The sequence below is a fragment of the Homalodisca vitripennis genome, chromosome X (genome assembly GCF_021130785.1).
Source record: "Homalodisca vitripennis isolate AUS2020 chromosome X, UT_GWSS_2.1, whole genome shotgun sequence".
Lineage (NCBI taxonomy): Eukaryota > Metazoa > Arthropoda > Insecta > Hemiptera > Cicadellidae > Homalodisca > Homalodisca vitripennis.
The window spans coordinates 161,986,363-162,058,451 of record NC_060215.1 but is presented as its reverse complement, the minus strand read 5'-3'; the positions used below and the strand labels follow the sequence as shown (position 1 = coordinate 162,058,451).

Below are 72,089 nucleotides of genomic sequence, written 5' to 3'. Positions count from 1 at the left end.
ATCATATATTTATTATTGTTGTTGAATATAGAATGAATCGAAATTTTGATAAACTGTTGTATTTCAACATGGTTAATTGACGACAATGCGTTGTATTAGACTTTAGACTGTAACAACGTTGTCATTGCAGTTGTTGTATCCTTACCGCTGTACATTTGTACTAATTTCTTCTCAAATATTTATCAATATTTCTTTAAATTAATTTTGGTATTTATGATAGTCCCAAACGAGATTTGTATATTTTGAATAGCCTTATTTATTGTTGAACACTTGTATTTATTTATGTTGCTGTTTGTCTTCACATTTTCTTGCCATATGAAGCAGTTTTTTAAATATTGAATTGCACGTCGTTGCTGTTTTGTTGTTGCAAAGGTTGCATTGTAATTTAGTGATATTGTTCAGCCATTTTGGTTGTTATAGATTTAAACTTTTTGCAAAATTGGCGTTTCTGTTAGCAAATTAATGAGTTAATAGAATACAATGGTAGTATCTGAAAGGAAAATTATATTTTTATCAAAATATTAAGATGTACCAAGAATAGAAACTGGACAACGTAAGTAAGACCAGCGAAGGACATGTACGCGAACAAAGCAACGTCGGTCGCACGGTTGTCTTTTACCACGTTTAAAATTTGTTTTACCTTGACGACCAGCCTAGGCGAATTTTTTATTATTTTATTTCGTTTTAACTATTTATGTGTAAGCATATACTGACAATGCCGTAATCGTGCTAAAACGCGTCATACGTAACAATATAATGGATTGTTTCAAGCTACAAATTCATAATATTAAATATGTGTGTTTTTAAAATATCCTTTATTTAAGTAAGTTTTGTTTACTTATTTATATTTATTTAGTTCGCCAATCAATGTTTAAATAGTTTTATGTCAATTGTTCCTGTGCCTCACTAAACCAGGTTTTATTTCATGCTGTATGAGAAGTGTACCTACCACAAGGCAATTTTATGTATTTTTTATATTTGATATACTGCCATTAAACAATTCTCTTTTACGAGCATTTCATTTGCTTCGGAAAAATAAACAATCAGTCAGTCATTGGCTAAGACGGCAGACTAATAATATAATTTCTGTCATTCTCTAGTTATAGGTTTACTTCCAGAAGTGGACATTAGTTCAATTTCAAATACAAAATAATAACAAGTTGTATAGCACAGTTGATCCATATTTTGACCTCATCAGTCAAATGGGCTATGAGAAAGTATGAGAGTGTATTTGGAAAGTTATGGATGTTTAAGAACAGGTGAGATATTATATAAAAGCAAAGTGATCAAATTTATAGTTAGGCTTTCGTTGAACGCCATGGCGCGCCAGCTGCACTACTGTTGCACATACCTGTATTAGAGTAAAAGATAAATTATAGTTCAGTTTATCATTAATGGAGGTGATATAAAAATACTAATCTCATATTAATAATGTTAAAATTCTCAGCGGTAATTACAATGCTACTACACTGTTTGAGGCGTGTGAACAAGTTTCTTGTCACAGAAACGTCCTCAGCTCTAACTTAAAGTACCTTTTGTGAGTCAGACACAGGAAACCAGCGTGGTTTAAAAGTACAATGTTCTGAGTTTAGACTTACAGATATAAGTTATTCACAATGCCTGTACAATTCTTGAAGCTCATTCACGAACATAACACTAGCCCTCTCTAACAACACACCTCAACATATTGAGGTTCGGTTACATACGGGATAATTAATACAAAATAATAGATATTAAAGTGTACCTGACTAATGCAGTATAGCAATATCTGACTCCTTGACATCTCCACATAAGAGCAGCCATTATTGTGTTATAACAAAACTAAAAATTAGCTTGGAATTTTATACACTGAATGATTATTAAAATAGTCACAGCAATACTTTACAATTGATAACTAAACAACACTGCAAACTGTATAGACATCTAAAGACATTCGTCATCTAAATTATATGTAAATGTTGAGTTTAGGTCCATTTCAGCCTGTGATTAGTGCAGCGTCTGAAATCTGACATTGTCCTTGACTCTGGAGTCCACATTATCCAAAAGAAATCCAAAACAATTGGGCCAAAGGAACTGTTTGAATAGGTTCGACATGAAACACATCTAGACCACAATGGAAGTCAGGCTGGTTCACCTGCAGCTGTACAGTGTATTCTAGATGACGAGGTATTCTCATCGCCTGAAGAGACGACTTGAACAAGTGCACACTTAAGTGCATTACGATGTTTTAGACACGATCCGTCACGGGGAAGCAACCGAGTTTTCAACACATAATGTAACTATAGTGGGAAAGGATTTATTCACTGCTATACTTCAAATTAAGTGTTTTAAATAGAGCGAAACTCAACATTTGCATTAAATAAACCCTTCTCAACATAGCTACGTTATGTCTCAGTTATCCATTTTATTAACCGGATCAGCATAATTATCACATGTATGCAGGAAATTATATCACTGAAAGTAATAATAATCTCACTACGCCGTATAGAGTAGTGGATAATATTCTTCCTCTTTCCTCTGGTTAGATGCTTACTAACGAAGTAAGAGCCAAGTCCTTGAAAATAGTTTGTTAAATAAAAAAATTGTTAAGGTCATGTAAGTTGTGTTCCAAAACTTTCTTATTTTTTTGAAATTAGTTAATTTAAAATTAGAATTTTAGAAGTACAAGATATTTCCATCTCACAAAAAGATAAAAGAAACAAACAACAATAACAACAGACAATCATATCAGCGCGTTGTGACACGCATAGTTCACCCAGTTATCAGTGGTTGGGTCTGTCAGTGCAGATACACTGTATTCTGTATTCTATAGCTTTCAGTAATAATAAAAGTGTTTTGTTTTTATTAAATACATTTTTAATTTTAGTGTGCATGGAATTGACACGAAACTTATTTGTTCTGATTCGTGACTTATACGTGTCACGTCACCTTGGTATGATTATTAATTTTAACTGTAGTTTTGTATTTAGCAGTACATTTTAATTGTAGTTGTAGTTTGTGAGACTGTAGATCTCGAAATTCATAGTTTCTTAATTCTTGTATCACTGAACGATGGTATAAATGTCCTGAGAAATCATGTTTCCATTACAGCTTTTTCAGTTAAATATTTGTTGAAAATGCTGCCTTAGCGAGGGAAAAATATTCTAAGAATTTAATTGTGTTAACAATGTTTCGATGATATCTATAGCACTGGCCGTGTAGCTTCATAACTAAGATGACTTTTTTGGCCTGTGTAGTTGTATGAATGTAAAAAAACTGCAAGAAATCGATTGATGTGCTCCCTAAGTACTTATAGTTTTAGAAATGTTAAAATAATTACATCACATGAAAATAAAATTTTTCGAGGAAACCTGGCGATATTGAGCTGCGCCGGTCCTGTCACTTTAAGGGAATGGGGATCACGGTACAATTGTTTAAACACAGTATAAAAGGTTATTAAGTTACATCTAATCTTAGTCAAATACAGTCTAAATGTACAGATATCCCAAGTCACTTGCGTTATGATAGATTTGACGTAGTACTTTCCTTATATACTCGTAATTGAAATTAAAATTCTAATTTTTTTTTATTCAAGACTAACCATTTTTTTACAATCCAGTTATTTTTTATTCTCTCTAGACGAAGCTATTTGAGAGGAAAATCTAAGAAAAAAATACATAAACATATGCACAACTATTAATTAAAAATACAAACGTAGAGATGAAATTCGTATTCTAAATTTAAATTCCAAATACATTGTATCAATTATAAACTAATAAAAAACGTAAAACAAACTTGATAAATAACCGAAACAAATATTATATATATCAATATAGATTTTACATGTAATAACACATAACTTTACATATTTTTACAATTTGCTATATTATATTTACATAAAAGAAAGCACAAGGAAATAAAGCATGAACATCTGAGAAATATATAAAGAAAACATTGATTTTAAAATTAAAAATTGATTAGAGTATTCGGCCATTTTAAATTACATCATGACTGGATTGAGTATTCACTCATATATACTTAAATGTAATGTATATTCTTCAATGTGATAATTGAATAAAAAGTAAATTTTACAAAATCGAACATCACAGAAAAACACCCAATTTTCATAACCATAACAATCAAATGAAATAAACAAGATAAATAATTATTCCCATCAAGATATAATTGCTCGTACATAAATCAATTAAACATATAAAAATGACACATAAATATACAAAAAAGACACATAGAGTATAAATTATAACGTGTACTAAGGTGGTTGTTAGATGTACTAAGCTGCGTAGAAGTCGTTATAAATTAATGAAGTAAGTTAATTTGTATAAAGTATAATTAACATGACTTTTAAAATCACAAAATGATCATAAAGGATCCTCCAGCGGTAGAATACAGCTTACTAGAGGGAAAAAATTTGTCTAGACATTTACTTAATATCTCATATTATAATCATTATTGTGTAGTTTGAGCTACTTAATTTGAAAGCAAATGTTAGTATTATAGATTAGATCATAAGGGTACAGACAATGTTTCATAACAATAACATTTTTCACTCTATTAATAACAAATATCTTAAGCTATGATGAAATTGGAAACACAACCCGAAGTAACAGGAGCTAACATTGTTATTCCAGTGAGATGGTGGCAAATGTTATTACGAGGTTGAGTTTTGTTAAACTAACATTTCTACCGATGTTTTGCGGCATCACCCCAAAAAGGAAACCGCTGCATTAGCTTTACTTACGATCCTTGGATTTAAGTGTTATATTTTGTTTTCTCCAAAACACTGGAAAACAAACGGGAAGTTAAATTATTTATTCAGGTTAGCTGTTGAACTATTGAATAATTTGTATAAAAAATAAATTATTTAGAGAGTGAACATAATGTTTATTATATTTCTAATTATTGCAGAGGAAATCATCTGCTGAAATATTTTTTAGATTAATTAGTTTGGACAGGACTGCTTCTCAAGATGTATTGATCCTAACTCAAAATAATTACAATTTAAACCATTATTGTGTAATTTGTGAAACACATTAGTCAAGGAAGCGAAAGAGTTGTGGTTGAACTCTGAGGGTTTATTGTTTTTTTGTCTTTCAGACAAATATAAGATATAAAGGACGAAACAGGAACTTCTTAAAATCATGTCATTGTCGGCCTGTCCATATGTGTGATAACTCTTGAGAGAAAATGTTATAGAGACTTCAAGCTTATAACAGAGATTTCTCTTGGTGTAAAAATTGATTTTGAAGTTAAAATGTCAAAGAGCACCGATCTGCCACTAACTCGGGAAAGAAATACCGCGTATTCACTTCTTTCCCACTTAGCAAACAAAGCAACAGAGCCAGTGAATCAATCTTCCAGTGCACTCGTAAACTCCCCAAGTGAATAAATGTGTTTGATACCAAGAAGTGTTTTAATAGAGCGTTGAAATAATTTTAATTTTGCAGTTTCATATTCCCAGGGAGCCAGTGCGACACCAACCTGAGCAGGAAGTTTCTCAAAGACAGTTGTTCGATGCTGCTGAACCCATAAAGTTGTCCCTACCACTATTAATGTACTAGTGGACAATACGTAGTTAATGGCATCTGAACCTGCAGTACATGGGTACCTCAAGAATATATTGGAAAGATAAGGTCAATAATTCCAAGCTCATAAAGACATCTCGTTAAGAGCCTTCATATAAGTCATCAAATTTAGGCCAACAGAACATTTTAAGGTTTAATCTACAAACAAAGTAACCAGTAGCTTAATTAATCAGTTAAACATAAGAATTATTTTATTATTCTTAAAATAAAGTTACTATAGGCTTTTTAATTTCATGACTTCCGGAGAGTGAGTGAGTATGTATATATAAAATGAGAGCGATCTACAAGGAATATAAATATGTACTAACATTTATTTTACAGTTTTATACACCGGAAGTACACTAATTTTAGTTCAACCAATATTAGTAGAATTTGTACTTTTGAAGTACAATATATACCAAGTTTATAATTTTAAATCGTAATATTGGCAACAATTATGATTGGTGATAAGATATTAAACAATTAAAATAACGTTAGAATCAATTATTTTTGCTATTAAGGTATGACGCAGATTCTTGCAGTCCTTTTCCACTCGGTTATTTATTTGTTACTTATTGTATCTGAATAGAATATAATCTAGTTATTGATTAAAACTCATTATTGGTGATAGATTTGAAAGTATACAAGGATTTCAGACATTTTCCATAGTTATACGTTACAAAAATAGAACAATAAATAAAATGCTGGAATTGTCCTGTTTTCAGATGTCATTACTGTACACAATTAAAATATTTGTGATTTTAACTTCAAGTAAAACAACCATAGAGTTTGAAAATTGTTTGCTTATTATACAAACCATCTCTATCCTATTTATTTAGTTGCGATGATGAAAATCACCTGGACTTTACCGATATTTATATTTTCTGGGATTTCCGCCCAGTGTCTCACAATTTATATTTCATGCAGCAGTGTTATGCAGTGTGCCTGTATTGTATAGTGACATGGTTTGTACATTTCCTAACGGTTGCTGGTCTTTAAGGTTCACTATACAGATTATAATAGATCATAATGTAGCATAAACCAATCATCTCACTGAACTCCCCATATTTATAAGCGGATGAGTTAGACACTCACTACCAGTATAAGTTTCGTGATATCCGTTCGTTAGATAAAATTGGCCTGCCTCAGCCATGAGACAATCCCCGCGAGCTGTGTCCGTAAGTATTAATGTTGTATATAGTAAATGTTATTAAGCCGAGAACATGTTGTATATTTCAATCAATCATACAGTAACTCATGTTTACCTTGTTGTCTATGATGATTTATAGCCAGTAGTGATGATACACGTGATCAACCCTACTTTTGCAGTAGTTTAATTATATTAAGTAGTGTCTCGGCTTCAAGCTTGTTAGTGTTGGGTTTTTTAGGCGGGTTCGTGATTAACATTTCATGGTTAATAAATTAGATTTTGAAATGTTTCATAACGGCGTTCTCTTCATGGTGATCAACACCATTTCATAGTTATCAATTTTCGTAGACATCTTGATCCAGTTAAGTAAATTATATTTACTTAGAAAATTCTTGCGAAAGTTTGTGGTGATGTGAAGGATTATGATTGCTTTTTTACGAAGGCTATGTCAGTTAAAATGACAGTCAGGTTACAAGTTGCACCAGAGAGTAATAATTAGGTATTATTATCAGCAATGCTAAGATTTAGTTGTTAGTGTATATACTCCTGTATTCGGTGTAATAAGATCTATTTATTGAAGAAGAATAACTTGTTATCAAGAGATTCAAATTTAGCTAGTATATTGTCACACGATTTAAAAAAAGATTCCTGTACATGATCAACATTATGTCTTACTTAAATTTGATATAAAAAAACAAATACCGGATTGAGAAATGCAGTGTTATATTATTAAAAAAATACAAATAAGAAAAGAGAGACGTGCGCGAAGATTAGTTATAATCACGTAATGTTACCTCATCTGTCAGCTGACTGATCAGCTGTTTCCTGTAACACTGTCACACTCATGTCCTGTTCGCTGTGTGAGGTCTAGTTTGGTATATATAAATATATTATGTACACTTAAATCCAAGGCGATTTAGACCTTTCTTATAAAAAGGTCTAAGCACTACTTCCCCCAGAACGGAAGCCGAAATAAGACGAGTTTGTCAAAAGACAAATGCAGGGAGATTAGCAGGAAACAGGTACTCTTACTTTAGCCTTCAGCTGGTGAGTGAAACAGCTTTGTTTTAACACTACTGTGATACGCATTTGTCCCATATAAGATGTACCTGGTATATCCTCTGCACTATGAATTAATATGGGTATAGCCGTAAAATATTGATGATAAATAATAAATAAATAAATTTAATCTTATTGTTAAATATTCTTATTGACTTGGCAGGTTATTACCCTGTAGAGGGCGCGTGGTGTACAAACTTCCGTAGGAGACACGTTATTGTTTATAAAAGAAACCCCGTAGCCCGGACTTCCCCCTCCTACTATCACATCTATCCCCACCTCTTCCTCCGCACGTACCATTGTTCTTAGCCAGTTTCGTCAAGGACACGAGGCAGTGTAGAGCTATTTCAAAGCGGTGCGGTCTGTTGTACACCACGCGCCCTCTAGTGTGAACTGTTGTGCGGACTTTTGTACACCACGTGACTGATTAGGTTATGCAATATCGTTGTTCAGTTTTAAAAGTTATTTTATTATATTACAGTAATATTGTGTGTGTGATGGATGACGAAGAGAGACGTTTACTGCAATTGATGCAAAGTGTGGAAAGGGAGGAAATAGAAGAAGCTCGTGCCGCAGATGCAGAGAGAGAGCGTTTACGAAGACAGTTGTTTCCGGATGTTGAACAATTGAATACCATGGAAACAATTGATGAAAATCCAATTGAGAGAGAAGGATCGGAACAATCAGTAGATGAAGAGAATTACAGTGAGCATGACACAAATTCAGAAGTTTCGCTTGATGACTTAGCAGACCATGAAGAAGATTTCAATGTTCAAGGTCATGTAAGAAGAGGAGAGAACTATATTCTTGGCAAGGACAACGTAACGAGATGGGATACCCATATGAACACTGAGAATTTACGAGGCAGAGTACGGCGATACAACATTTTACGAGGTGAGAGACTTGGTGTACGATTACCTTCTCCAAGAGGTGATGCCACTACAAAAAACTTCACCTATTGAATGTTGGAAACTCTTTTTTTCAGACGAATTTGTGGATAAAATTGTAAATTTTACAAACATTTGGATTGAAAAAAATAGACAAAACTTTCTCAGAGAGAGAGACGCAAAGTCAACAGACCGTGACGAAATTCACGCTGTACTGGGCTTTTTTGTACCTGGCTGGAATGTTAAGGTCTTCTCACACAAAACTAGAAGATTTATGGTGAACAGACAGTCTTGGCATTGAGTATTTTAGGTCAGCCATGTTCTTGAAGCGCTTTAAGTTTTTGTTGAGAGCATTAAGATTTGATGACATTAGATCTAGAAGACAGCGTAAAACTCTAGACAATCTTGCACCAATACGTGACGTATTTGAGGAATTTGTCAGCAAATGCCAAGCACATTATGCACTGAGTGCTTTTGTAACGGTTGATGAAATGCTCGAGGCATTTCGTGGTAAATGTTCGTTTAGGCAGTACTTACCAAACAAGCCTGCTCGTTATGGCATAAAGATATTTGGACTGTGTGATACAAGGACATATTACACTGCCAATTTGGAGATATATCCGGCAAGACACCACCAGGACCCTACAGGCACAGCAACTCATCAAAAGATGTAGCTATTTGGTTGATAGCTCCGATTTCAGGGACCGGACGCCATGTGACAATGGATAACTGGTACGGATCAATACCTCTGGCAAGAGAACTTTTGCAAAACCACCGTCTTACTTCAGTATGCACATTGAAAAAAAATAAACGTGAGATACCCCCATGTTTTATAGAGTGTAAAATAAGGAAGGTAAATTCAAGTTTGTTTGCCTACCAAAGTGACATGACATTACTGTCATATGTGCCTAGGTCCAATAAAGTTGTGTTAATTCTCTCAACATTTCATCATAGTGACACTATAGACGAGGAGCCTGGTGACAAACAAAAACCGATTATGTTAACCAGCTACAACAAATGCAAAGGAGGGGTTGACACCTTGGATCAAATGAAAGCAGCCTACTCTGTTTCCAGAAAAAGCAACCGATGGCCATTGACTGTGTTCTTCTCTATGCTGAACATATCTGGCATCAACAGTTTTGTGATATTGCGGAGTAACTTTGAGGACGCAGGTGACAGAATAAACTTCATAAAATCTCTGGGAAAAGATCTATGTAACCCTCAAATGATAAAAAAGGCAGGAATGCCACGACTGCCTGTGTTACTACGGAAAAGGATCCAGCAACTGTGTGGCCAACCAGAACCAGCCCGTCCAGTGGTCGAAGAAGATCAGTGGCGTGAAACTGGAAGGTGTGTTCTTTGTCCAAAAGCCAAAAACCGAAAGAGTCGCACGAGGTGCCCTCAATGTCAACGCTTCATCTGCCGGGAACACACATCCTTTGCTTTTGTTACATGTGCCGCTGCAGAAGGGGATGGCAGTGATACAGACGATGATGAGTGAAGAGAGTAAAAAGTTTGAGCGAAAAATTGTTTACCGTAGCAGTTTTTAAGTTATTTTTAATTTTTGATTTGATTTGATATTCAATTATTAAACCCAATTATTGGTTATTAGGTTTTTATATTATGTTTTAAAAAAGTGTATTTTTGTTTTTATCTACTTTCTTTTAAATTACATATTTTGTTTTGTAGAAATGTTTATTTAAAGCTACACTTTATATGTCCTCATTTATACTAAAAACGTTTATTAAAACAATTTTGTTTTGTAGTACATAAAAATATTAAATGATTTTATTACATTTTGAACACATTTTTAGTAACATTATTCTATTCCCAAATCATTTTAATCAATAAGAATTGTATATAAAGCAGTATTTAATCAATTATAATGATTTAAAGACAGCAATACACAGTGCGGTCTTTTGTACACCACGCGACCTAGTACGTGTGGATCAGTGACGCGCCCTCTCCAGGGTTAACTGCATATTTAGAATTAATTGCAAATGTCATTACTATGTGATATATTTCTATGAGACTGACTGCATACTAACATGTTAAAGTTCGCAACATGGACTGCCACTGTTAGGTTTCGCGGTTAGGGATATTTTAAAACTAACGATTTTTCGATGAATTAATTAAAATACTATAAATGATATGTATGCCATCTGTATAATCTTTGTAAGTAATGATATTGTACTCTAAAACAACATGTGGGGAGTTAATAGTTCATTTGTACACATATTTTAACGGGTGCATTTAAACATACCTGTACCACAATGAGAGAGAGAGAGAGAAGTCTTTGTTCAAAATAATTAAGATTTGACAGGCGTCAATGTGCAAAATGTCATAAATCGTCATTGAAAATACAAAACAAAGATATTTTAGTTATGAGTTAACACAAAATATCCCAGTCTCTCCAAGAGATGAACTCATTTACAGAGTAGAAGGGTCGTTGTGACAGCCACTTCCTGAGAGGAGACCTGATCTTAGGGTAATCTAGGCTCTTCAGTTCTTTGGGTAGAACATTGAAAAACTTGGCTCCGCTGTATGCTGGTCGCTTTTCAAAGAGCGCAGAACGGTGTGAAGGAAGGTGGAAATCCATGGCAAAGCGAGTGTTATGGCGATGGACTTCGGCGTGTCTACGTACGCCTCTTGAGCATGCGGACATTACTGCAGCCAGGATGTAGCTCGAAACCACCGTTAAAAATTTCCAAATCTCGCATTCCCAAGCCAGCCATGAGTCGAATCACTTTCTTTTGAAGAGGCAGCACTCTCTCTAGATTTGTGCCAGATGAGCCACCCCACAAGGCAATACCATAGTTCATATGGCTCTCAAAGAGGGCGTGGTAAGCAATTCTTGCTGACTCCATTGAACTGACTGCCAGGGTTCTTCTCAGGGCGAATAAGGCGCTGCTCAGCTTTCTGCAGAGGATGTCGACGTGGTCTTGCCAAGAAAGATTGACATCAATGGTGACTCCCAAATGCTTGATGTGGTTCATGGTAGTGAAGTAATGGTTGAAGTGTTGCGCAATGTTCATGGCATCCTCCAATTCCTTGTTTTCCAAAACTAAGGACTTTATTTGAGGTTGCAGGGCCTTATTCGATTTCCGCTCACTGTTTAGTATGTCCCAGATGGCCCTACTCTTATTTTCAGCAGTGATGATGTGATTTATGCTATACGTGCGTCGAAGATTCCTCAACTTGAGATGGTAGGATTTCTTGCAGGCATTTACTGTAAGTCTGTCCTTTTGGCTCCCGGTTAAAAGATACCTGTTGTTGGCCTCCAAGAAACAACGCTTAAGCCTTCTGGCTTCCGCATCACAGAATACTCTCTTTTTTTATTGCATCTTGATTGTTTGGATGGGCATGTGTGGTTTGAGAATTAAGGTGAGAGTTCTTATTAGATTTTCATGTGCCTCGTTGACATCGTTGGTACTCTTGACATTCTCCCATGATTCTTCTGCTAATAATCTTTTTAGAAGGATAAGGTTTCTCAAGTTTGTGTTCCTGTAGGTAGAGATGATTGGATTATTGAAAGAAGATGACACATAGAGTGAGCAAAGCTGTCCGGAATGATCCGAGATCCCAGTCTGCAACACACCCACTTTCAGATGGTCTGGGCTCAAGTTTGTGCAGACTACATCGATTGATGTTGCCGAAGTGGGGGTCACCCTGGTTGCTGGTAGAAGAATACGCCTCATATTGAAGGAGGCCAGTAGTTCGTGCAGCAAATTGTTTTCAGTTGAAGACTGCAGGTCGTCTATATTTATATCTCCAACAATTAAGGTTTGAGAGTTTGTTGCTGGAAGAGTTTCCAAAACATAAGCAAGAAGGTCGAGGGCCTGTCTTGTTCTTATCAAGGCAGTTTGTTGGAGGTCGGTTAGACTCCTAAAATACACAAACTTCTAGAGTTGGTCAAACAAAGTTTTATAGCTACGATCTCATATATAAGAGGTATGCTGTGGTTTTCCAATTCCAGATTTGTAATTTCATTTGTTAAATTGGTGCTAATGTATATAGCTACTCCACCCTTCATATGATGATCTATGCCAAATGCTGCCACCAGTGAGAAATTAGCAAGTCTAGTGTTAGTTATTTTTTCACGAGATTGGCCATGCTCCGTTAGAACAACCACGTCCGGGTTCAGAGAAAGAAGAAGATGGTTTATGCTGTCTATTTTGTTGCTTATCCGGTCCGTGTTCTGGTGAAAAATAGTTAGTTTTGAGAAGCGCTCGCGTGGTCTCCTTCTGGTTTCGTGCATTTCCTCTTGTACAGTTGTTTCTGTCTGTGTTTTTTCCTTTTGTTTGAATCTAAAAAATGGCTTGTAGAAACAGGTTTTGCAAACGAGTTTGCAATGAGTTTGCTTGCTCTTGAGTAGACTTGATAGAGACGCTTTAGGACACGTAACTTGCACAGAATAATATATTATTAATAGGAATAATAGGCAATGCTCTTGCGAACACCTTGGTAATGGAGAGATGCTTTCGGAAAGTCAGGTCCCTACCTGATAAGATATATAAAGAGTGCTTATGTAACACTCTCGAGAGAAAAAAATTGCATTTTATTTACCAAAATAAACTTTAATACTGGAAAGGAATTTTTTAATTAATGTAGAATGGAATGCGTTCTCTTCCATGTTTTACTAAAAGGCATTTATTTCAAATAATCCTTTCAAACATTCCATGAAGTGCTTACTGTTGTAGTTTATTCTTTTTAGCGTTTTTTGTATTCTGATACAGTAATGTTGTTTGTATAAAACTCAATACAATATGGTATTACCATTAAATTTCAGAAATAGTTTAGTAAAATTGTTAAAATGAAGCTGTGAGTGAGATTGTTCTAAAGTGAATTGTGTGTTAGAGTTTGTTAAACTTCAGGAATCAATGATTTTCTTTTTCGAGTTCATTATTTTGTTCACATGTTATTATTCCATTCCAATTTACTTTCATTGAATTACACTAAAATTACATATGCACAAGTTACTTGTGCTAAATAAAAAATTTAATGTTTACTGGGATCTTGTTATTGTTATTATTTTATAATAATTGGTGCAACAATGAACACTATATAATTAAACTTGTTAATTCAATGTACATTAGTTACTAACCGACATTTATCATAGTAAACTTGGTTTCTATAAACAATCAATTCAAAGATGCGATAGATATACTGCAACAAATAAAAAGACTGATGGCGATGGTATTCTCATTGCTATAAACTCTGAAATTCCCAACTTCAACTTAGATTCCACCTTCTCCGATACGGAAAGTTTATTTCCAAAACAAGTTCCTCCTCGGAAGCAATTAATCATCGGTGACCTTTATATATATATATATATATATATATATATAATATATATATATATGTTCAGAATTTATAATGTTTTATATGTATTTAATGTTCTCGGATTGTATACGTGTCTTATTTCAAACCCCCCTAACCGTGGTTAAATAAGGTGGCACAAAGTGATTAGTTGAGTATCTCATGTTGGCAATCAATATCTACAATGTTGTACATTGTATGTATATTGTACTTTAATATTACTCGTTTTCTTGTAGCTATATGTAAATGACGCATGCCATATACAAAAGAGAAATAACAAAAGAAATTTAAATCAATCAACTCTAAAAACTATATATCAAAGATTTATTCAGCATCATTCAACTTTTAATATTTTCTTCCATTATTATTCAATTATTTAAAAGACCTCTTATAATGTAAACCATATGATTCAAATCATTGGGTTTGTAGGTTTCAGTGATTGTTTAAAAGCTGTAGGAAAGTGTACATGGAACACTTGCATACTTGACCAGCGGAATCGTAAAACCTTGTTCACAAATTCTAAGTTCTCTCTCTGTAGGTATTAATAGTTTTTTGTATAAAAATAAAGACAAAGTGTGTTTTTAAAAAGTCGTAAAAGAAGTACCGAAAATGTATGTTGATGTAATTACTGATCAAAACTATGTTTAAATCTTAACATGTTTGAAATTTTACCATGTTTGCATAAGTAGTGGCAACATATCCTTGGTCAACTTACTTAAATTTAACATATTGTTAAATTAACAAAACAGTATATATATATATATATATATATATATATATATATATATATATATATATATATTCTGTACATTTTTATCATTCAAATATAAGAATTGACTTTTAACAAATTTTCCGATTTTCTTGTTCGCCTGTACTATTTACACGATAACTGGAGCCAATATATTGAGAGCATTGGGAGGTTCAAAAATGCCAAACTAAATATTAAGGTCAATTAATCTTCATCAGTTATATATACATCAGTAATAAATTTGTAAACAGTGATGTGATACAAGACTAAAAATGTGAAATTCTGTGTTTACTCTTATTATAACGAGTAGCTCAAGTGTATAGTTTAAGTTATTTGTATATGTTGATAGTTAGTATTGATCACTCACTAGCTGACAGTCTGTAAAGAAGGATTTTTATCAAGCAATGTAACAGTTACTTTGTAATGAAGAGTTATAAACAGAACATTTGTACTGTTGAACAAAGAAATATCCTAAGTTGTAAATTAACAAAAACGCTTGTCGACTCAGACCGAGACTTCTGGTTCAAGGAAGCTAATCCTGGGCTTAAGCGGCGCTTGTCACTACAGATCCGCCGTCAATCGGCGAAAAATGTGGTGCTCCTAGTTGGGGACGGACTGGGTCTGGCTACACTCACGGCAGCGAGGATCTTCAAGGGGCAGCGGCAGGGACAACCGGGGGAGAGCAGCCACCTGGCATGGGAGAAGTTCTCTGCAGTCGCGTTAACAAAGGTATGTAATGAAAACTGGTAAATATCCTAAATTTATTTTGAAAATTATGCTGGTGAATAAAACGTTTAATTTATTGAAAACCACTGGAAAACTCCACTCTTTGTTCAGAATCTCTTATACTTATAAATAACAAAACAAAACTCAATATTGGGTTCTTATTAGGAACCTTAAATTCATCCGATACATGTAAGAAAGGGAGTAGTTTTGAATTATTTTATTTAATTAATTTTAAAAATTTGCCAGTTTATGAAGAATGCGACAGATATCAACAGACAATGTAAATTGACAATGGCCTGGATACACCAGGACAAACAGTGAGCACTTTCGGAGATTGGGTAGGCAATATTTACTCAATGTTATTCGAGTAAGTCCTTCGATATTGTGTTTCGATATGATACGTGAATAGGAATTGTTTCTTATTACAGTTTTGTTGTCTGTACGAACTTCATATGTATCGTATTTATATGTCTGCAGGTTATATGATGGCGATGGTGTAATGGTATGAAAAATGTTTCTTGGACCAAACACGTATAGTACTATCGTATGAGCACAGGAATAGTTGTGTGGTTGTTACTTGAGCTAAGCGCAATTCCTTAAATAATACGTGGATAACTACCTTGGTTAATGTCTGCTGTCACTGGAACTTTACAAAGTTCATCAGTCACTGCCTTGGAGTACTGTATTATCCCAGGAAAGACACTAGTACGTCTCTGGCTCAGTAGTTTACACTGTTACTTAGCACAACAACCCAGAGATATATGGCCTCTGATCTGATATCAATCCTAATACTCTTCTCTACCAACTTCCTTCATGCTAGTGATCATTAAGAGACTCCCTTCCAACAACCTTCCACTTTAATAATTTACAATAATGGATCAAAGACGAATATGGTGGAAATTGCTGGCGTCGAGCCCGTTAGTTATCTGATGAGCCCAATGAGTGAAAATATACAGTGTAACGTTAACAAACGTTCAAGAAATAGGTAAAATATCCTATGTATGTTGTCTCTAAAAGAATTTTAGAAGGAATACAGACCGTCCTGAAAGTAATGTTGTATTAGATTTAATTCACATGAATCGTACTCTAACATATATCTCAAGCACTAGGAAATAAATATTGTCCCTTTAATAGCATTTTGGGAAGAAATATAAAAGCCTCATCAAATGTATGCTATGGACGTGCATAAAATGTGAAAAATAGTTTCTAGGTTGACTTTATTCAATATAGTGCCAATAGAAATTATAAGTTTAACTGTATTAAAACAATACCACTTTTGTGCAAGTAAAAGAAATTGCGGTTGTTTGTAATTTTTGTTTGGCTCAGCATTGTCAGTAAAATTTTCAAGATTCTAAAAAAAGAAAAATCCTGTTACCCCAAAATAACATCTGATTGTATGTATAGTTTTTACTTTTGTCAAAACGATACCCATTTCGGAAAAGTAATCAGTAGTTGAGCTGTTTGTGTCCGTGGTGTATTTCACCAAGACATTTATTTTGGAGGTTTACTTAAAATATTTGAACTTTCTTCTAATTCAAGACAACAATATGTGTGTTTTAATTTTTGCCTAATACGTATGATAAAAATTACTCTGCTTATTTTAACCTAGATTGTTATTTAGTGTCAGGTTAGTTTCCCACTTGAGCAAAATATCGTATGTCAGATATCGAAACTTAGTGTTATTAAGTTATTTGCTGAGCTTTAGCGAAGTCTATCAATGGGGCTGCCCGTAAAAAACCTCAAAAATGAACTGACCTATAGACTTTAAATTTTGCACAAAGCTGCGTTTCTAAATGTGTAAAACTGAATTTGATGATGGTGCATGTTACTCAATGCGATTTTGCTAAGTATTGGCAAATATTTTTACGTTTATTTTATGGGTAATCCTGATAGCAACGAGAAAATATCAGAATAAATATATGTGTAAACAAACTCAATACAAACATAAGAGATTCAAACATGAGACATATTAACACTTGTAGCCTAACTATGCTAACACATATAGCATAATTTTATAGTGAGTTTGTATGTAGAATCTTATACGTTTATCATTTAAAACAACTTATATACAAAACAATTTACTAGACAAAAATCTTAACGAATCTTGTAGCAAGATATGTCCAAGAAAAATTTCATATATAGACTCTAAACTATTGTATGAACATACATTTCATTAAGAATACATTCTATGGTGCGTCATGTTTGTGTCAACATCTTTTGTGGAGCAATATGTCCACAGGACATCTCGGGATTAAAATGAGCTACAGGTTTGAAATGATGCATATAACCTTAGAGAAGCCTGTTACAACACTTGGTGTGGCGACCTCCTACCTTTTTATATCACTAAACGATGGAAAATGTCCGGAAAAATAATTAATGTCTCTCTACACGTCTTCAAAATAATATTTAAAAATCCCAACCTTTCACAAAATAATACTCAGTTGGAACGTTCAGAACATCCGTTATATAGAAACCGGAGTAGTACAAAGAGAGTATCGCTAATGTCTGTGATATTTAACAGAATAAACTGTAAAAACTCTAGAATCACACCTTACTGAGAACGGTTCTGCTGTAGAGGAAGGTCTTCGTTTATTTACATACGAGGGTGCAGAGAATAATTTAAACTATGCATGGAGACTAGAAGCGTGTCCGCACTATAATGTACTCGGTACACAAGGCTTTGTTTATAGTTTAAATATTCAGCAGTGGAGGGCAAAGTAAACTCACCCGAATCCAGATATATCATTATCAAAAGTCAATCAATAGATCAAAGAAAATTATTAATGTAACTCGATTTTGATTTCCTTGTGTTATCTCCTCTAATGTATTTAATCAATGTTTTGATTATCATAACTAGATAAACACTCCCTACTAGCAAAAAAACATAATAGTTTGTACAGTAAAAGTTGTCATATCCGATCTTGACGGCACTGAGCCCTGGTCGGAGCAAGAAACATTCGGATAACCTTAGGAGCGAAACTCAATTTTTTCTAAGCAATATCGTGTATATATTTGACTATGAACACTCGTACAGTAATGTATATAACAGTTTTATACAGCATTAGTGAAATGATTTCAGCTGAAATAAAATTATATAGCGTACTGTATACAGTATTCATTCATGAAAATCATAAAAGTTATATGCTTACGGAAAATAATGTTTAAAACGCCGAACCCTAGAGCCATATAATTCAATTTTCATGCATAAAAGTATATTTATTATTCCATCCAAATACACCTTTGAATTATGAAGTTTTTATTTATCTAATAGTGAGCAGTTCCATGAAAATGAACTACGTAACTTTAAAACACGAGAGATTATACACAACACTACTTAAGAATAAATGCACAGATTCCTTAAAAAATGAATGTACCATAAAATCCTTTAATAATGCCTAACGTTGTACCTTATAAACCGAGTATACCATTTCGTAAAAGAATATTGAAGTTGTTGAAATTTCCTCTTACGTGATATTGTATGATATTTTGAAATTCTGTTTTTATTTATATTCCTTTTTATTTATACGATTAACTAGATTATAACTCCAATGCACATGTTTATATTAGCTCTAGAAAAAATAAATGTAAACGCAACGTAAAACTTTTAATTGGACTAATGAATAAAGTTATCGCCCGATAACGGGAACAATCGGATTCGGTCGGATATCCCGAGGAGTCGGTCACGCCGTGTGGTCGGATATGAGGAGTCCTACTTTACTTCATCTTAGGTTCTGTGATGTATTATTTTCTAAGGAGGAGGATAACGATAAGAGCGAAATTAAAACTCTTCCCGGTAATTGTATTAATAGACTTTATTTATACTACTCTATTTTTAGACGTACAATCTCGACGCTCAGATCGGCGAGTCTTCCGCCTGCGCTACTGCACTCCTCTGCGGTGTAAAGGCGAACTTCGAGACTGTCGGCCTGAACATCATAGGGAAGTTCGGGAACTGCACGTCTAGCTTCGTGTCGAGGGTGGAGTCCCTCATTGACTGGGCTAAAACAGGAAGGTGAAATAGAACGTAACCCTTATTTTAAGGCTTAAGAAACCATGCAGAACCTATGTTGTAAAACAAATTGTAATTGCAATGCACCTAAAAATAAGTTTCTTAAATTTCTAGGACGTGACGTTTGTACCATGTCCGTTTAACGTTCTTCATATCTATGGTGTGTTTTCTTTGTAATCGTTGACAAAGAGTATTAAAACTTCAGTATGTAAGCCATCAGATAAGACTTGTTATGTCCTTTAGTTTTTTAATAAAATTATTTGATTTAATTTAATATAAACAAATTATTTAAGAACAAAAGTTTTAAACGCTATAAACATTCATAACTAGAGAATGTTTTAACCACAAAGACTATACACGTGGATGGGGAACGGAAATTTTCATGAGTCTAAATATGAGCAAAAAAAACTCGAATATCCTATAATAAAAATAAAAGTGGATAATTTATCACAAGGATATTTGAACATAACATAAGTAAAAGTTACTCACTCTGTAAGATGATTGAATACCTAAAAATATGAACAAATTCTGTTGGGGCTAGAAATTACCCGGTGGTTTAAAAGTTTATTACTAAATTAACTAGTTTAATGTTTTTTCTGAGTAGAAGCTAAATGTAAAGAAGATAATGAATTTGTAGATTAATCGGGGCATAAAATATCCAAAAGAATATAAGTGGAGTATTTAAAATACTGTATATCGTGTAAAATCTACGTGACCTTAATGGATTTTAAAAACTTATGTAATAAGTTTGAAATTTTTTACATTAAGTATTTTTGTGCCTTTAAACGTATTTTACATCATATTATGAGTTACAAATTATGAAGAATTAGGCTGAATTGGTGTGCATTTACGAAAGGAATTAAACGTCTAAATAGGATTAGAAAGAATTAATAATTTTATTTGACTTATATATGTGTTTCATACGTCATACTTAAACCGAATAACAGAATAAAATAGGAAATTAACATAAAAATAACACTGGTAATGAGTTAAAATATCAAAGAAAGGTAATTTAGATATAAAAAACCAATCCTGGTGTTACAGGTTAGTTAACTGCTAAAAAACATTTATTTTAACTTTAAAATTACATGAAGATTTCAAATAACCTTCAGTTTAACTTTGTAATGCCAAAAAACTTTATAATACCCAAAGTAACTGTACAACTGGCATCTTTGACTTCGAGACTTTTAGCAATGAACTATGTAGTCTATTATCTATAGAAATTTGAAAATATTTATTAATAAGCGATCTTTTGAATATAAAACCTTTCCCAATATAAAACCCTTTCCGTTTTGAAATCTGAAAAGTCATAACCTAACGTGGTGAAGATTTTAACTTTGTTACAAAGTTTATGCTAAAACTTAAAATACATTATTTAAGTTAGATATATACTACTAAAATCTAATTTTAGAAATCAGAAGTAATAAACAAATTTTGTTTTCGGAATAGGAATCAAAGAACATTTTTCTGAAATCAAGTTCCATTTTACCTCTAATTTAGGCTAAGATAAGATAATTAACTTTATAGTGGTATCTTCTTACTTCAAATGATACAAGTAAACAATGTACAAATAAATAATCACTAATAAAACGTGTAAATTATTAAAAACTTTAAATTATTTTGTGTTACACGTATATTTTTAAAAAACATATTCTTGTTGTGTACTCATATAAGAAAACGCAAACAATAATTTGAGCTGTAATGTACAATATGGTATTGCCTGCAACCTACTTTATTGTTGAAACTAAATTTAGAATAAAAAGAAGCGGCTTGTGTTTTGTACAATAAAGGTACCGAGCCGAGACAGGAGTATGGTTTGGGAAATGACACATTTTATTTGGTTTCTAAAGAAAAGTTTCCGCGAGGCATTTCATTAACCTTATGGTAGTTGAGGCAATATTGTTACGTTCTTCTAGGAGGATTTGTAAAATTAGCGAGTGCAATTCTTTGGAATTAATTTACTGATGTTTACAGCATACTGGTTCCCTATATATTATGCATTAATATATGGATTTTGAGGTGCCTCAGTTTTAGTAAAAGTATCCTACACATGGCGATTTGTAATATAAACAATTGTTATAACTATACACGAACATAAGAACATATAATATTATAATAATAGATTTTACCTGTTAAGTATTTTATTCACGTTAAGTATTTGTTTCTTACGTGGTAATTGTTACTATTGATCAGATGTAGATTAGAGACCGGGGCGCGAGTATCTGCACTCGACCGATCGATAAAAAACTATACTATCCTTGTAAATACATTGCCTTGACTCAGCGACAAACCTGCGTTCCACACTGAAAAGTTTTCAAACTGGACACCAATTAAACTGCAATTAGAACAAAAATAATTGGGGAAAAGGAAAGGTTTGAAATTTTGGGGTGAAACAAGTCAAGAGATAAATTGTAAAATTGTATTTTCCTTTTACTTCTATTTCTAATTATGTATCAAACTTTGAAAACAGTTTTAAGTTATGAAACATGATATGAAAAAGGAACTCTATGGGGATGTTTATTATTCATTTGTAATGCGATATGTGGCCAAAAAAAAAACGTTTAAACACAGAGATAAACAAAAAATGTTTAGCAAAACTATTTAATCCTATTGTGTCCAGTTTGACTAGGAATTACGTTAAGAAAACGTGACGTGTATTAACTGTGTGTGTGCGTACACGTTTTGTATTTTTTTAATGAGATTTATTTTACCGTCGTATTGCATGTGTAGCGTCATTAAACAACTGAAATGAAATACCCGATTTCAAAAATAGCAAATAAAATGCAGTTGCTACCTTTTTATCTATATTACACTGTATTTTGTACTCACTGTGGTGGAACGGTGGAAGAAGTTCGTCTTAAGCTTCTTGGTCACCGACTTGTTTTGGATCTCTTCGGTTCCAAGAATCAAGACTTTGGCAGCGTCAGATTTCAGACGCTGCGCTAAGTGGAAGGTGAAAAGGAGCTGCACTCAACATTCACATTGAATGAACCCTTCTCCACCTACGTTATGTGTGAGAAAATATAATCATTTCAACTACAAACCGTAAGGGATATTTAATCATTAGAGAAACGAGCTTTTACAACTCACAATAAAAACGTGGAAGTCGCGAGTAAATTAACAACCCACTGGGAATTGAGTCAATATTTTTTGTTATTACTTACGTTCCTCCACTTCACCCCGTATCATTATACATGATGATTATAATAGATTGAAATTTTAATGCAGTGAAGAATACGGAGTAAATAACACGGCTGTGTTGGTAAACCTTCTTTTATTTTTGCCAGGTTTGTTCTTATTCTCACACATGGAGTTCGATGCCGATCGAGACAGAACGGCTGAGGGCGACCCTTCACTTGCAGAAATGACAAGGACCGCCCTTTCTTGAAGAACCCCAGAGGATTCTTCCTGTTCGTGGAAAGTAAGTAGTAATATTAAACGAAAATATAATTGGTCAAACTTAGGTTTTGTATATATATATACGAGTATGCCTGTGGTCAAAATAATAAAAAGGGTAAAAACTGATAAGCGATAGAAAATAATTATTAATCTTAAATACTGTAGTATATCTGGAGTTTATTGAGTGTGGTGCATTTCCCCACATTTAGAGTCTTAAACCTTTATAACAAGATAAATAAAAGGCACAATTTCCGTATAACCAAGCATAGCACCTAAATAAATAATTATGAAACCATTGTTCACAGTTGACGAACTTTAATAATATTTAACAATGTTTGAGCTGAGTGAAAAATTAAATGATGTATTTATGCAACACGCAAAAACTGTAGAATTATACATCTCGAATCATTCGACATTACCCTTATGGTTAAGGCCGTGTCCTCAGGTTTTCTTCGCGTTTTTAATATCAGTAAACGCATGAATTGGTCTAAGATTTACACATTTATTACTGAAGCGTATTTTGAGAATATTGTACTCTTTGCTAGAGGCCACAGTAAAGAGACAGCTGTTGGAATTTTTGTAAGTATTTATAGCTGTTTATAAAAAGGGCGCCATCTCATTTGCAGTGTGTCTCGTGGTGAGAATGAGGAACTTGTCCCCGTCTGTCTATCGTTAGTTTACGGTAGCTTATTGTAGCCTGGGAGGTGAGAGGTCTTTCTTATCGGATCGATTTCGGTTTAGACCGTATTTAAAATATATATGTTTATGAATCTTGAATGTGAAAGTTTAAGTTTACAGTCAGTTCAAACATTAACAGTCATGTAATAGACTTATACAGATGTAAAATCAATAATACCAATCGACAGAGGTTTGAATCAGAGTTAATACCTTAAGAATGGTTGCAGCCTAAAGATAAAATCTTGTGGCCGTTTGAATATGGCTAGGGAAACATTCTTCAGACTGCAATTAATTGCCATAATTGGTCTTATTTACATTATATACCTCAATGATTAGTAACATTTTCAATCTAATAGATATATTAGGTGACCACCAAAAGAGAGTAAATATATAATAAACATTCACTAACAAATAAATTATATTAATACCTGAAAAGCTGCACAATAAAAGACGCCATATGGCTGGTAGTTGTCAGTTCAGAGAAAGGGTCAGAAACTCTATCTCGAAAAACTAAAAGTTTTAAATATGTCCTCGCGATTTTTGAATATTAATTTAGTCACATATAATAATCTTTATTATATAATATGCCGCGTTGTTTTAATAGACTTCCGTAGTATGATCAGGACGAGTCAACAATAGCGGTACATCTACTTCACTCAGTAATTGTAACTGTGAGGATTATAAGGGTATCTAAACTCCAGAACGCTTAAAAATTAATTTATAATTCTCACAGAGCCACATATTTCATGATAACAGATTATGAACATTCGCTGTTTTAACAAATTAATTATCATAAAAGAAGTTAATAAGATAGGTTATTACACTTTTAATAAAGGACATTAAAATATCTTTGAACACGACCAGCTTTATTGTAATAAGTAGTACAATAATACAAGAACAATTAGGTTTTAAATTAAAGTTTTAAAATTAAAGAACATACCTTTTCTTAGGGCGAAAGCACAGTTTCAGGAAATGTATTTCCAGATTCAGTTTCAAAGCACGACTTAACAACAGTGCATTATTAAGTTCACGAATGTTATTAATTATGTTATTAAACAGCATAGTATTCGAAAGTACAAGACGTTAATATCAATTAAATTAAATTAAATCATGCTTAATCTACTTAGATTAAATGTATCTCTCAATAAATAATTAGTTACGTATCATAACACACTATTGATAAAACTATGATTTTATTCAATTAAAGAGTCCAAAATAAATTGATTTTCTGTTTAGCTTTAAGCATAATAGCCAAATATTAAACCTTAAAATTAAATTGCTCTACATTGCAAATGAAATGGATTTACAATTAATATAGGGTAGTGGTAATAAAGGGAATATTTCACTTTGCTCACATCACAATTCATGAACATTCCAGTTTTTCATTCAGAGAGGAGAAGACAAGAGAGTGACAAACGACAATCTCCAGTTTTCAGCACACGCAGTCTCAGACAAATTTAGCTCAGAACCTTAACGGCTTCTTCTGATGGATGATAACGGTGCTGTCTAGGTCTAGGACGATAACGGGGCAATTTATTTACACCCAAGCCCATCGCGTACAATTTAGTTCACGCAATTACGCCGCGCTCCGCAATTGATTAGTTCTGCAATTGCGTAACGAGTCCCATTTTCCACCTGTATAGGGATGATAAATACAAATTCTGACATTATAAAGGAAACCAAATTATCTGGACATTTTCCAAGGTAGAAGAAATCAGAAACAATCTAGAACTGCAATAATGTATGCACTTTTGTGCATTAATATAAGCATCGGCTTCGTCAAATATATACACGACATTTCTAAAAATATAAGGTTTCGCTCTTAGGGTTATTTTTTTGTTCCGACCATGTCTCGGTGCCGTTAGGATCGGATATGTCGAGTTTTACTCTACAAACTATTATTTTGTTTAACTGGTAGGGAGTGTTACTCTAGTTATGATAATCAACACATTGATTAAATACATTAGAGGAGAGTTGGAGGTTTGTAGGCCTAGTCCTATCTTGTCAACACGTAACTCCACGACGCTCCGCAGTTTAATTGAATTATTTTCGGTTTTTTAAAATATAACGAAAGGTTTTGGACGATATCACGTAATTATTTAATATCATAAACCTGGATCAAAGTGAATCGGACAGCACATGCGCTTGTAAGTAGTAACTAGCCATTAAATCTAACCATCAAGCTAACAAGGTTACACTGGCAATTACAAGTGTACAAGGACTTGCTGTTTGACGTGACTTGGAGCGCGCAACATAAATACAAGTAGTATCGATCACGTTATCAACTCCTCTGGTGGCAGAATTAGTTGCGTACTGATCAGATACGCTCTAGGAGATCTGTTCGGTTACTGGCGGATGACACATCTTTTTGCTTGAAGAAACGACAGAGTACTTGTTATTTATTGTTCAGAATTTATTGTTGCTGTTGACTGTTATTATTTTTAATATTTTATAAAACGTTGTTTTTATTTATTGACTAATTTATTTATTAAATTATTTATTTGTTAACTTATTTATTTATTAACTAATTTATTTATTAACTTATTAATTCATTCATTCATAAATGTTATTCTTAATGGAAAAAAACCTAAACTGGAAGACCTTGTATAGTATACAACAATGTAAAATTTAGGCAACAACGGACCCTAAAAAATGGAGAAATATCGTGGCGGTGTTTAGGGGAAAGTTGCGGAGCATCGATCATAACTGATGATAACATAACGAGAGTGACTGTTTGTAATGGAAAGCACAGTGGGGACCATCCAGTCACTATGCGAACCCTCTCTTCACCACTCCTCAAGACTCGTACTGCGTCCGCCGCGTCCCCCGACACACCGATAGCGCCCGCGCCCGCCTGCTCAACGCCCGGCCCGGACCCTGCCACCTCACTCACCCGCCTCCCTACCTGCGTCTGTCTCTACAGACCCCGAACCTACCCCTCAAACAACACCTGAGGGTGCAGCAGCAGAGATCGCACGTTTAAAACAGGAGATAAAACGCCTTAACAGAGAGTTCCAGGGTCTCTTAGATCACACTATAGAATCCGACACCCGCCTACTGCAGTTCACGGATTAGATTTTCCCTGTCGACACCTCGTCCCGCGACGACCAGAGGACTCACGCTTCCGTAACTTTGGACCGCGGTGTGCAGTGCGAGCCGTGCCTCAGCCCACCCGTTTCTGTGGAGGTCGGAGTGCAGTGCGACGTGCCGGAACAACCAACCGCTGGCACGTGAACGAACTGACCTCCTCGACAGATTGAGGACAACGATAGAGGTCTTTGAGGCGGAGAACCAAAGTCTGAAGCTGCAGCTAAAAACTTGCGAGTGCGCTGATTATAAAGGGAACAACAGGTGGACAGAAGTAAAAAGGAGGAAGCATAAAAATCCTGTACCGGTGCAAAATAAACTTAGTAATCTCCCAACCATAAATGTTACCCAAAAAAAAAATTGAATCCTTTTCTAAAAAGAAAAAAAGCAAAATTTTACAAATAACTCTCTAAAAACTGCAAACAAATCGTGGCAAGCTCCAAAAAAAAACTTACACACAACGTTCAGTTCAAATACATAACTGTTAGAGGCGACAGCCATGCCCGCCACATCGCTGGGCTCGTTAAAAAAACTGATCGGCCCTACAACCACGGTGAACGGCGTCTGTGTGCCCGGCGCCCGGTTTCTGGATGTCGTGAGTCCACCAGCTCGAACGTCATCTGAGCCCCGGCCCTGCTGCGAGGTGCTGATCGCCGGCACTAACGACCTGGCAGTCGGCGAGCAGAGGAATATTTACCGCCATCTGGAGGGGTACATCGCTGCTGAATCCTCCAACACCGAGATCATCCTCACCACTGTGCCGCACCGCCATGATCTGGACCCCACCTACCCTGTCCACTATCAGACCGTGCTCGTGAATGCCTACATGGAAGAACTGGCTGCTAAGCACAATATTAGAGTGCTAAACTTTGATGACATCGGCCGTAGGTTTTTCACGAGACACGGCCAACATCTCTCCTGGCGGGGCAAACAGTTACTGGCTGGCAGCGATGAGCCCAGCCACTCAAGGACCAGGGATGACGGCGCAGCCGCGATTCTAGGGGAATCATCGTACAACGGCTGCAACCACCGCCAACATTCCAACTGCTGCCCCAGGGGAGTCGGCGACCACCCGTCAGCGGCCAGCGAGCATACAAGATGTCACCTACGCGGACGCCGTGAGACGCTCCCCCAGTCCAAAGCAAAGCAATGCAAAGCAAAGGACGCTCTGCAAACTTAAAAGAAAATTCAGTTTTTTTAGGGAGCCCACTTTACAGCAAAGGACTAAATTGACAGTTCAAAATCGGCAAAATCAGACACATAAAAAATTACATGTTCAAGGTTCCCTAAGACTACTCCACCAAAACGCTCACTACGCAACCAACAAATTGGATGAAATTCAGCTGATGTGTGAGGAGCTGAAATCAGACATTCTCGTTGTAACCGAGAACGGTTTTAACAACGAAAACCTTGAACTATGCAAAATTCCAAATTACAAATTGGCAGAAGCGTACTGTCACCAGACCTCCAAAGGAGGTGGTGTAGCAATTTTTCTGGGACAAAATTTAGTTTTCAAAAAATTTCCAATCAAAGTAACGACCGCGAAAGATTTCGAAGTAGTTGGGATCAAAGTACAAACTAACAGGTCAACATTAATTGTGATAGGGATTTACAGGTCTCCCAGTGGAAATGAAGATCAGTTTTTTTCAAAATTCGAAGCGTTACTCACTGACCTGACTAATCATCAATACGATTACGTCTTGATGGGAGATCCCAACGTGGATGCGATGGACAGCAACCATCCATCCACCAAGCGACTAGTCGATCTGCTGAGGTCATTTGGCCTTGAACTGTTGGTCAAAACTCTAACGAGAGTGACGGCCACAACGCAGTAGGCTATTGATATTATCATTATGAACATTGAAAATGTCACAGTGTCGGTGGTCAACACAGCTATCTCGGACCACTATTGCCAAGAGGCTGTCATTAGTGGAAAACAAATCATGAGAGAACCAAAAACTATCAAAACAATAATAGACACAAGGCCAGAAAATATCGCTCTCCTCAACGCTTCCCTTTCAAAAGAAAAGTGGAATTTTCTAAATTTGTCACATCCAGTTGAGCAGCAGTTCCAAATTTTCAATGAATGTTTGAGTTTCCACCTCAACACTTGTTGCCCTACAAAAACGATTAAAGTTCCAAGAAGTTTTTTTTTTCTTTGGTGATCCAAAGAAGGTAAAAAATACTTGGATCACCAAAGGTATTCTGGTTTCGAGAGAAAAACTCAAGTTTTTCTCTCGAAATAAACAAAAATTCAGCCAATAAACAGTTCAAAATCTTTTTGTCGAAATTAAAAAAAAAATTACAGAAAGGTGATCCAAGCTGCAAAAGCATATGATGTCTCAAAATCAATTATTTCTTCAAAAAACTTTTCCAAAACTGTATGGGGCATCGTTAAAAATAAACATCAAGAATTTAAGCAAATCACAGTCAAAATTGGGGACACATTTGTGAGAGATGCTTCTAGGGTTGCCGACGAGTTTAACGGCTTTTTTGCGTATGTTGCTTGTGGACTGGGCCCTCTTCCATCAATGCCACAGGGGAACCCCATGCGTAAACAGAGCCCAATAGCCTCAATGGCTCTGACTAGTTGAGGAAGAGCTCGATAGAATTATTCAAGAACTTCCAGCCAAAAAATCAAATGATCTAGGATTGAGATCCATGTGGTTAATAAAAAAATGCTCAAGGCATATTGTAAAATCACTGACTCGATTAGTCTTTTAACTCAGGAGTTTTTCCCTCACTCCTAAAAATTGCAAAAGTGCATCCAATTTTTAAGAAAGAAAATAAATAACTGTTTAATAAATAACTATCGACCCGTCTCAATTTTGCCTATTTAAGCTAAATATTTGAAAAACTTTTTCGAGCGAGAATGCCTTACTTCTTAAATAAAAACAACCAGCTTTCTGAACACCCATTTGGATTCAGGAAAAAAAATCGACAATAGACGCAGTGGTGAGTCTGGTTTATATGGTTGTAGAGGGGCTAGAACGTCAGGATCACACATTAAGTGTGTTCCTTGACCTGTCTAAAGCATTCGACTGCGTTGACCATGAAATACTGCTTGACAGACTACAATCTCATGGCATCAGAGGCGTGCCGCTCTTATGGCTTAAATCATTTTTAAGTCAGAGAGCTCAAGTGGTTCAGATCTCAAACCAATTTTCCAAACCAATGCAACTGAGTTATGGAGTTCCCCAGGGCTCTATACTCAGCCAAATCCTTTTCCTGTTGTATGTCAACGACGTACATTCATCGCTGCTGCATGGGAAAATCGTGCAGTATGCTGATGACACGACTCTCTGTTTCAGAGATAAATCACAAGAAGGTTTGGAACTACAAACCTTTGTCGATATCAACAATTGTGTTCAATATTTCAATAGCCTCAACCTTCAAACAAATTCTTCGAAATCCAACGTGCTAAATTTCGCACTGCGCCCAGTAGACTCCCAATGTGGGTCAGCTGTCATGTTGGCAGATTCCATATTGGAAGAAGTCTACTCCGCAAAATTCCTTGGAATACTCCTCGATCGAGGGTTGATATGGAATAATCACATTGACCATGTGTGTACCAAACTGTCCTCAGGAATATATGTTTTGAGGTCCTTGGCCCGGTATTGCCCCAGTCAGGTATTGATTGCGGCATATTATGGGCTAATTCACTCTCACCTTTCCTATGGGGTGGTGTTGTGGGGGGCCTGTGCAGGCAATAATTTCCTGAGGGTGTTCAAACTACAAAAAAAAGCGATTCGTATTATCGCAAAGTTGAATTTCAGAGAGTCGTGCAGGACAGCATTCCAAAATTTGAAACTATTGACTTTGCCCAGTCTCTACATTTTAGAAACATCTTTGTTCTGTTTGTCTAAATGTGCCCTTACCAGGGGACGTGACACGGGTATGAGACTAGAGGCAGAGATAACTACCGAACTGGAACACACAGAACGGTAGTTTATGAGCATTTGCCTTCGCAGGCAGGTGTTCACTTCATCAACAGATTGCCAAATTCTATGGAAAACGCCCAAACGCCCAAGGCGTCAAAAGGTCGTCTTAAGCGCTTTCTGGTGTCAAAGGCGTAATTCTACAGCGTTGACGAGTTTCTGGCGTTTAACTGGGAGACCGCCCAATTCGATAACTGAGTCCAGCGCTGTACGTGGGTTGAAATTGGCGAAGGATGAACGAGACTGGAATGTACGAAAAATTATGTAAGTTTGAGTGTGGTAGTTGTGTGGTATGAGAGTTTAAAATTTAGAAATAATTATGACTTTTGCCATTCAATGTGAACAAATTGTTGCGAGCAATTAAAGGTTTGATTTGATTTGATTTGGAATACAAGGGAATCACAATCGAGTTACATTATTAGTCTGATTAAATTTACTGATTGACTTTTGATAATGAGATATCTGGATTCGGGTGAGTTTACTTTGGCCTCCTTTGCTGAATATTTAAACAATAAACAAAGCCTTGTGTACCGAGTACGTTAAAGTGAGGACACGCTTCTAGTCTCCATGCATAGTTTAAATTATTCTGTGCACCCTTTTATGTAAATAAACAAAGAACTTTCTCTACAGCAGAACCGTTTTCAGTAAGGTGTGGTTCTAGAGTGTTACAGTTTACTCTGTTATATATCACGGGCATAAGCCAGAATATTTCTGTACGATTTCATTTTATTTTTGGTAAAAAGCTATTAAAATCAAACTGAATAATATCGCTCACAACAGGTCTGCGACTGAACCACTGGGAACTGACCAGAGGTCAATTGTAAGCGACAACCGTCAAAGCAGAAGAAGTTGGGGGCAACACAGGAAACGGAAATGGGCCTCTTTATTATTGGTTCATATTCGTTTTAAAGACATGAAGTTTCCGATGTGTGACTTCATTTCAATTCGTACGGAAGCAACACTATATGTTGAAATTTAGTTTGTGGTGCTTCACTTTAAACTTGTCTAGCCTAGTCAGGGCGAACTTTAACGTGTATGATATTTTAAGAGACAAAGACAAGGCAGCAGTAGTATCTCAGGTCTGTAAAGCTTATTTACATGATTTAAACATTTTCTATGAAATAAATATAATTTTGCGCTTTAAAAAAATGTAACTAAGTATATTATTGCTGTTTACTGTCGTATTAATCGTTTCGGTTTTCATCTATTTAATTATAGAACAGTTCTATATATTTATAAATGAAAATGTTTACTTTTAGTAATGAAGCTTGCTTTGATCAAGAAAAATATCCCAACTAAATATTTCTTTTCTGTTATAAATAAATAAAAATATTACGCTATGTAGAAATATTAATGTTATTACTTTAATAAACACAAATATCAGTATTTTTAGAGGATACATCGTACATGGTAATAATAGAATGATTTAAAAATAATTTCTATAATTATTGAATGACTCGACATCAAATACTGTTGCGTGTATGTGAATGCAATGCCTATTTAGAGATTCCATGCGTTGTAATTAATGTGAAAATGAGCATTACTAATATTTTAAACGAAAAGTGAATTCTTTTCATAAATAGATAAATTTAATTTTACATCTGTTAGAATACGATTTATAATTTGTTTTGTCCCCAAAAAAAAAAAAACAAAAACAAAATTTTATGAAAAGTAAGTTGTAGTTTTGGAACAGATAAATGCTCTTGTTCATAAAACATACATGACTATTATGGAAAAAGTCTTCAGAATATACATAAATATCTTTAGTTTGAATGAATATTGGATTCATATTAGTCTAGTTAGTTCTACACCAGTAAAACAATTCATAATCAAATACTCAGCGTTGTTGCCTTGTACAATAATTTTCGAAAAGAAACATGTCTTATGGCTATTTGATTTTTCTTACATGATTTTCTAATTTATTTTTTTATCAAGAATAATTTATAATTATATAGTATTGTTAATATACCCAAACTGAACACATTCGAATTTGCAATATGTCTGTTAAAGCAACAATCAGCACATTTTTTTAGAATATTATTTGAAACATGTACGTCCATTTCTAAGATGATAAATTTAGTTTCTTCTGGATACAATTATAGCAAACGGTTCGTTATCACCATTGAATGGCACATAAATCTTCGTTCAAGAGGTGAGTTAATTAATTCCATGCATTGTCGGTAAAACACAATACTCCACTATCGGCAGAAGAAGTAAAACTGTAATGAAATTTCCATTACCTATATCGGTTATGCACATAGTTACAGTGCTGTGTCGGCGGCGTTCAGATAAGGATAGTCGTGAGATCGTGCTCCTGTCTTGAACTTATAAAGCCTTTAGTTTTTGCGAACAGGTCAAATATATTAATTGGTGGGTTTTGAACCTTTTCACTTTCATCTCCTTTTAGAAAAATGGCCAGTTGTGGAAATTTTAAGAACCCCCTTAAACAAAAGAAGACAATGACATGCTGTAAGTGCGGTGAGGAGTTTCATTGCACTTGTATAGATTTAAACAAAGCCAAAATGGAGCGTATAACGGCTGGTACTTGGAGATGTATAAACTGACCTGAGCAGAAAAGGAAGCGCCGGCGAGTCGATGTAGATGGCCAGGAAGGTAAGCTTTCCCTGGAAGACATCACTAAGAAAGTATTCAAAATTGAAACAAGTCAGAAAAGTCAGGAAGAGAGTTTTAATAAAAAATTGACTTGTTAAATGAAAACCTAGATAGCAATAGAAGGTTGCTCAAATGCTAGAAAATGACGCGCTCAATGGGATTATGTAGATCACTGATATTCTTCTGAAACGTAATATAAAGCTGAGCAATAGGGTGGGTTTCTTGGAAAAACGAGTAAAGGGAATGGAAAGTACTCGAGAGTGAATTTCGTGGAAATATATGGTGTCCCTATGCAACTTCAGGAGGACGTATTGAGTGCAGTTAAGGAGGTAGGGAAGGCCTTGGGCATGGACGTCGTGGACTCTATGTTTGATGCGTATCATCGGATGGGTGACAGGGCGGCTCACAACTCTATCTACGTGAACGAGGACCTAACACCAGCCAGGAGGCGGCTCTTGGGGACGGGGAGGCTGCTAAAGAGTGACAGTGATGACCGGTACCAGTGGTGTTGAGGGGAAAGATCTTCCTACCAAAAGATGACGATTCAGGTGACTAGTCATTTTAATAGTGCGTACGGCTGTTTAAATTTGGATTTTTTAAGTCGAAAAGGCTTTTATAATTGTTCATGTTTTATTTCAGTTTCGGTTTCTTATTTCAAAATCGGTATGAATGCGTTTAATCAATTTCCTAGTTTAGTTAATTTTACTAACTTTATCACAAAAGGAATTTATGACAAGAAATTAAAAAGGTAATTAGTGTAGAAGATATATGTTTTAAGATAATTTATAGGTGGGCCAATTATTATACTTCTTCCAAAATTGAAAACAAAAAACAATTTCAAACTATTTAATTACCGAAATAAAAAAATCCAAAGGAATATTACGTACGTTTTAGAAACGAATAAAATAAAAATTTAAGCAATTGAAAGATACCGTTTACTAACACTAATTTGATTTGATTTTGTAATATTTGGAACCACATATTATAAAATGATCCCCCAGCCTTATAAACCTTATTAAAACTGCATCAAACTTACACAGTTCGGTATTCAAAAGAACTATTTTTCATTTTACATAATCCATATTTCCCTTATAACTATTATTGCTCGAGTTAAATTTGCCTAGAATATTTCAGCTAAAAAAATATAGAAATCTTTTCTTATTCTTCTTATGTTTTGACGAACGATATTAAAATTATCATGATTATTTAATTATTTGCTATTTTCTCAATGTTTTTGTTTATATCACGTAAAACGTTTAAGCACAATGAAAGATAAAGTAATCTAGTTTTAACTAAACATATAAACATGTTAATTATATCTATTTACATGAAAAAACCAAAATCTAAACAATACAGTGAATTCAAACATAGATTATTGTTACCCTTATGGGGTTTAAAGTTTACTGAAATCAGCTTGATCATGATTTATTGATTTATTGATAGAACTTAATACAAGATCATCAAGATCTGAATTGGTGTCAAACAGTATAAGCATTTTACAATTTGTCAATAATAGTTTCCAGGTTAGGCAGTTGTGGTTAATGTTCTCTCCAATTCAGGAACTCCTCCAGGCTGTAGAATGATTGGTCCAGCAACCAGGTTGTCAGTCTCTTCTTAAGCAGATTGCGGCTGATACTCTTCAGTGCTTCTGGGAGGTTGTTAAAAAATTTTGCTCCAGCGTATGTAGGCTTTGATTCATAGAGTGCTGACCTGTGTAGAGGTAATGTATAGTTTGTGGCATTTCTAGTTTGGTAAGCATGCCTATCATAGTGTCTTGGAAGGTTTCGAGAAGAGGCATGAAGTATTGTCTCTAGGATATAAAGGGAGGGTGCTGTGAGGATCCCTAAGTCCTTAAAAAACCTGTCTACAGCTGTCTCTTGTGCCTAGCCCAGATATTGTTCTTATGGCTTTCTTTTGTAGGATCAGTACGCGCTGTATATTTCTTGCTGTTGAGCCTCCCCAGACCACAATGCCGTACCTTAGGTGTGACTCAAACAGTGCATAGTATGCGATTTTGCTGGCTGCTTGAGTGCTGATGGTCTTAATCCTCCTTATTACAAAGATGGCTGAGCTCAGTCTTTGACAAAGCCTATCTAGGTGTCCATTCCAGGATAGCTTATCATCTATGATGATCCCCAGATGCTTCACTTCGCTGGTCACTGTGATGTTGGGGAGTTCCGAGACTTTCTCTCTGTTTCTTCCCAGAACAATCTGCTTTGTCTTAGACTAATTAAGTACAAGGTCATTTTTATGAAGTATTCAGCAGCCACATTCAGTGCAATATGAGTCAATTTCCAGGTCTTCTGTGTTTTTCTTTCCTGTTAGCAGCACTGTGTCGTCAGCATACATTACACTGTACGCATAGTCTTGGAGATACTGTGGTAAGTCATTTGTGAATAGGACAAACAATACGGGGCCAAGCACTGAGCCCTGTGGGACTCCTCTTTGGATTGGAAGCAGGTCTGATCTGACTGAGGTGATAGTGTTCTTCAGGGTGTGTTCTACTTCTACCAGCTGACTTCTTCCATTGAGGTAGTTTTTAAACCATTTAGCCTCCACTCCATGTATTCCAGATACTAGATATACGGCTGCATTTTCTCCGAAAGAAGATTTGTGCACTCCGGACCTAAAGAAACTTGTATTTTTTCTTTGCAGACTGCCCTTGTCATGGCGAGAATTCTTCGACAGCGAGTTGTTCTCGTATGTGGCCCATACCCGGAGTACGTTCCTTAGCAGTTTTTGGATGAATTCCTCTTTTGCCGCATGCCTCACGAACTGTACTATTGTTCCAGATGGTTTGCCTCAATTTAGCTTATTTCCCACTCTCTGTGTCAAGCGTCCACCATCGAGTCAGAAATATTCAAATCCAGTGCCTTCTTGGCTCCTTCGCTGCACTTACTACATTTTCATTTTTTCCATGGTGACATCATGCATTCCGAGTGCGATGTTTTGTGAGTATTTGCCAACCAGGTGTGAGTTTTGTTTTAACATGCTTTAACTGAACATGGCGAGATCGAAATATCTTAATATTTTAATAGTGTTAACAATGTTCAAAGTGGCAGTGGTGTGATCTAGTAATAGTACAGATTTAAGTAGGTATTCCAGTGCTATAATATTAAATGCACGCTTTGTATTATGTATTGAGAATAATTGATTGTATTAATAACTTTTCCTTTTTTGTGTTATACTAATGAGTTGGTTGTGATTTAAGTACCGTATTTTTCTTTTGAAAAAAAACTGAATATAATTTATTTACATGTAGTACTGTTTTTACAGTCAATTGTTTTTAGTCTTTGTTTATACATAAAGGTTTTATCTCTAACGTTTCAAAACTTAAGTGTCTCTGTCAGCGATTCCTGTATTTGTGCTTTCAATTTTAATAGTACTTCTTTGTTAATTATACAAAATAGTAAATTAGTTTAACTGTTCAACGATTTCAGTAAAATATTGTATTTAATTTTTAAAATAAAATACTGTTATTAGCATTTGTCATAGATAGAAGTTTGTTCTCCAAATGTTCAACGTATCAGCGACTTTATATCCGATTCTATTTTGCCATACGTTTCTTAGATGCAATTCTCCTGTCCATCCTTTGTATGTATAATATATTGTCAAGTGGAGTTTGCAGTTTACAGTGTATAATTAATGAGTTTTGGAATGCAAATATGCATAGAAATTCAGACGTAAAAATACCTGTCACAATCCACCATCTTAAACAAAATAAATAAACAGACCACCTATTCTATGAGTGTAATTCCACACACTATCTTTTACTTTACTAACAAACAGTATTTAAATTTATGGTTGATATTTAGAAGCAATATAATAATTAAAATAGATACGAGTAATTGATTATAAATAAATTATGTGCTTTGTAATCTGGCTTATTGTAATTTTATTGATCAGATAACAAATAGCTACTCAAAATAATTGAGTAATTGTCTCAAAATATCTACATATATGTAGCTAACTAATAGCTACTCAAAATAATTGAGGAATTGTATCAAAATAGCTACTTATATATTTTTTGTGAAGTGGTTTAATGTACTTACAATTTCTTCCATTATTGTTTAAAGGAAACAAATTAGTATTCTGTGCACCCTTGTATGTAAATAAATGAAGACCTTCCTCTACAGAAGAACCGTACTCAGTAAGTTGGTGTTTCTACAGTGTCAGAGTTTATTATGTTAAATATCACAGACATTAGCCAGAATCTCTTTGAATGACTATATTTTATAAATACCGGATGAAAGTCTCTTCATTTGTGAACGGTTGAGAGTTTAAAATTGTATTTGTATTTGTTGTGTATTGGATTTGTAGTAAGAACAATTAATTCTATGAAAACTTGCCATCATGTAGTGATATATTAAATCAGTGACAATAATTTTCGATATCTGAAAGACAATCTCTTGCTCAGGTGAACTACTAACCTAACATATAATTACAATGTACTTAAAAATAAGCAAATCATACCAAAGCTTTTGACACGCATAAGTCAGGAATCATAACAATTATGTTGTGTGTCAACTCCAAGCCCACTTATCTATAAAACATGTACTTAATAAAAAAGCTATTAAAATCAAACTAAAGTAAATAGCTCACAACAGTTCTGCGACTGAACCACTGGGAACTGACCAGAGGTCAATTGTAAACGACAACCGTCAAGGCAGAAGTTGGGGGTAACAAAGGAAACGGAAATGGGCCTCTTTAATATTGTTTCATTGTCCAATTTCCTTTTAAAGAGACAAAGTTTCCGTTGCGTTACGTTGACTTCATTTCAATTCATACGGAAGCCAACACAATATGTTGAAATTTAATTTGTGGTGCTTCACTTTCCTACGTGTCTAGCCTAATCAGGGTGAACTTTAACGTGTGTGATACTTTTAAGAGACAAAGCCAAGGCAGCAGTAGTATCTCAGGTCTGTGAAGCATATTCATGATTTCAATATTTCTATTTTTATTGCTAAATATTTAATATATATGAAATAAACGTAGTTTTGCGCTTTACAAATGTCACTATGTATTTCATCGCTGTTTATGGCGTTTTAGTCGTTTCGTTTTCCATCTATTTAATTATTATAACAGTTTTATATATTTATAAATGAAAATATTTCCTTTTAGTAATGACGCTAGCTTTGATCAAGAAAAATATCTCAACTTAATATTTCTTTTCTTTTATGAGGTATATAAATATTAAATTATGTAGATATATTAATGTTATTCCTTTAATAAACACGAATATCGGTGTTTTTAAAGGATACATCGTACATGGTAATAATATAATGATTTAAAACTAATTTTTAAAACTTTTGAATGACTTGACATAAATAACTGTTGTGTGTATGTGAGTGCGTGTGCGTGTGTGTGTAGGTGGTGGGGAGGGGGCAAGTATAATTGGCAACACACTATATCTTTACCTATGATCTAAACTTAACGAAAGATTTTAATATATTTTGTTAATAAAATTAGAATGGAATCAAATTAAACGATATAATATTAATAGCGTTGAGAAAACTATGGATTAGGCAAATTGGTGTTTATTAGAAGTCACAAACTAATGCTCTCCAGAAGAGATGACCTAATTCTATAGTAAACAGAGGCGTCTTTGAGTTGTAACTTTTTTTATCATCCTAAGAAGCAATTTAAAGGGTGTTGGTACAAGATGTTGATAACATCATGATAGGAGATAAAATACAATATCAGATTAACTAAATTTTCCTCATCTAACTCATATAAAATCCACAAAACCTTTTTTTCCAAACTACGTTAATACAACATTTAATAGAGCAATATATTAGAATAAGGAAATAACCTTATCCACTGTCTATAAAAATGAGCAAGTTTAAGTCTTATCTGTAGTGAGCCAAATGATTTTGCAGGTAGTAGGATCGATGACGCTCACCATTACAACAATTCTTAAGGAGCCCTGGAGGAGACCTTGGTGCTCGAGGATTCGCTGCTAGAGGTCCTGTCAGTCACGGACCCGCTGGAGACTTTTACAGTTGTCACTTCAGACCATTCCAACGTTCTTACGTTCGGTGGACTGTCCACTCCGCTCGGCAACCCTATACTAGGTGCAGATTTATACTGGCAATTGTCTCTTTTTATTGGATTCATTAAATGTGTCACGAAATATCTGTGTGATTTATTGGTTTATATCACATGAATCATGTGAAACACTCGAATCCTACATTTGGAGAGTACTGTCTTAAATCTTGTAATACATTTTGGTAGTAATTATAAATTATTGTAATTGATAAACAGACTTTCAAAGAGGTAGATTCATAAGATTTTTAATATCTTTGTAAGCTAGGCTTTCAATACTTTAGAATGCTATACTGAATCAGGAATACATAAATTTCTGAATTAAATCGTTAGAAATTTCTTGGACTGTATTATCCAGCAATTTGCAGTTATTCAAAGGAATGCTATATGTATCATCATCGCCCAATGTTGCCTTTTATAACAGAAACTAATTACGTCTGATGAAAGAGATCTGAATATTAAATACTAAAGAAAATATATTTTCTTAAAATATCATTTTAATTCGAGTAAATGAGAACACTAGCCGTGACGTGGGCAATGTTATTAATGTAATACTAAAAATATTAAATTTTTGAGATTATAATTTACTTAATACGTACTTTCAAAGTCAATTATTCAAATTTATTTACATTAAACATCCAGCTTTTACTGGTTAAAACTAACCAATTGAAAATGTTACTTTAGTATTCAAGTAAAACACAAAATTGTCTGTATGTAAATTCCTGGAAGAAAATGCTCTTTATGTGATATTGAGGTTAGTTTTCAGTGGTTGCAAAAACATAGCCTTGGAGTGATTAAAAGGGCTTATATCCCTAAGCGTTGACTGATGCTTGAAATATGTAAGAGCTATAACAGTACGAAAGTAATGGCTGGCAATGTATGAAAGTATAGCATGACTACACAATATCTACCAAACCAGGCGCTGACTGATGGCTGAAATAATTGAAAACTTAAACACTTCCGCAAGTTAACTGCTGGACATGGATAGGAGTCTAGCCTTTACTTTCTTCATTAAACAATATCAATCGAGCGAAACACGAACGCGTTATTGAGACACCTTAAATGTATGTTTATCCTGTTTAATCATAAATCTTAAACTTCTTTCCCAACAATAATTTGTAGATTGCTTTAACAAACAATGCAGACGGGGCTTGTAATACAAATGTCATGTATCTAAAATGTAATCAAACTTCAATACAATTAACGTATGTAAATAGGTAATAGACAGTTTATATGTAGTTGTGCATGATACTTGTACATCTAATACACCAAATGTCTGTGTAGAGATGACCTTCTTTCTGCAGGAACCGACACCAAGGTGTCAGACATGGACGGCTTGCCTTACTCTACCCTGCTGTATGGTAACGGCCCGGGCTACGCTGCTCCAAGATCGATCCCCGCCAACACCACCAGTGTCAACTCCGTCTACGGGTCCGCTGCGTCTCGGCAATGGGCGGCACACGCCGGTGAGGATGAGTTGGTTCATCAAAACTTAGCGCCTTCAAATAGTGTTTCGCAATTTATAACTATATCCTTATTGCAGTTTATAATATGCAGGCGCTTTAAAAAACTTTTATTTAGCAGCGCTGCCTGGTGGTGAGTTACTCGTACATCAATAGGCATAGCATAGAAACCTTCTATGTGTAAAAATGCAAATATGCATAGAAGCTTTCATAATGATCGTTAAAATAGTTTCTGAGTCTATGAAAGAGTGGTATAAAATGAGAGTATAAGTAAAGATGTACATACAGTTAAAGGCCTTTATAGTAAAACTCGATTTTACAAACCGGACCTCAAAAGATTTATCCTACCCGAAATGGCGTCGTGTCTAATATTTCCTAAAAGGTAAGACCATCAATACAATGAAGACGCCTTGGTATTTTTATGGTAGGTGTGTGATAAGAGAGGTAGGGTAGAAGTTGCTCTCCGGCACGTACAATACATGATGGGCGGTGAAGAGTGACAGTGATTCGGTTCTTTTCCTACTTGACTGGACTGAATTACGACTTGTTTACAGAATAGATACGCTACAGTGAACTATGGCCCCGCTGTTTTCGCCGCTTCGAATTGTAACATAGGATTGTTTACTTGTATATATGGTATCTGCTAGAGTGAACTATGGCCGCGCTGTTTTCGCCGGCCTCGAATTGTAACATAGGATTGTCAACTTGTATGTATGGAGTCTGCTAGAGTGAACTATGGCCGCGCTGTTTTCGCCGCCTCGAATTGTAACATAGGATTGTCTACTTGTATATATGTTATCTGCTAGAGTGAACTATGGCCGCGCTGTTTTCGCCGGCCTCGAATTGTAACATAGGATTGTCTACTTGTATGTATGGAATCTGCTACAGTGAACTATGGCCGCGCTGTTTTCGCCGGCCTCGAATTGTAACATAGGATTGTCTACTTGTATGTATGGAATCTGCTACAGTGAACTATGGCCGCGCTGTTTTCGCCGGCCTCGAATTGTAACATAGGATTGTCTACTTGTATGTATGGAATCTGCTAGAGTGAACTATGGCCGCGCTGTTTTCGCCGGCCTCGAATTGTGACATAGGATTGTCTACTTGTATGTATGGAATCTGCTAGAGTGAACTATGGCCGCGCTGTTTTCGCCGCCTCGAATTGTAACATAGGATTGTCTACTTGTATGTATGGAATCTGCTAGAATGAACTATGGCCGCGCTGTTTTCGCCGCCTTGAATTGTAACATAGGATTGTCTACTTGTATATATGGTATCTGCTAGAGTGAACTATGGCCGCGCGCTGTTTTCGCCGGCCTCTAATTTTAACATAGGATTGTCTACTTGTATATATGGTCTCATGTCAGTACTATTACAGTTTGAAGCAATTGTTAAAATATTCTTTTTTCTTTCATAGGTTAAAAAGCTAAACTGTTCAGAATGAGATTCTAATTACTTTAAAGTAGCGTTTCCAAGTGTTTTAAGTGTTCTATACATTCTAAATGTACATCTAATGAGACTGCAGTCCGTAATACAAAATAGTTTTCTAGTTTTGTTGAAATCCTAATTGTCCCTTAGTGGACTACTTGCTGACCAAGTAATTCGAAAATTGCAATATTTGAGGTTTTTTAGTCATCCAATTGTTTAAATCCATAGATTACAATAAGACCAAATAGATGGGTTATGCCTATCTTGCCAACATTGGGGCAGGTGAAGCCAGGTCCGCCATGTTGTCGTGGGATAGAAACTCAAAACTACGCTCCGATTAGTGTAAAAATTCAGTTCTCCCGTTTCAATCAACTCGTGATTTACCCTACTTAGAATAAAGAAAATACTTTGAAACTTTGTATGAGTGAAGTCAATAAGCTATGGATGCCTGTGGTATCATTCAAATGTTCAAAAAAATTAGTTTTGCAATTTAAATAATTAAATAAAGTCGAGAATTATGTTTACATTTTAAAACTTGACATAAAAAAGTTAGTCGGCTGCTACTTTTGCCGTTTTTTGGTCAGGCAAGTTTAAAAACGGTGGAAAATGTTGTTGAATAGTTGAAGTTTTCAGAACATATTTTCTTTTTTAATTAGCTCTTATGGTTTGGCCAGAAAGTTATTGTTTGTGAGCCGTTAGTTTACGAGTGCCGCGACCGCTTGGAGCTCAACGCTCCGTGCCGGGTCATCTGTTTCCTCGTATCGTACATTATAGCATATTATAAAAAGTGAGTAGAACACCCTTTATTTGTACTTTTTTACAGTAATTACTTCAAATAAAATCACATAAGTTATGTAATTAAGGAAGGAATTCAATCTGAGTCAATACTCTAAACTAAGAATAACTAAGAGTTTATTTGCTATTTATTTTTTGCATATATATACTATAATATGAGCAAAGTTTGTATATGCGGGTAAATTATTAGATGAGGGAAACATGACTTTAAACCTTATAATCCTTCAGCTCAAAATATCCCAAAATACAATATCTAAAGTTTGTTTACATAATTATTGTAACAAAGTGTATAAAGGTTTAATAAAATATTTTGTTAAGTCTGTAAACATTTATTATACAATTAGTAAGGCAATAAGTAAGATTTATAGATGAATTATAATAAAGTATGGAAAATTACTTAAATGTACAATAAAATATAGTTTCAACTGTACAACTCAGTTAATTAATTGTAACTAATCTGTAATACTCAGTTGAGAAGAGGAGGAGGTTTTAAGTCATATATTATAAATGTTAGTTTATTGACCTTCGTTTATTGACGCTTTATCAAACAGTCCGAATTTTGAAAAAATTGATCCTGAAGAAACAATCTTCTAGTTGAAAGTTTAATTTTTCCTTTTTAGTGAAGCATCCAAAAGCAACACATGATATAGGCATTGTGTGTTTGTGAAGACAACATCATCTACAACAAAAACAAGTTAAACAAGAGTAAACAACAAGATGTTTAGCAACACGCCGGAAGCACACGCGTCAGTAAGCGGAGTGTATGGTGACTACAGTAAGCTCGACAAGGGCGAAGTGAAGAGCGGGGGTGCAAGGCGACGCTCCTCAGTAGGGTGACTCACGCCCGCGCCGCCATATTGTTGAGTATTAGCCGCTCCGCAGTGGCTTCACCTGCGAGCACCCGATGTCCTATCTATTGGTCTTATTGTAATCTATGTTTAAATCAAACTATAATTTCAATACTTAAATCAATTGATAATGAATTAAAACAATTATTTGTTTCGAGATATTTAAAAAAATGGATCTGGTTATACACCTAATGCAGTCTATTTTTTATGGAAAATCCAATCCCATTTTAAGCCTTATTTAGGCTGCCTTTATGTTCCACTGGCCTGTGTAAGGATGTTATCAAACAGGATAAGGGGGGAGAGTCCTTATCATTACAAGGTCGCCGGTAATGATAAAATATGCAAAGGTCACAGGATTTGAACCTGAGCTATCTCTAACTCAGATCCAAATTCCGGTGTCAGACCGTTCGGCCATCTGCCCATTTTATTTTACTTCTTCGAGTTGCCTTTCTGATTTATTACACTTCTACGGAAATAAAATGTAATAAACGAATAATTTCAGTTGGAAATGTTTCAAGCACAGCCGGCAGTAATGTAGGATACCAATACCTAAATATGAGCCTATTAGATGTATCTAAACTCGTTTCGTTTTCAATGTGTTCAAGAAAGTTCATCCAAATTTCCAAATAAATCAATGCTAAAAAGCAACAGCTGATGGATAAAGCAGATCCACAATGGTGGTAAATAGTGGAGATATTGGTTCTATTGCTAAAACAACTTTTATGTTGGCTGCATATAACTTCTTTACAAAGACATAAATAGAGTACAGTGAATAATTCAAGCGTCCCCAAATGCATATTTACACTACACCTTTTACCTTTCAGATTATCTTGAGAGTACTTTTCGTTACCTTAAATTTATACTTAGTTTATATTGACTTAATCAGTTCCAAGGTCTTACACTATACTCCAAGTAAAGATGTATTAGCTCAAAATATACAATTCTACTCTCGGATCCAGTAGAATGGTAGAATCGACATAAAAATGGAACTTATTGATTGTAAACTATTTTTTACACGTTTATCTCATAAAAGTTAAGCCAAATTTGCATAGAATTGTTTTAAACACTTTTCCGTATGGGATTCATCATGGTGGCAGATTGATTTCTCTTTCATCCATTTGTAAATCAGTAAAGATGCATATTTAATTGTTTACTTTTGATATTCATCTCTTAAATAGCTAAAAGAAGAAACTTCAAAACAGATTTATTCCCCAGTTATTTTTACATAAAATTCACTAACAAAAGTTTTCTGTGACCTAAATAGTATTTCTATGGAAATGAAATTAGTTTGGGTTGTTTATTATTTACATAAAGAAGGAAAAACTAAAGTACAGGAATTCGCTATTGAAAAAGTCATACATATTTTTTTTTCTTTATTGTGACATTTAGAAATAAACACACATATACTGCGTTAAGTGATTTTGATTGTTTTTTGTCAGTTATAGAGTTCTGATTGTTATCTGAAAAGTAGAACATAAGTATAAACTTTTATGTCTAGTATGCATGCAGGGCTTGGCATTTACACACCTTTCAGCATTATAAAATGGCCCGGACACCAAAAAGCGGGGTTTTATCATTGAGTATCAATGACAATGATATCAATTGCCGATGGCGTAGTGTAGCGGGTACGGCGGTTATCGCAAGATAACCGGATCAAGCAACGTCGAGCGTGGCTGGTGCTTGGATGGGTGACCGCTGAGCGAGGTGACATGTCCTTGCAGGCAGCCCGCCTACCCGGCCATTGGTAGTGGTTCGGAAGTAATTTTTAAGCCTTTGGTCCCCAGGTTAAGTGTTTGAGAGGTCTTCTTAGCCCTAACTTCGCCTGGTAAAATAAACACATCTTTACAATGACTGTAGTGAATTTATTTGTAACTTGCTGTACAAAGGGTGAGTTTCGGGCTATAAGGGCCTGCCTGAAAATTAATCCTAATACATTATTAAAATTTCTTAAGTAAATTAAAACTACTACAATAAAAATTTCTTATGTATTAAGGTGTTCAGAAAAGTTATAACAATAAGTCATTCGAATACACCTTCATTACCACTCCATCCGTCATCATAGACCTACCCGAACTGACCCATCGCTGACATCTTTTCTAGCAGTTTTCAGTAAAGCTCCATTCCGGTTTAGATTTGCAACCTTACTGACAGTATGGTTAGGAAAGGAATTCTACTCTCGGCAAGCAGTGACGATAAATGGTTTATTGTAAATTGAGGTCGGCGGTGAGGAATAAGAAGCATTGGTAAGGCTATTCTTGTCTCTCTTGCGCTTGTTTCAGTGATAAATTTGAAATTGTTATTCATATATCTACGATTCTCATAGCTATTAATATAATATACCAATTTTAAAATCGTGTTTGGGCATTTCTAGTTATTTTTGTTAACTTCATTAATCAAACTTATTGGTTTTTGCCATGTACCGTATCTGATCATCTTGTAATAGTACATCTATACAGAAAGAATTAAACTATTTCCTAGTGTATTTTGTAGGCTTTACACAGCGCCAACAGATTCAGATATTTAAAACCTTTTGTAATGTGTCTGACGAAGATAACCTTTCTATCGAAAAGCCTCACAATAATAAAAGTTTTAAATATTGTTATATTTATTTCAATATAAGTAAGTTATTTGAAACCTTCCCTGCTAAATTTTCTGAACTTTAAATTTGTGGTTATGTGTAAAGATATTTTTTTAATTAAGAAGGAAACAACTTTATAAAGACAGTATCAGATTGTAGAAAACCTGGCAACCACTTGATTAGTCACATCGATTGCTTTGAATTCGATGTAATCAATTGCGACACAGCAGGATCTCCTTGTGGCTGTGTATGGCTAGTACTACCATTTCAGGTATAAAATTTTTTTCATGTTGTGTGAACCGAGAATCTTGGTGGTAGTTGTGATCCTAGCCATATATTCCTTAGAATTAGGATATGCTGAAATTTTCATGTCCTTATCAAGAACCACTTACAACGGTAAAGTGTTAATAGCACATCATGCATATTCCCAACACATGATCTAATCTCTTTTGACAGTTTTAAATACTTAAGAACTAACAAACTGACAACTTACAGGCCTAACATGTTAAGCAGATATTTTCCAATACGATGAATATCTAAATGTTATAGTTTTGATTTGCACAAAGTAGACTACTGTTAGCTATATTTAAATTAGTACTCTTTACTACTGTTTTAATAATTGATTACTTATTTTTTGCAAATTTGATTGTAAATTCATCAGGGAGTATGTGATATTTTCAGTCGCTTTAATTCAGATTACCTAAAGCAACCCAGTAAGCTGTAATTAAAATTAATCAGATATTTAAATATATATATATATATATATATATATATATATATATATATATATATATATATATATATATATATATATATATAGTTTCTCAAAAGAGGCCAAAAGAGCTCTTTCGAAAACCACTGCTATAACAAAAAGAGCATGCTTACATTTTGAGTATAAACAAAATTACACCCACTTTAGAGAGGGAAACAGAAATAAAATATAATATGCCTTCGAACTCATTAGTTTACTGAAAACTAAAAACCAAAAGTTTCTATCCGTGCAAATAGAAGCTCATTTTTGGGGTAAATAAAGATGACTTCTACAGAATCCCGGAATGTTGATAAATTGTAAAGAAGCTAATAATTGTGACAATAATACAACTTATGGAAGAAACATCTTTTAGGGTATACGGTGTAGTATAAAACAATGCGGTGGGTAATAAACTAGTCACAAAGTAATCTCCTCGTGGATTACATAGAGTATACATACCGAAGCGTTATAAAGTAGAAGGAAGAGTCAGGATTACTGACTGAAACTTAAATATACACTTTTTTTTATCCTGGAGAATAGGTATGAAATAAAACATTTTAGAACACAAAATATATAGGTAATTCCTGGAAATACCTCTTTTCAATTTCTTCGTCTTGGTCTAAATTTGTTACTTCAAAATGTCGCGTTAAGAGAACTGTATTTATAAATAAGTCTTCCTGGGCCATTGGTTAACAAGTCAATTCTGTTTTCCCATCAAACTATTAACGTCGTCAAAAAAATTAATGTTTGTACACACTTCACTGTTTGGCATTGAGCCGAGTTCAATTCTTGTGAAGAAAATATTTCAAGGAGCTTTTTTACTTGTGTAAAATTGTGTATGAATCTCAAGACTATTACACATTGTAAGAACGATAAATTAGTAGTCCCCAATTTTACTTGATTGAGTATCGGTAAATACAGAGAGGCAGATGTAATCTTTGTTTCTCTGTGTCTAGAGTATGATCTACAGGAGTTCAACAAGGGGTTTGACATTTTCATGAGGAAGAGAGAGCCATTTAGGACCATGCCACCAAATGGGATGGTTACCTTGTTAAGACGCTAGAAGTCTCTTGTGGCGCAGTTAGAGGGGTTATCCTGACTGACGCCATATACCCAAGCGATTTATATTTATGAAATAAGTGTATAGTTCATGGAAGTGAGGCTGAGCACGGAACTTAGCCTCTAGACAGTGGAATCTACGCGCTCCGCAGTAAGGTGTAGTGTTCCAAAGAGGAAATTAATGCAGAGTTTATGGAAGTGAAGCTGGGCACGGAACTTAGCTTCTAGAGAGTGGAGTCTACGCGCTCCGCAGTGAGGTGTAATTTTCCAAAGAAGAAATTAATGCAGAGTTCATGGAGGTGAGGCTGAGCACGGAACTTAGCTTGTAGAGAGTGGAATATACGCGCTCCGCAGTGAGGTGTAATGTTCCAAAGAGGATATTAATGCAGAGGTCATGGAAGTGAGGCTGAGGACGAAACTTAGCTTCTAGAGAGTGTAATCTACGCGCTCCGCAGTGAGGTGTAATGTTCCGAGGAGAGGTTGCTTGCTTTTGACATAACGTCTGGCATGTCCTCTAGTATTAGTTGAGTAAAAAAGTCGATTACAAAGTTTCTCTTTGTGTCGACTGTTTTTGTTATGAAAGGGGTTCTGGTTGCTACCAGAACTTTATAAGAGACTGTTGCACTTCCAGTTTTTAAGAGCACAGAAAGTGGAATAAGACGAGATGAGATAGCTAGGACAAGAATAATCGGGTTTTATACCGTGATCAAAAAAACAAAAATGAATCCAAGAGCATGGAGCATGTTTTAACTAAGAGAGTAACTTTTATTAGTAAGTATTTGGGGAAATAATCCTCCAAGAAATACGTCAGTACCTCCTGGTAGGTGAAATGTGAGGTAGCTAGAGTGTAGGCTTTGGTTTTCTGAAACCCTTATACTCTAGGGAGTTGCACGAATATTTTGCCCAATATATGGAAAAGATATTGGGTAGCCAAGGCATGGCTGGAGTTTTGGCATCTAAATATAGCAATGCTATACCCATAACTTGGCGAGAGAAGCTGAAGCGATGAGTAACCAAAAGCACACTTAGAGATAGTAAAACATACTCCCAGAGTCAAGTAGCTCTTTGAAAACGTGAGTAGTACCGTGCGGTATTAAATGTCTAAATGTAAATTTAAATGCTTGAGAATTGCATTTAAAAGATATATTTGCACAAAACTCTAAACTAAGAATTATTCCCTATTTGGTTAAAGAATTATGTGTGAAACCCTTTAAACTAACCACTACAAAAAACATTTATTTCATCAGAATACCTGGAAGAGAGATTGGAAATTTTGCACGTAACAATTTACAACGTATCCTCCGTTCGATATTATGTGGCGGCGCGGCCTCGGTATGTAACGTATGCTGGAACTCCGCGGCCATTTTAAATACTTTATTTGTGTTGGTGAAACACGACGTACTCGTTTCATCCATCTTCATAGTTAGTATTTACACTTTGTGGGACGAGTCCACGTTTCATCCATATCATAGTTATTATTTACCCTGTGTATTACGAGTCCACGTTTCATCCATCTCATAGTTAGTATTTACCCTCTGTAAGACTAGTCCACGTTGCATCCATCTCATAGTTAGTATTTACACTGTGTATGACGAGTTCACGTTTCATCCATCTCATAGTTAGTATTTACACTGTGTATGACGAGTCCACGTTGCATCCATCTCATAGTTAGTATTTACACTGTGTATGACGAGTTCACGTTTCATCCATCTCATAGTTAGTATTTACCCTGTGTAAGACTAGTCCACGTTGCATCCATCTCATAGTTAGTATTTACCCTGTGTAAGACTAGTCCACGTTTAATCCATCTCATAGTTAGTATTTAGACTGTGTATGACGAGTCCACGTTTCATCCATCGCATAGTTAGTATTTACCCTGTGTAAGACTAGTCCACGTTGAATCCATCTCATAGTTAGTATTTGCACTGTGTAAGTTCTCTTCGCCACAGAGACACAAAGAAAGATAACATTCATATAACAAATACCGATGTGTAAATAATACCACAATGTGAAATAATAAAAATTGTGCATGCATGTGTAATGAATAGTGATAGTAAATACTCGTATTGACGTTTTATAAGTTTTAACACTGCCAGCACCTTAATTAAATTATGCAATAAATAAAACTGTATTTTCGAAAATATTTTTGAATTTGAATTAGTTTTTTGCTGGTTTTTACCTTTAAAGGGAAAAGATATTAGATATATTTTCATAATTTTGAACATAATGGGGCCCCATTTAAGCTCCAACGAAAGTTGGTGTATTATCTGTGCTTTCTGGAGCACGTGAAAAACTTTTGTCGCAAATGTGTTTTAGCGCCAACGTTATCTTAAAATTGATGAGGTGTCGATCTTGACAGTGGATGACGGAGAGTTATAAGCCACGGTTGGTCGTATGCTTAATTTTTCCTGAGCCGGGTACAGAATGGATATTGGTAAATTTGTAATTCTGTTGATTTAATTAAAAAATGACGGAAGCAGTTTGAGAAAGTTTTGTTACCAAGTATAAAATAGCAAGTGTGCTAATTATTCTGTAATAATTATACAAATATATAACTAGAAAGCAATGTTTAAGAAACGTAACGCTTACAAAATATACAATTAACTAATAAAAAGTGTTCTGTTAGTTGTAATGATTTCTCATGTTTAGCACAGATTTTTAACTAACAACATTAGACTGTTGATATATTAGTATTATTATTTTCGTTTCAAATGGCAGTTCCAATAAACTCACTATGGTGAGCCCAGTATAAGTGGTATATTAAGTTTGATAAAACAAGTAGAAATGATGTTACGTGGTGAATATAGATACATTATTAATATCTGATACAATATATATAATATAACGTGTTTTGATTCTGTAACATAAGCTTACGGTAATACTGGGATAACCGACGCGCTGTTACTAATAATTCTCTGATTATTGATAATTACGTATGCATTGATTGAGACTAGTTCAGTGTGTAACATATTGAATGAAACATGAGTTTGACAAAGTTGATGTCAAAACAGATTGATGGACGAGTAAAGTTTTTATTCTCAATTTGATTTTGGTCTGTTTGTGAAATTCAAAGCAAAGTAAGATTTATATATCAGAATTAAATTGCAATTTATAGTACATTTAACAAAGTTCTCGAAATTATGTTTGTGCTACGTTAGTCATAGAGTTATTCGCTGAAATCCAATTTGGTTTAACTGTACTTACGAATAGCATGTCTAAATTTGTTTCATACAAAATAGCATGCGGAGAGTTTAAATCAACAACAGCCCTCAGTAACAATAATGTAACTTAATTACTGGACTTGCGATTCACAAGGAAATTAATTATTATCTTCAAATACAGTTATAGCACTTAAAACCCGGTCATAAAATTATTCAAACTCTGGATTTTTATAATACAGCGTATATATACAGCATAATATACACATAATATACACCCTGTATATATATATATATATATATATATATATATGTATTATATATATATATATATATAATACGGGACACCCTTTACATATATATATGTGTGTGTGTGTGTCCCAAAATTTAGTAAGTAAGAGCCTAGTTACAGAGCACCTTTAGGTGATAATAAATAGAATTTTATTTAAGCGCAAAGGTCGTAGTTGTTTTTGTAATTTTTACCAATAAAACATGTCAAAAGCAATGTATCATTGAGTTTTAATAAACTTTCTTCTCTCACTTAAATTTAAATTTTCAGCTCTATGCGTTGTGGATGTAATTGAGATAGCATTGGCTTATTTTTTGAATAAATAGTTGAAATGGTTTATATGTTTTGAAATTATATCTGAGAAAAATTAATAAGATTTTTTAATCATTTGCTTTTAAAGATTTTAAAGTCAGTAAGGTTTTCACATTTTATAACATTCTATGATTTTTAAAAGAACTATGGATTGATGTATAATGACAAGTTTGTATGCTTTAGATACATTAACCAGTCAGGTAGTGTCGAAAAGAAATTTAAGGCATTATCTTAACTATTTACGTAGGTATAGTCAAGAACGTTGTCATAGTCAATAGTTTAGTAAAAAATATAACAAAATGATAACTTACAAAAAACCGGATAAGATTTTTCAGGTTCTTTAAGTACCTTTAGGGGTGTTCTATCTCTGGGCTTTTACTAATTTTCGGGTCAACCTGTATATTAACCGATGTATTAAACATCATACACAAAATAAGTATTGCTCGATATATCTGATAGTAAATATTTATGATGTATATTATCTGTATAATTTATATTTGGATATAAAATTTTCGCTGAGTTCGCAAGAACCATTAGAAATAATAATATACTCGCTCAATCTGCATGTATGTGTGGCTTTTCTGCAGGACTGTACATATGATTAAACTACAGCAAAATTAACAAAAGCTATATCTTAACAGATTTAACTATCAAATAATGGATTTACACAGTCAACATGGATAAAATACATATTCTTGTGATTTACAAAAACACTATCTAGATTTTACAACACCATTATGTACGTTTCATTAATTAAAACAGTATTTTAATAAAAAGAACTCTGCAATTTAAAAATATCACTACTGCCTCTAAACATTAAAGAATACATAGAGTGAGGTTTGCAGTAAGGATAAGATTGCCTAATTAGGATAAGAAATGTAGAATTCCGAACACATAAAGTGAGTGTTTTCACTATGAATAAGTTTGAGATATAGGGGTATTAAATTTAATCCCTCTGTAGAATGCAGAACACACACGGTGAGGTGATACCAAAGAAAGGTATGAGTTGTAGAGAGATTAAATGTATAATCCTTCTGTATAATGCATAACACACACGGTGAGGTGCTACCAAAGATAGGTATGAATTTTAGAGAGATTAAATGTAAAATTCTTCTGGAAAATGAATGACACGTACAGTGAATGTGTGCACGAAGGATAAGCAGAGTTATTTTGGTAGTGAAATAACCTTCATCTTACTATATATTTCCTAGTATTACTATAATTATGCTTCTTTTTTATAGGCGATTGGTGTGATAAACCTTATCTGTCTCTTGAAATGTTTTATGAACTTATTTTAAACTTAGAACAATTACATAACAAGCAGAACCATAAAACGGAGTACTTTTGGATTTCTATAAACATAAAAAAGAAGAATGTTGAATTTAACTAAAGCACCTTCCTCTTAGTACATCATCTGAAATCTGATGCAGTCTCAGACTTGACTCCTGCAGTTTTGACATCAGAGACACCTTAACTACAGATAGCACTTCTCTCTAGTTTAAAGTGCAATCAGAGCTCCTATATAGTACACAGTACACTTATTTTCAATATAAATAACTTTTAACCCTATAGTAAGCAATAACTGAGCGATAAAACTGGGTATAAATGATATATCCCCTTGATACTATTAAGTTTATAAACTAAGTAATTTTAACATTAACGGCCACTTTGAGTTCAGCGGTTGATCTGTGTGACCGGAGATAATTTATCTGTTCGTGACTCTCGGTTCAGTTTAAGCGCTGCACCTCACTGTTGTGCTGAGTCAGAGGAAGTTTGATTAATTACACTCCCGAGGTTGGTTCTCGATTTCTATTATATACTAAGCTACTATTATCTACTAATATTTCTCTACTGCATATACGACTGTATCTCTACTAGTATCTATTACGCCTTTCTCTACTATAGGAGTATTTAAACATTAAAGATTTCAAACCTCGAGTAATAAAGATTATAATTATGAGCCATATGATGCTTTTTACTCTTTCTCTTAGTAATATTGGTAATTAAATAACTATCAGATATGTTTTTAGGTTTTTATTCGTTAACTCTCTGCCAAGATATTTTATGCGATTCTTTTAATTCGCTACGACACAATGTGACTGATATGCAATGTATTATTTTGTCTGTTTTCTGTATATTAGGTAACTGATAAAGGGTGTGCGTCCCTGTCTTATCTTATCGCAAATCGATGACCCGCGCGAGGTCTAAAGTCACTTGAAAGGAGGTTTGAAACTTATTTCAGTATTGGTGGTAAAAATGAACCCGTCGGTTTATGACTTCCTGATAAACATTACTATATCCTAGAGAAAAAAAGCATTTAATATAGTTACCATTTTTAGAAAATCAATAATTATGTTCTTATAAACGATGAAACATAATACTTTGTTGTCTCAGTAACTGAATAAAACTGTATACAGAACAACGGTGGTGGTAAACACACGGAAATGGGGGTAAATATGTGATGATAGATAATTAAAGGAAAATTTTTTGTTTGTAATACATTTAAAACGAATTGATAACAGTTATTTAGTAATGAAAACTTAGTAGGAGTTAGTAAAATGTGTCTGAAATAAAAATACACATGGAAAGAGTATCTAACCACTCTAGCATGTTGTATGGTAAGCAATCTTTAAAACTTTTGTATTGTTTTAAGCCTGTCGATTATTTATTTAACCGTAGAGATTACATCAAAATGTACTCAATACTATGTATCAAGCAATTTATAATAAGCCGTGGTATTTACAAACAACAAAACTCTGTTCAAATCGATACAAATTATATGTGAACTAAATAATGTTTTCTTGTACATTCCAGGTATGATCTATCAACTTGACCAATATGTCTGAAATTCTGACAGGTATTCATGGCTCTAAATGGGTTAGCAGTATTTCACTATTTGAAAACCGGCAAACCTGCGTATTAGTCATGACATATTGATTAGTCTACTCGTAAACATAAGAATTGGTTATTTATATTACGTATAAAATCAATTGTTTAGGCATTTAAACACTATTAATCAGAAAAATGATTTAATATAGTCATAAATCAATCACATATAAAGGAAAAGGAATAATAAGATACAATTAGTTGATAACAGTAGGTTAAATACTGTAGATACATTTAAGTGACAAAATCGCCCCTAATATTGTGGATAAAACTGAACCTCTTTACGACGAGAGGTTTGTAGGAAGTAGAACACCTACTAAGTAATATAGCAATGTAAACCTTTTTGTACGAACGTGATTGTTCTCTTTATCTGTAACGAACCAAGCGTGGCAGACAAAATACGCCTTGAGGAGCTAGTGTGGAATTCTGGCCATGGGGAAAGTTTAGTAACACCTGAAGGAAATAATGTCACAAACAGTATATTGTTGGTCAAGTATTCACTGAAGTATCTCATATCCCAGTTTTATGTTTCCCAGATAGAATAAAGTTGTACAAAAGTGTTTGAGATTACAGTACATGTCACTAATGAGTCGCTCTCAGAAGATAGCAAAAATAATGGCACAAACAGTATATCTTTAGTCAAGTATTCACTGAAATACCTCATAACCCAATTTTATGTTTCTGATATAAAATAAAGTTGTACAAAAGTGTTTGATATCACAGTACATGTCACTAATGAGTCGCTCTCAGAAGATAGCATAAATAAGGTTAACACCTGTATTATTTATAGACATTACAACGGTATATACTGAAGAAGAAAGTTAGCAGTCAGCAGCTGTTCGGTGAGTAAGGAGAGAGCATGATTTATGAAGTCTCTGACCCACGACTAATACTTTGATCTTTGAAACACTCAATGGCAATCAAAATTATATAAATTTGTCCGATGTGTTTTCAATAGCAAAAGTGAACAAGTTCAAAGTGTATGTGCATTTGAAAGCTCAAACAAGAATCTGTAGTCAATATGGCAATAAACGTAAAAGCCCCAATGGAATTCCAGCTTTAAAGTGAACATTTTAACTGTATTCAATAAAAACTTCTAAACCGTAAAACAAGGGTTGTAAGTTCAAAATTAGTATGAAATGAATAACAAACAATAACCGCTAGTTTGCTGCCACGGAAAAATCTTCTGGTACATTCTCTTCTCTAACAACCTAAAACAAAAATTATTAAGAAATAATAACAGATATCTTATTTTTTTAATTATCGCCTTTTTTAAATTATTTGGACTTTTTAATCATATCAGAGAGTGTCTGCCTGTCTCTGTGATATGTCTTGACATAAAGGTCCTTGAGGATTCAGATTTAGAACTTTGGTTTCTCTTATTGTAAGAAATATTGCCAATTAATTTGGGGTCATACGTAGTAAAGTAACGAGTTCTAAACGTTTATGTTGGCCTTTTGGGTAGTAATTGGTAAACGTACAGAGTATTTAAATGTTGAGTTTAGCTCCAGTTCACCTTCCTTTCATTGTAGCGTCTGGTATCTGACGTTGCTCAGACTTGACTCCTGGAATCTGGAGTCTAAAGAGATCCAAAAAATCTCGGTGAATAAAAAGCTCAAAAGGAATGCACCTCGTATGACTCATTGTGAGAAGTGACGGTTAAGAATAAAACTGTCCTTTTATAATCCTACTACTAACAGCGGTAATTAAATATATACAAAGTACTTGCTAAATACTTAATGATAAGCAGAGCTTAAAAGTTTAACAAATTGTTTTCAATTGAGGATGAATGCAAAGTTACCAATTCAAAAGCATTGGTGAAGTCTAATTCTGGATAATAATTCTGGGCCTACATTATGGATGGTTGAATTCTAACAAAGGAGGAATGATTTGAGTATCTATTAGCAGTTAAGTTTTCCTGTGACTTCCACCTGTGTAATATATTTCCATAACACATTATCCAATTATTATCTTCATACTGTATATACACACAAAGTAATGGTGCTAAGGAGGCAGTTAGTTACGATTGCTTGTCAGTTTCACAGTGATTATCTGCAGAAGCGGTGCATCGCACCCGAGGCGCTGATTTCCTATGATGGATCAGTCGTCATCCCTCCCACCACCCTCCGCTGCAACGTTCACGTCAAGCACTTGAATATTTTATGGTTAGTTTATTGTAAAATTATAAGTGGAGCCGCAATAGTGTTTTAAATGTAATTACACAAGTTTTGCTAATGTTAATTTAGTTATTGATGACAAGTGACTCAAGTGTAGCTGTGAACGATTAACAAATATTTGCAGTAGTACTATTAGCGAATAATTAATCAAGAGTAAAAATTTACAAATTACCAGTGGACATTACAAGCGTAAGTTTATAAACGCTAAAGATGCTCGTTTGAAATCTCCACAAAATACTGTCAAGTTAAATAAGGTTTTTAAAATATCATCTGCTTAAAAATATTATCCTAAAATTACTGAATTAGACGATACACTTAACTTAAGTGATCGAGAATCTGAAGTTCTAAAGCATGTACAAAGTACAGGTAATGCTAATTTTGAAAATCTTATTTTAATTAGTAGGCTTAGTTTAAGTGTTACTGCCGTTACTGATAATTTCGTATTTAGGTAGGGTACTGAATATTCCCACGATTTTAGTACAGATAGAAGATAAAAACCCTGATTTTGATTTTTTTATGTTAAATCAAATTTTTGTGGGGAAAGTCAACTAATGACGTAAAAGATAATATTATAAAACATCTGCCAAAACACTTGTAAACATTATTGTATTTAGAATTTTCCCAATCTAAGCGTATTTATCCATATAAGACCAGATATTCCACCAATCATATGTTCATCGTTATAATGATTGGAAAAAATTCTTATAGATGTTCAAAACATAAGAGAAGTTCTGAGCGTATGATTAACACATAGTTATGAGAAACAAAATATTTCGATTCGGCAATATCGATTCTACTTTTCTTAAAGTAGTTGAAAAAGTAGACTGCTGACAGGGTATAACGAAAGTTGTTCACGTAATTATGTTTCTAAGTGCTGGTGGATTAGCCTTTCGGGGCTTTGAATCTTTGTATCTTTAACTAATGGCAACGATTGTAAAAATGTATAATAAGATTGTTTCAACAACTGTAGAGGAGTTAAAAGAAAACAAATACCATTCAAGCTGGTACAACCCCGGAAAAAACTTATTATGACCAATTAACTTTTATCGCTCGCTATGTCTTAATGGCTGTGCTGTTAAAATATCCGTCACGTTCTCAAGAAAGGAAAACCATACTTGCGGAAAGGCTGACATGGTATTGAAAATATTTTTATTACGGGTCATGTCTCTTAAAATTGTGAGCGGCCAATCGTTTGACAAAGCCGTAATTTTGTCGTAAAAACACAAATCGTAATTCATAATCCGGTGGACATGGCTAATGTGGTGGACACACGCGCAGCTAACTGATCTCTTCAATCAAACTGTTTATGTTTATGTAAGAGATGATCAGTGATTGAGACTATGATTAAGATAAAGATAAAACATGAAATAAACACAACTATTACCTAAGAGACAATATAACAAGGGCTGCCAAATGGCTGGCATGAACAACTTTACTGCTTCATTACTGTTAGTTTCAAAAACAAAACTCTTTGAAACCGCATAGGAAAAGCCAAAATCCAATTAAACAGCAAAACTTTTGAGGACATGTGTACGCTAGACAATATATTAAAAGATTATTTTGAGAACAGTGAAGTTTTGATCCATTATCTTGCCTCAGACTTTAAAGAAAAATGTGTTCATTTTAAAGAATTTTTAGAGCCTCAATATAAACGTTAAAAGCATCATTTGTCTACTAAATTCTGGAAACTCAACCAACAGAAATACCATATCTTTTCGCTATCATTGGTGTAGCTTTCATATGTGTTTAATACATGATGCCAACAGATGCCTATGGTAGAAGGGCATTTAGCATTTTCAAAAGAGTTATTGCAAAAACAGAAATGGTATCTCCTCTCAATTCCGATGACGTTATTAGGAAATTTCGGTCAAAGAAAGCAAGAAAATGTCATATGTCAACATTTCATTAATTACTTTACTATCCACCGATGATTTTGATTTTCACATTGATTGATTATTAAAATATCATGTATTTTCTTATAAATAAATTTTCTCACAACTAATAAAAATGCTTTTCAAATGAACTGTGAATAGTACTCTTTTGCCACATTTTGGTAAAATGGTTTTAACATGATTTCAGTCCATGTGGCTGTAGCTGTGTTTTATTGGTCTATAAGCCCGTAATAAACGCATGAAAAGTACTGCGAGCATTTCGCCATAATTATTTTATCACACAGACATTATGATGAATGTCACGCTATTGTAAAATATATGAGGTAGAACATCTTGAGAATAATTGTGTTCTTGTTGAAGCATGTGTCAAAGCTGGACACGGTAACCAGATACACTCATTTGCTTTTCAGTACGTCCCATGGACAAGATTTATGGCAGATTTCAGACTATAAATGTGTATAAAGGCAGCAGGAAATATTTAATGTCAGTCATTCAGTCAGTTTTTATATACATTTTTATCAGCACCGGTATTTAAGGTGGCAAATCTGTATAACTTAAGTTGAACTGAAGTATTCCCGGTTATTGCAGGCGCACTTCCGCAGTCGTAAAGTCCATAATTACTGATTCGCCGTACAACTCCGAAGCAAATGTTCAAGAAAAACTAAAGGAAAGGTTGTTAAATTTCACACATATTTTTTTTACTTCATACTTAATTATTAAAACGGCTTTATTCTTCAAATTTAAATTTATATTTAGTAAGTGTATATGTATTTATTTACTAGTTATTTTGCTGAACACAAAAAATTATCCCATTTCTGAATGTATTGCCAACTACTAAATATTTAATTTAATTTAGTTTTTGTAAAATTCTAAATGTATGAACGCATTGTAATATCAGATGCTTAGAATTCAGAATTATTGAAATAATATAACTGTCAGTGAATAACATCAGATTCACAATTTTGTATGGTTAGTCTTAACACTTTATAGTGCACAATGGAAGGAGAGTGTTCACGTACCCCAAAAAATAGTTAGAGGCTTCGCATGTTAGATAGATGTATCACTATTCTTTTAAAACTATAACACTCCCAAGTCGTCACAATTATATAATGTTTAAAAGGGAACTGATAAGCAATAGATTAAACTTCTTAACATGAGTGTAAGCTTGATATTGGTTAATTTAATGTAAACTGCAATACTGCACATTATGTTTTAAAGTTAGTAAAAGATTTTGTATGAGAACCATTTCAAACCTGAGATGATATTTATATGTACCTTCTTACAAATACGGCTTTTAATTATAATACAAATTTGAATTATATACATTTATTCAGTTTATTAATATATTTTTGTACAAAACAAATCTGACAGGCAGTCAACTAAGCAAAATATGACTAAATGAGACATTTTTTACTTATTTTGAACTGGCAAAACATACGGTAATATTTTATGGAGTAATTCATGGCCACTCTGTATAAATGTTTGAACAAAATGATATTATAACAGTGGATATTATAAAAATGACCTAGGAAGTTTATTTCTGTATCTAGGTATTAGAACAGCCAATACCAAATTTATTTGTAGAAATTCGTCAATTAAACAATGTATATACTTGAATTTTCCGATATACGCAATGTTTTTATTTCCATATTATTATTATTATTATATACAGATATTTCTTAACAGCTATTTCAAATATTTGATTTTAAATCTCACAAAATTTCCTAACCCTTAAAATTATATTGATAAAATTATTATAAAAATAACTTTATAATAATATGAAATATTATTCTTTTTTAGATTTTATACGAAGCCATTTCTTCTCGTTTACGCAATGAGTTTAGTGCTATTTGTAAATAAGAGTGTATGGTGCCTAATAAATTATTCATAGTTTATATTATCTGTTGATTTAACTACAATATATTTGTAATAATGGAATTGATCTGGAAACTTCTAACCTATAATGATTATTGGAAACATGATAAAAATTTCGGTATGTCCAATGAAAACAGTCTGAAATTGTTTATATATTTATAAAGCTTTATTAGTGAAAATATATTTGAGAAGTGCTAAACAAAATCTCCATTCAATGACATCTCCAAATGAAATCGATGTATGTGCAAGGGGGAAGGTAACACGTTGGATGTCTCGCTGGTGAACGTTCCTTGAGGCGTATAGGCTACAAGCGTATATGGATGGAGGGTAATCTGGATAGAAAAGCATTCGTGTTTCCATGGATCCAGGGTACCGTGGAGGTTGTGGATACCATGGGAATTGTGGATACCGGGGTTGTTGTGGATAATGGCCTCCCGCAGGTTCGCCAACAAACCCTTGGCCCATATCACCATATCCTCCACGGCCATGGCCTATACCTGCACCTGCATGCACGTCTAAGAGATTTGCACCGATCCCAAGTCCGAAAAGCGAGCCCGAGGAGCGAGGAGAAATTCCATTATGCTTAGGATTTGTTCCATCTTTCTGAAGTTCTTCAAAATGTTGGACCACACTGTTGGATGTTGGGGGAGTTGTGTCTATGGAGCTGGAGATCTCGTCCTGAAAATGATACAGGTATATACATTCGATGTATGTACATGCTAGAAAAGTCTACTTGTGGTAGTGTATAATTGAGTGCTTTTATTACCTTGTTTTACATGAATATAACTTTTAGAGATATAATGATTATATTTTGAATAAATGTACTTTTATAAATATGTGGACACTATATCAGCTACAAGCTTATCTAAACATAAATATAATTTCTTTGTTTGTACATGAGTACAGAGGTAATATTAGGGCCACATGGCCCTTCCTTATATTTACTTCAAAACATTTCTTTTTTGTTTACTGATAAAATAGACAAATCGAATGAAAAAAACTAGTATATGTATTCCAATTTCAATTAATAAAAAATAAATAATTGTTTAACACTGTCAAATCTTACTGAATTGTTTTACTTTTGTTTCAGTAATTCAGATATTTTAGTAGTTTATTGATGTACTCAGAACTGTTATGAGGTACCTAGATAATTACAATTATTAAATAAGTAACTAAAACTATCAAGTGTTGTACACAAAACGGCCAAATGTGTAGTTCCAAAGGTTTTTACATTTTTATTATAAACTGTCATGACACTACGAATCATAGTTTATTATTAAATACTTCAATTTAAAAGAAATTTTGTCACATATAGTCTTTTTGTAAATTTTTGAACAAAATCAAACATAAATGGTTGCTGAATCTGTAAACACCTTGTATTATTTCAGGAATCTCTAATATATGGGTAATGTCATTTAAAATAATATTACCAGACTGTACTCGTACAAAAGTAAAAATTCAAAAGCCCAGTAACTAAATATTAAAGTGAACACACAATTCTGCATACACCTTGACACGCCTGAGTATGTTATATTACTCGAGTGGTGGGACCAAAATAGTAATAATATAAGCTTTAGTTGGTAAGTTTGATTGTAGCCGATCCAGGTACCCTATCTGAAACTGATAATACTTGCTGGGCAGTAGTTTTAAAATTATATAAGTGATAGTGCCAAATTTCTCTCTTTTTTATATAACACGAAGGACTTTCATAAATATACATAATGCTGTTTTGGACAAAAAGGATTAATATAAAAGATGTAATTTAAAACACAATTATTTAATTACAGTTGCATATTATCGATTTGTTTATGCAACAGGATTTCGCACGTTTTGTATCATTGTACTTTACAAAGTTAGTATAATTGCGTTCTAATTTAGTAACACGCAAAGACGGTATACCTTGTTAAACATAACATATACTTAAAACAGTCTAAAAGTAATTTGTTATCTCAAACAGGGTTTAACTACGAAATTGTGTTTAATTTCGACTCTTGTAAATTTCCGATATATTTTCATTCAAGTACGGATATTGACTATAAAACAGAACAACGTATTAAAACTATTGAGGATTTTGAAATAATCGAAATGATATACATTTTAATAGATCGAATATTTCATTCTCAAACACAAAATGCCCGTAAAGTCTGTTATATAATCTAAATATGTAGTTAGAAGTTTACTCAGGACAAGGTTGTTTAAGGCATATATATATATATATATATATATATATATATATCTATACATATATGTATATATCTATATATATATATAATATATATATGTATATTATTTATATATATATATATATATAATGTCAACTAATCATTTATCATTTACTTGGTATTTTAACAATAACTCTCTGACATATTGCAAATTTAAATTTATTAATGTTTTTTCTATGTCGATGTAATTTAATCTATTTATATGTAAGGCAAAAATAAATGATAATATATATTTTATGGTCAGGAGGCATAAAAATCTATGTATTAAGTAACTTAAAAAATCTAGAATCGTCTATTCCCATAAACTTCTATTGTCTCAGTTTTTTATCTTAGCGTTTTTATGGATATATTAATGGATATACTTAATAAAATTGTATCTTTAAGCTAAATATGTATTTACATTGAAATTAATGGCCAATAAATGCATATATAACTAAATACGTAATAAATTATACATTCTTTTTACCGTTAAGTCGGTGCGAACTATCGTTACTAGCAGGCAGAAACAGATGAGTTTCTTAAACATCATTTCCTGCAACAATTTATATATAATTAAACACTTAAACAACTAAATTCTCAATTTACGTATATCAATTTGTAATAGATCTACAAATACAAAAGTAAATGCAATTACTAAACCATATTTAGGTTAACATTCATTTGTATGGGATTCATTAAATTCAAGTAAATGAAATACAATAGTATACTATCCATTAGATTTCCACTTCGTTATTCTTGAATTTATAATTTATTTGAAATTTTACATTTATTTAACTCAATAAGAAATGTTCGCTCCTATAAAGCAATAAACTATAATAACACTGACATATAATTTCTTTCCATTTGCAGTAAATAATTTATAAAAAATATACTATAAATGAATTACTTGATTATAGTGTCAGAATGCTTTTACCATCAAATTAGTTGTTGATTATTCAAAAAATTATTAGCAAACTGTACAGGTGCAGATGAAATATAAAATAAATATTGTTATAGAATTGCAAACTAAATTTCCGTATGGCAAAAAAATTATACAACATAACTACTTACCTTATGTGGTGTATCTTCAGAGTATCAACCAATACTGTGAATTTAATCAGAAGTATATTGTCTTATATAGTCATCATAATCAATGATATGAAATAAAACCATATCCCGTGACAGTTTTGACAAGCGTACAGATTTTTCATTGTTTTTTGGCTGATTAGCGTAACCATTGATAAAAGTTCCTTAGACATAAATCGTAAAAGACAGATACGCTCGTAAAAATTGATAACGCTCGATATCAGTACAGTCGAATATTGTTTGATGGTTTTAGTATTGAAATATATAATTGCTTGCTACTTTATCAGACCAGTATGCAAGTAATGAAATGTTATCACAGGATTGTTTTTTAATGGTTTTGCCACGAAAACTAGAGTTTACGGGTAGACAAAATCTAAACGTAATGAATAAAAAAAATAAATATAGAATTAACTTAAAATATATTTTATCAGTTGATATACTTTGGGTGTTTCAAGAGAGGTAGGCACATCTTCACGATATGATATTATACAGAAAAAACAAGCAAAACATTGTATTGAAACGAAATTCACGTAATATCTTTCTTCATTCGTGCATCTGTCCATATGTTTTTATATCTTAAAAACATGTTAGTGCGAACATCATAAAATTGAACATTTATGTTAAGGTTATCAAGGAAACATTAATACTAGATTTAAAGGAATATTATCAGTCTTCATTTTTAAACCACACCATTTAAAAGTCTTCAAAATTGTATGTCTCTATAACTGTCAATCTCAAATGATAGGTGCAATAGCAATCATTTTTTCAATGTAACGACGAAAAAAGCATATCAAATTTGTTGAAATCAGGTTAAACATGAAATAATTACACCTATTTTAGTTGAGAGTGTTTCTGTTTTCGTATCGAATGTATATTCTCAGAGATCCAAGAACTGAATTTTGTTTAACTATTGGCCTTTGGATCATTAATAGCTGTTTTCTAATTAAAACTCTAATAATATCAGTCGTTTCCACGACAGGTGTTTCAAAATAAGATAGTATTGTGATGATTCACTTTGGATTTGGCTTTTAATGACAATCACTGACACGATTTATTTCCTTAAATTAGTATACTGAATTAAATTAGTATATTTCCATAAACAGTACTGAAATGTTCCCTAGCACACTGGTACTGTACTGACAAGACTTTTGTCTTCATTCTCCATTTCAAAAAATTCAAATAAAATATATTGTAAAACTTAAAAAGAAACCTTCACAGGTCACACATTTAGGCGCACACGGATTATTACTCCATAAAAACTAAACACAATAAGGCGCTCACAGAGATTTCGTCCAACCACTACAAACACAACATCGGGTGCTAACGGAGGAATCGTCCAGTCTCACACGGAAGTAGACCTCATACTGACAGATTTTGACAAAGATAAGCGGGAGGCTATTGTTTCGCTTCCTCGAGAGATGCTCGTGAAGTACACTGCGGGAAACGACTGCCAACATCAGAAAAGTAGTACTATTTTTAATAATAAAAAATACACGGAGGAAAACTCCGTTTAGCGCCCGATGCAGGGTTAATTAGGATGCCCATGTAATTAAACATTGTTCAATCCGGGGTAAACACATTATTTATTATTTTATTGAACCTTACTTTATTCAATGAGGCTTTCACGATTATTTTCTGCTTAAATATGGCGATATTATTATTCTAAAGACTTGATACCTAAAACATATACATATTTAGTTACAATAGCAATTGTTTTCTGTTAATAAAGAAAGACTATTACAGTTTTAAAGGGAAATATTTTGTGTAGCTTAGGTAAAACAAACAATATGTAATTACTTTGCTAACTCAAAGTAAATTGACCAATAGTTAAAAGAAAAGTACAACAATTTCCTAAACAAACATCATATCTGTAATAAAATAAACGGTTTCATTTTGTTAGTTTTTAAAAGCACGACTAAATATACATCATCCATCACAAAAAGCATTTTAAAATTCATTGTAAGAAGACTCCACATTTGATATAATCATATATGTATTACTGACTATATTACAGGATAATGCATTTGCATTACATTATTGACTGCTTTTGAAAGACATTTGAACGTCCTGGTATTATACTACAATAATAATATCATTTATTACAAATGTTAATGACTCTTCCAACCCTTTACCGATTAACTTCAGTTTCTGGTTAAATTACACAAATAACGATTTAGTGTTTAATTATATATTATTTGACATATTTGTTTTCAATATTTAATCCAATTGAGTTGTAACAACTTCAGATTCAATGCTTTTGTGTTACTTTATTCTATGTGAGTGAGTATTCAATATGTTATGTTCCGTTATAGGTGTTCAAACTGTTAATTTTGAATGCACATTTTAATACGAGTTCCAAATCTGGCAACGGCACACAAGATTTCATCACCAAATGAACTGCATTTCTAATCCTGTTCATAATGCTCGGTAGAATACGTCTAAGGTATCTCAAACCAATATTTCCCGACTTCAGTAAACATTTTAATTATTAAATCTAAATAACACAAACAGCACCTTAGTGGCGTACTGTATTACAAAGTTGTATTTCATTGTACTTTATTAAGTTGAAAGAGAATGTGGGATGTCCACAGTTGGACATGCACCATCATAGAACTCTTTCTTGTCTATTTGGAAATGATTTAATAATCATTTCATAAAATCATGCATGAACCCTGTCGGGTTGTGGGCTTTGTTGAATACACCATGTCTCTCATCCTTCCCGAAATATAGGAGATATGAATGGCTTCTTCATCAATGATAAAATTATTTATGTTTGTTTCATTAAATATTATTCTAAATTTATGATTTTGATGGATTAAGTCTTTTTACAAACAGATTCGATACATAATATGTTATTGTCGGAAAGACTAGCTTCGTGTAACCTGTGACTTTGCCAGTCTTGATACATTAAACTTCATATCAGTTTAACCTATCTATGCATACTAATTTCCTCCTCCAAGATAATGCAGGAGGTCCCGAATAACCCGGTCTGTAATCTTTGTGTGGCCGTACTGATTCTTTAAATTCAGAGATTTTTAGAGCTGAGATGAAAAAATAAAAGTGTATTCAGGCACCGTAGGGAGAAACACTAGTCTTCTGGTGCGTGACCTTGTAATTGTTTTTGGGTATAAGGTTATTTCAAACCGAACTGTCTTCCCAAAGACTTGTTTTACTATTTGACTTGCGAGAGAGGTTTCAGGACTTATCAACAGTTATCAAGGCCTCCCGGAAGCCTTCGACTAAATAGCTCTTGTGCGATCTGCTTCTCGAGAACGTTTTGATGCAGAATACATTTTTCAGTACATATAGTCTTTTCAGACGGCACACGCACTAACATTACAGCTATTGTTTTATAACTTAGTTTTTGGCACTAATTAAACTGACAAAATATTTTATTATTACGTTGACGCTATATACACATAATTGTTATTGTATTCTATTATAGAAGAGACGAGAAATAAAAGCCAATAAGCAAATATATTCTGTAAGGTAATTGCACCTAAATTACTATTCTGATACGTAAAAGAATATAGACTGATAGGAGTTACATCCTTATTACGGAAGTAACTTTGCCAGTCAATGAGACTTCTTCTGTTCATAATCGAAAACGAATTAAAATATATTAAGTACAGGAACTAAATCCGAAAGCAGCCTCTTTATCGTATTTAATAACATAAATTGTAACACAAGTTATACACTTATAACAAGATATGAGTAGTTTATTTGAATAAGTATGTTAATTTTAATTACTTAAACATTATTGATTTCGTCATCTTTAACTTCCCCTCACATTACCATTTAAGGATCTGCTGACTAGCCTATACTGTCATAAAAACATAAACTTAATGAATTGGTTCTTATGCCCCTTCTCTGACACTTTTCGATTAAGAATATATATGATCCAAATATAATATTTCCGTATACCCATAAAAAATATAACTTGTAAATGGATATAGAGTAAAAAGGAAAGATTTAATCATTATAAAACTGTACCTCACTAACAAAATTTTCGTAAAAGCAACTGTATTGGATATTCTCTTCCCTTTGAAAAACAAATTACCGAAAACACAGTTAATAGAATTAAATTTTATTATCTGACTATACCTATAGTTCATACTTCATATAATATTTACGTTTTAATTTGTTGTGGAGTATTATGAAGTGTTCTGATAAACATTATATAGTATTTATTTTCTTGTTCCATCAATATCCGATTATTACATAATCATCAGTGTACCATGGTGTAAAACAAAAAAAGGTTTTTGTAAGGGTGTGTCGTTTATTAATATGTTGAACTAACAATTTGTGAAATATTTTGAAACAAGTTTATTTGTTATTAGAAAATGAGAAACAAACTATTGAATATTAGTCAATAGCATAGTTATTTGCAAAATGACAACTTTTACCTAAAACTTAATAGTATTGTGTATCACGTATCCATGACTGAGATAATTGAGGTATCAAGGCTTGTAGAAAGGTATAATGTGAGAAACAATCTCGAGCTGACAACTCCCGCGGCTGTGTCGCTGCCAGTAATTGCCTGCAATTTACCCTCTCAGCTGTCTACATTGATCTGGTTATGGTTTGTGTAGTTTCTTTTTCAAGGCCCAAAGCATTTGAATATCAACATAATATTGCGTTATAGAGACATTGCAGAGGTATGTTATGTGGTGAGAAACAATTTCGAGTAGACAACTCCCTCGGTGGTGATGTTGCCGCCGACTGCTTAGTTTCGTCCTCCTCAGTGCTCTTGCCCTAATCGTGTTATGGTTTGTGAAATTACTTTTCTACAAACACTTGCAATAAAACCTTCAAACTGCAGCTAACACGTTTGCACATTTATACGCATTTTCACACGTACTATTTACAACTATGCACAAAATCTTCACAAAACCACTAACATTTCAAACTAAAGTATATGTTTTTCAATTTGTTTTAATTAAATTTGACAGTATTTATAAATTCAGTATTTATAAATTCAATAATAATATGAGCATTATTTCTTATAAGTTCACATTGAAATGTTATTTAATCATGCTGGTAAGCATCTTTGGCACATTATGAACTGTATTACAGTGAAACTGCAATAAGAGCGTAAACTGTCCACATATAATGATTGAATGAACGTGTAATAAAAACTCATTGTTCTGACAACTTTTCCGACATAAGTGAATGTACAAGAACATCATATTCAATCAAATAAAATCATTCCAATTCATGAACTTTAACTTCTAAAACAGTTCACTAGGGAGTTTTACAGTTGATTACTCTTTATTTATCCATTACAATTAACTGATCAAATTATAAATACGGTCTATATCTATAAACTTTGCTCATTACAGCATTGAAGTATAACGTAGCTATTGTGGGATGAGTTGATTTAATGTGAATGTTAAGTTTAGCTAAAGTTCCAATTTATATTCCAGACTTGAGGTAAACTCAAAATTCACATAACTTTAATATTTCAGGTTAGTCTCTTTAATTATTTATTGGTGTAATACTTAATTGAAACAATTGTCGTACTTAATTTCTTTTGTAGATTTGGTTTACCATTTGACAAGGACATCGCTCTAGCACTAATGATCAGATATACAGGATGGATCATACCGCTTGTCCTGGACCATTAATTCTTTGCTTCAATTTTAACACCAGATTTTTTATCTGAAAGTTATTATTTCTAAGTCTGTTACATGTATAATAAAATGACACTTATGGAAGTATAGGGGTCGGTTTAGGAAAAGTTTTAAATTTAAACATATGCCATGTTACACCTGATTATTTCAGTACAAATGGTTTTAATTGTAATTAGCCTTAATCAAAGGCCATAACACGCTGCATACATGTAAATAGGTTTACATTATTTTTTAAATTTTAATAAAAAAATATATTATAGAGCACGTTTACTGAAAATTACACACATTAGGAAAATAAAGTACTAACTAGGAAAAGATTTTTAAAAAGCAATCTGTGCCGTTACAATGAAATTGAAGACGAATAAAAAGACTTAAATTTCTTGTCTTTATAATTGTGATATATCTTCGATTTTCAAGATGATGAAAGAATAACATATTTTTGTCTCAAATTGTAAGAGGCACACTGTATATTGTGCCAACCAGTCGTCATAGTATGTAAATACATACATTATTAAAATCCGTAACAATTTTTAAAATTAGGTTTAATTTTAAAACTTAAGATCTACTAAAAATTTCAAAATAACATGAACTAAATCACTGGTTATTGAAATTATCATGAGTATAAAGTTCTTCGATATTTGTTTATAATATTAGTATAATGCTCGTAAATCATTTAAGTCACCGGAAATTTAAATAAAATATTTTTGAAAGTTAAGTATGTTTTAATTTTACGAGGTAAAAAGTACTTTACATTTTAATATTGATAAAAACACGAGTAAGGGAACTTGAGTAGGTATTAACACGAGGCGTTAAGAACAGGCAGGAGTTTGTTGTTAAAATAATGTTAGAGGTGTGAATTATCACCCCTTAGTTCATAACAGAGAAAAGCTTATAAAGCGAGTATAATGTTGCCAGTTATGCTGGGAGGTAAACACCAATATCTGGTCCAAGAGCTGCCTGCAGTGTACTATTATCATCGCAATGGTAGCTTTCAGTGAGAAATAGTCCCGGACGAGTTGAGGTTTCTTTTATTTAAGACGTCGTTATTTTGGCAAACTTCACAATGGTCTACTTTAGTAAAATACAGTGAGAGGAAGTTATTAAATGTGTATAATTAAAAGTGATATTAAAAGGTTACTCATTTTAAACTGCAGATACAACTTTAATTAAACATTAAGTACCAGTTTTGATTATATTATTACGTTGTATTCTTACCTCAATTGACATGTTTGCGTAGATTATAAAAACATTAATGTAATGGTACTTTATATCGACCTTTTATGAAAATATATATGTCATAAGCTAATATACATTTCACTATCATCGCGTTTACAAGCGTTTGATATTTGCAGGAACCAGGATGTTTGGAGAACTTGCCACCCTTCAATGACAAAAGGAATAATTTACACTAAATTTTTAGATCCTCAATCTGAAGATTTTCCTCAGGTGGATAACCAACCTAATACATAACTAGAGTGTAGGTTGCAATAAAGATATCATACCAGAGCATTGTGATATGCATAAGTCAGGAATCACTACAAACATGTTAAGCATGTCGGCTCTATGCACACTATCTATAAAACATGCATTCAGTCAGCCGTCAGTCCTGTTCATTTGTTTAACGGATTCTAAAATATAAACTTACAAGGGAACCTAGAGAATAGAACTGATTAAACATTTCTAGTACACCGAAGCGGAGTCTCAGTATTGTTTTAAGAATTTCATACAGAAGGGTAATATAAAAGACCCACTGTAATTCACTTACCGCCATCTTGTTCTGACGTGACGGTCGTCATTCACGATTGGCCTCGTTGGCGAGGTTAGTAGTTCAATGCAGAGCTATTGTGACCTGCATAGTTTACTTCAGTTTTAATAATTAGTGTTTAGCTTTTATTACGTGTATTCACCAAGTAGGAAGGTTTAACATGTGAGGTTAAATATCTTGATAATTACCCTCTTCATCAGAATATCGTACTCCATTCTATGTTTATCGTGCTTGCCGCGTTTTCGAGGAAGACTAGCAACGCGGTCAGAGGTGATGATGTACCTCTATGCCTTCTGAAGGATACCTTACCAATCACACTACCTATTACAGTTGTTATTTTCAATTGCTCTTTGGATTCTTCTGTTTTTCCAGATGTTTGGAAACGCGCCCTGGTTCGCCATTGAAGATAACCGTTCAACCTCATGCTCCTTTTGAACTACGCTCTATATGCATTCTCTCGTGTCTCTCGAAATGTCTCGAAAGAGTAATCCACCAACAGTTATTTTCTTATCATCATAAAAATAATATTCTGCCCTAATTCCAATCTGCATTCATATCTAATCATAGTACCAATATAGCCTTATTAAAGATTACTGATGACATCCGATTGGCAATGGATAAGAGACTAGTGACCATTTTAATATTATTTGAGTTCTCCAAGGCCTACGGATGCG

General features: G+C 33.7%; 2 protein-coding genes across 2 annotated transcripts; one reads left to right on the top strand and one right to left on the bottom strand.

The window, feature by feature from the left end:
* The first annotated feature begins 15,147 nt into the window (after window positions 1-15,147).
* On the top strand, window positions 15,148-54,733 carry LOC124369719 (alkaline phosphatase, tissue-nonspecific isozyme-like). Its single transcript, XM_046827775.1, is given in 7 exon segments — window positions 15,148-15,453; window positions 19,287-19,462; window positions 22,688-22,839; window positions 22,842-22,880; window positions 39,054-39,248; window positions 40,524-40,695; window positions 54,715-54,733. Coding segments are annotated over 7 exon segments (1,059 nt in total).
* Window positions 54,734-55,946: 1,213 nt separating this feature from the next.
* Window positions 55,947-64,023, bottom strand: LOC124369718. The gene is made up of 4 exons (XM_046827774.1): window positions 64,003-64,023; window positions 63,419-63,484; window positions 60,950-61,408; window positions 55,947-55,997 (listed from the first exon to the last, which is right to left on the bottom strand). The coding sequence occupies exons 2-4, from the start codon at window positions 63,479-63,481 to the stop codon at window positions 55,947-55,949; spliced, it is 573 nt and encodes a 190-aa protein (XP_046683730.1). The 5' UTR covers window positions 63,482-63,484; window positions 64,003-64,023.
* Between the last annotated feature and the right edge of the window lie 8,066 nt (window positions 64,024-72,089).

What these genes read in the sequence shown, in the direction of transcription:
- LOC124369718 (XM_046827774.1), bottom strand. Translation starts at nt 63,481, where the DNA reads ATGATGTTTAAGAAACTCATCTGTTTCTGCCTGCTAGTAACGATAGTT. An exon ending in TAGTTCGCACCGACTTAACG is followed by an intron (nt 61,409 to 63,418) that starts GTAAAAAGAATG and finishes TATCATTTTCAG; the next exon opens with GACGAGATCTCCAGCTCCAT. An exon ending in CATCGATTTCATTTGGAGAT is followed by an intron (nt 55,998 to 60,949) that starts GTCATTGAATGG and finishes TTTTTGTTTTAG; the next exon opens with GTTGTTAGAGAAGAGAATGT.